The 60,948-nt window shown below is 35.4% G+C and overlaps 6 protein-coding genes and 1 long non-coding RNA gene across 10 annotated transcripts; 2 read left to right on the forward strand and 5 right to left on the reverse strand.

Annotated features, from left to right (window-relative positions):
- Positions 1-994: 994 nt before the first annotated feature.
- Positions 995-6,440, reverse strand: LOC117780938 (D-3-phosphoglycerate dehydrogenase). The gene is made up of 6 exons (XM_034617634.1): positions 6,228-6,440; positions 6,028-6,078; positions 2,670-2,824; positions 1,805-2,024; positions 1,615-1,747; positions 995-1,560 (listed from the first exon to the last, which is right to left on the reverse strand). The coding sequence occupies exons 1-6, from the start codon at positions 6,309-6,311 to the stop codon at positions 1,205-1,207; spliced, it is 999 nt and encodes a 332-aa protein (XP_034473525.1). The 5' UTR covers positions 6,312-6,440; the 3' UTR covers positions 995-1,204.
- On the forward strand, positions 3,739-5,019 carry LOC117779493 (histone acetyltransferase KAT5-like). The gene has a single exon (XM_034615710.1). The coding sequence runs from the start codon at positions 3,739-3,741 to the stop codon at positions 4,981-4,983; it is 1,245 nt and encodes a 414-aa protein (XP_034471601.1). The 3' UTR covers positions 4,984-5,019.
- A 2,403-nt stretch (positions 6,441-8,843) lies between the features above and the next one.
- LOC117779896 lies at positions 8,844-11,312 on the reverse strand. Its single transcript, XM_034616242.1, has one exon. It carries the CDS (start codon positions 11,274-11,276, stop codon positions 10,746-10,748), a length of 531 nt encoding a protein of 176 aa, XP_034472133.1. The 5' UTR covers positions 11,277-11,312; the 3' UTR covers positions 8,844-10,745.
- On the reverse strand, positions 11,306-21,028 carry LOC117779895 (voltage-dependent L-type calcium channel subunit beta-2). 4 transcript variants are annotated; one of them, XM_034616239.1, is made up of 8 exons: positions 20,282-21,028; positions 19,058-19,174; positions 18,775-18,996; positions 18,415-18,526; positions 15,806-16,293; positions 15,355-15,522; positions 15,164-15,290; positions 11,306-11,806 (listed from the first exon to the last, which is right to left on the reverse strand). In XM_034616239.1, exons 1-8 carry the CDS (start codon positions 20,399-20,401, stop codon positions 11,328-11,330), a joined length of 1,833 nt encoding a protein of 610 aa, XP_034472130.1. In that variant the 5' UTR covers positions 20,402-21,028; the 3' UTR covers positions 11,306-11,327. The 4 variants fall into 4 exon arrangements, with proteins under 4 accessions (XP_034472130.1, XP_034472129.1, XP_034472132.1 ...); XM_034616238.1 differs by having other exon boundaries at positions 15,806-16,305; XM_034616241.1 differs by lacking the exon at positions 11,306-11,806 and adding an exon at positions 13,170-13,195.
- A 4,775-nt stretch (positions 21,029-25,803) lies between these two features.
- Positions 25,804-26,301, reverse strand: LOC117779898 (vitelline membrane protein Vm32E). The gene has a single exon (XM_034616243.1). It carries the CDS (start codon positions 26,275-26,277, stop codon positions 26,017-26,019), a length of 261 nt encoding a protein of 86 aa, XP_034472134.1. The 5' UTR covers positions 26,278-26,301; the 3' UTR covers positions 25,804-26,016.
- Positions 26,302-30,388: 4,087 nt separating this feature from the next.
- Positions 30,389-59,020, reverse strand: LOC117781986. The gene is made up of 3 exons (XR_004617217.1): positions 58,974-59,020; positions 41,227-41,262; positions 30,389-30,467 (listed from the first exon to the last, which is right to left on the reverse strand). It is a non-coding gene; the product is annotated as an uncharacterized LOC117781986 (long non-coding RNA).
- On the forward strand, positions 34,127-35,392 carry LOC117781985. Its single transcript, XM_034618882.1, has 2 exons — positions 34,127-34,242; positions 34,365-35,392. The coding sequence occupies exon 2, from the start codon at positions 34,365-34,367 to the stop codon at positions 35,244-35,246; it is 882 nt and encodes a 293-aa protein (XP_034474773.1). The 5' UTR covers positions 34,127-34,242; the 3' UTR covers positions 35,247-35,392.
- Positions 59,021-60,948: the final 1,928 nt, after the last annotated feature.

A 60,948-nucleotide genomic window follows, 5' to 3' on the forward strand; every position in this document is an offset into this window, starting at 1 on the left:
TGGACGAGGATTAGTTCGGCGATTGCTCTTGAAAATTCAGTGACTTCCGTCACTAGTGTGGGCTAATTAGGTTGGACGATGGTCAGTTGCACTGCTTCAAGGACACGTTGTGCGGATTATCCTTGATTCCCACGCAATTTATGCAAATATTTTTATTTAATGGACACGGAAATCGCAACAGACCTGTGTCCATATCAAAAGTTTCAACATTATTTAACTACGAGAAATCGAACGTATTTTCCTGACAGTTTGCAGAACTTTAAACATATGCCAAACATGCCTGTGTAGCTCGAGGAACAGGAAATGGAGATGTGTACACTGTACAAATGTTGGCTGAGTGGTTTCATAAGCATTTTATTGGTATTTGAGTTAATTTAATAACACTCACGTATTCATTCATTTCGAATGTCTACCAATTTAATGAAATTATATTCATATTCCTACGACCTTTTTACGCAATGCGATAGTATTCTATTTTCAACCAAATCAATTGAGACTTTCTTCCCAAAACCTCACTGCTGCAATTTTAACATTCTTTTGTGTCTAAGAAGTGATAACAAAACCGTATAATTGAGACAGACCAGAAGTTACTCTCTAATTTATATTTAAGTAATATGATATGTTAAAAATATCTGCTAAAAATTAAATAACAGGAATATATCCAATTTAAGTAATTTATTTTAACATATTTTAAATTCCGAAAGTTTACATTAAGACAATACATTTTCTATTAATTAAGATTTACTCGTCGTTTAAAATATAATATATACAAAATTATAAGTTATTACCTGTTACATTAGCACTGAATTATAAAGCCTTTCCTTACCTATTTCTTGTTAACAGGGTATAAGAACCAATAATGGACTCATATGACAGATAATAATTGAATTCAAGTTAAATTTACCAACAACTTTTTAAGAAATAGAAATTGTTTATTAACAACTAATGTATTGATTGCTTTGCGGTTTTGATAGTTCAAATTGGAAAACTTCTGTTTGTTTTAATTTGTATGGTTTTTATTTTTCGCTACAATAAATGTGAGAAGTTTAATGAATCTTTCGATTTCATACCCACAGAAAGTAATTATTAATAAACAATTAATATATTGTGGGTATTTTTTATTAATATAAAAATGACGTTGTAAGAAATTAAAAGTGTTGTATGCCTTGGAGTGGGAAAGAGTTATAAGATGATTATTATGGGATTACTGGTAATGGGCAAGGGCTTCTTTGTTGATAACACCCAGGTATGTTGTATACTTGGGTGAGGTGCCATTCAGGGCAATGAATTGCTCGGCAACCTCAACAGCGACACGGACTTGAGCCTCAGAGGTGCTGGCGCCCAGGTGAGGCGTGGCCACGACTTTGGGATGATTGATAAGGGCCTTGGTAACCTCCGACTTGGGTGGTTCTTCGGGGAAGACATCGAAAGCAGCGCCAGCGCATTTGCCACTATTGAGAGCATCCAAAACAGCCCGTTCATCGATGATGCCGCCACGTGCCACGTTGACAACCTTGACACCTTGCTTGCACTTCTCCAACGTCTCCCCGCAAATTAGGTCTGTGAAAGAAATGAAATTAGATTTGATTATCCAATACGTCAATGGTAACTTACTTCTGGTAGCCGGTATCAGTGGAGTATGCACTGTAATATAGTCGGCCAGTGGCCAAATTTCTTCCAGGGTCATTTTCTCAATGCCTGCTGCTTTGGCCTCCGCCTCCGTGGTAATGGGATCATAGCCAATTACCTGACATATTGATGAGTATTAGCTGGAGCAAGGAATATCAATTAACTGATCGCTTACCCTCATGCCCCATGTCTTCATGCGTATGGCCACTTCACGTCCAATGCGACCCAAGCCAAGTACGGCCAAAGTTTTGCCATAGAGCTCACTGCCGCTATACAATTTCCTGTCCCAGCGACCCTCCTTCATGCTCTGTCCGGCAGGCACAACGGGACGCGCCAGAGCGCCAATTAGGATGCACGTCAGTTCACAAGCCGAAATAGAATTGCCGCCCGGAGTGCTGAAAAAGTAACAGAATTTGTTGTTAAATACACCCAACACATCGTGTCATTCCCCAAAAAGATTTTAAGAAGTTGGGGAAGGAGGAGGAGGTGGAGGCACTTGTTGTGACTAGACAGCATTATGCAAATGACTGAAATATCGCGTTCTCGTATTGTATCCCTCTCAATCCAGGCAGGCTCAATGGCAGGAGCAGACAGAATCCTCGTTACCCAAAATGTGTATGGCCGTCTAATTATGCGTGTCAAGGCACATAATTCGACTCCGTCACTCAACCCAGTCAGCCAATTGGTTGCTACGTTCATTTCTTTCCGACAATTTAAGTGTGCATATTTGCAATTTCTTATACCCTTAGCGAAAGGATATTGGTGCAGTCAACAGGTAGTCATTGTTTTGACAAAATTTAAAAAAGTGCACATATTAAGAATACTCTACTAAACATACCAATAGCTATGTTCTCTTTCTGTTAAGTAATTGTTTTGACATAATTGAACATTTTGAAAGATATCTTTCAAGTGTCAAAGGCAGGGTATTTTAAGTTCGTCAGTGCAGCGGGTAGTTAAGTGCTCTCTCTCCCTCTCTCGTTTGTGTTTGCTTACATCGTCTGACATGCATTGGCAGTGCTTTCAAGGGAGCATTTACTTACTTAAGGACAACGACATTATGCGATGTCGCTGCAGCCACATCGATGTTGTCCACTCCGGCTCCCGCTCGACCCACAACTTTAAGGCTCCCCGCTCCAGCTGCAAGAACTTCCGCTGTTATTTTTGTATCCGAACGCACAATCGCAGCATCAAAGTTCTGTAAGATTTGATTATGGCAAATATATATATATATATATATAAATAAGTTTAAAAGGGTACAATTGTATTCCTGAATTGAACTCGCATTATTGCGAATTCTTTTTTATTGGTATTTATATTTGTCATATAAAGGCGGAAGCCAAGTGCTCATAACTTTAAAAAATACAATAATAAAAATTCACCTTTGGTCTGTGTCTCAATTTATTATGAATTTCTTTTTTATATTATTGCCATTCAATAGTTATTATCACCAAAGTTCAACCAATAACGGAGCACTCAGTATTAACACTAAGCAAATAAATAATAGTGATGGTAGTGATCATTATTTTATTGTTGCATCGACGAATCGATAATACGTTGTGCCGATAACACAATGTTAGTTTTTTTTTTAATTTTGTAAATAAATCTTGATTTCTGGCATTGTGTGCTAAGAGCTAAGTATTTAAGTAGGTTCTCTACCTAACTTATAAAATTAGCTATAGTAAATTTATTTCTAGGACCCTAGTAGCTAGTGCTTGTTTAAGTATTATTATGTTTAGAATTGCATTTTTTTTTGTTTATTTCCTTATTTTGTAAGTGAGGGAGCTAATTAATTTTCTAAAATAAAATTTATCGTAAGTCGAAAATAAGCAGTGAACTATCGTGATCGAAAGCTAGTTCGAGATCGTGACCGTTAACAGCATACGATTTTATGTCACGTGTCATAAACACAAAATTTTTTGTTTTCGGTTGGATTAAGATTTGTTCAATTGAGCTAGTTCTAATCCTGACTATATTTAATGAACAAAGCGTAAGTTATGTTTTTTCAAATAGGCTAAATATTAATTGTTATTTACACTATTTAGATATATCATTGAAAAGCTATTAACTCAGTGCATATTTGGAGAGTGAATATCAAAAAGGAGATTAATAATGAATTGTGAATCGGCGGCATCTCTAACTGTGGGCTGCCGTCTTCAAGTGCGCATACGACAGTCGAACGACTGGCAAATGGCGGAGATCGTAAGCATTCGGAAGATGGGGGATAAGCGAAAGTTCTATGTGCACTACGAGGATTGCAACAAGCGATTGGATGAATGGGTCACCGAGGAGAATTTAAATCTGCGCGATGTGCAAAGACTTCCTTGTGTTGACCAGACCTCGGAAAGTCAGGAAAAAATAATGCTAACGACACCAAAGAAATGTGGAAGGCGCAAACATCGCAAGCACGTAAAGAAGGAAGAAAATAGTTCAAAAACAACTTCAAATGAATGTGATCCACAGGAGGGGATGATAACCAATTCACGACAAAAGAAAAATGAAACCCTTGTGAAGAATGTCGAAATGATTGAGTTGGGACGGTATCGTATAAAGCCCTGGTACTTCTCGCCGTATCCAAAAGAACTTTGTCAAATGGATTGTATTTATCTGTGCGAATTTTGTTTGAAGTATTGCAAGAGTCGCTTTTGCCTGGGACGTCATTTATCCAAGTGTACATTGAAGCATCCGCCTGGTAATGAGATCTATCGCAAGGATACTATATCCTTCTTTGAGATTGATGGACGCAAGGACAAGGTGTATGTTCAGAATTTATGTTTGCTTTCGAAACTTTTTCTCGATCACAAGTTAATTGACTTTGCCGTGGATCCATTTCTGTTCTATGTGATGACTGAGTTTGATTCACGTGGATTTCACATTGTTGGCTACTTTTCCAAGGAGAAAATAAGCGATCAGGACTACAATTTAGCCTGTGTATTGACCTTGCCGCCATATCAGCGCAAAGGCTACGGTAAATTGCTCATTGAGTTTAGCTACGAACTCTCCCGATGCGAGGGAAAAACTGGTTCTCCGGAGAAGCCGCTCTCTGATCTTGGACTGCTCTCCTATCGTTCCTATTGGACGCAGGCTATACTCGAGATTCTGATCAACCCGAATCCCGGACCTAATGGCGATAGACCTTCGACAGCTATAAATGATATCTCCGAGATTACGGCCATACATAGTGGCGATGTTATATATACACTAAAAAGCCTCAACCTGGTTAAGTACTTCAAGGGTAAGCACATAATCTGTCTAAATCATGACACTATCGAACAGCATCGATCTGCAATGAAGAAGCGTAAGATACGCATCGACTCCTCGTGCCTACGTTGGACCCCAAAAGATTGGGCAAAGTGATCAACAAATAATGGCGTACATTGATCCAACAATGAGAGCAGAGTGAGCTTTGCTATTATCAATATTTGAGTTGCTTTATCCATACTATTATCTTATCAAACTTGAGTATATTGATCTTTTGTTTTCATTCATTCAATCAGCATTCTGTAAAAGCTTTCGAGCACACACACACATACTACACCTACACTGTAACTTTGTAAGCTTAATGAAATGTAGATGCTCCGAAAGCTTTTTCACTAGTACACGTGCTTTTCTTAATTACAATAAAATAGTTTCCTAATAAATTGTTAAGTCGAAATATCAGTATTTTATGCGTACAATAAATTGTAGTGTAGACTCAAGACAGATAACGTTTTCAGATAATCAAGGCTAATAAATACACACATCTGTACACATTTATAAGAACACTATGAATATGTCATTTAAAATTTATTAAATTTATTAAAATTGAGTTTAATTTATCTTACAGTAGATGCACATAAATGTGAATTGAAAGTATTTGTATGATTTGAGCTCAATAATGAATGTGAAGAGTATTTATTATTTGTATAAATTTAGTTTATAATTAATAAAAAAAAACGTTGAATACGTATTTCATTTTATAAAATATTTTTAAAATTTAAAAAATTGACAAGAAAATATACAATCTTTAATATAATTTTCAGTTGGTATTAATGTGAAGTAAGAATATTATTTAAATGATTTCCAAATTTCAAATGAATTAAGAATATTATTTGTATGATTTCAGTTTAATAAATAGCAAAATAAATTGCATAAATCATAAATGTCTAAATGCTGTCAAATGCACTGCTTGACAACAGGTTGTTTGTTATTTATACTCGTAAGCTAGTATTACACAGATAAGTATTTGTTTTTACTTTCAAATGCAATTTGCAAAGCAAGATAAGACAATATTACACGCGTTGTCAGCTCACAAACAATTTGTACACACACAATTGCATTTATAAGAATGCAGCTCTTAAGTATATATGTATGTACATATATTTGTATGTGCTCATGTTATGTAATCGGATTGTTACTTACCTTTACTGCTTTACAGAGCTCATCAACCGGCAATTTAAGCTTGTAAGTAACCTGAATAAAAGAAAATTTAACCAAAAACCACAATAAGTCTGATTGTACAATGTACACACATAGGTAGTATGTATGTGTGCACTTTTATATGCCACTCAAATACTTATGTATATATACTCGTATATGTGTAGATTAATTTATCAACTTACATTGATGCCATGCTCTTGGAGAAGGTCGACACATGATTTATCAACTTCATCGCAGACGAGAACATTTTGAATTTTTAGTGGCATTTTGGCAAAGTTTTAAAAATCTCTTGAAATGCAATTACTGGAACTGGAAGGTTTAGTTAAAGGGCTTGTATACCAAATACACGCACAAACTCACACACACGCAGAGCGACTTCACTTGTCGGTCTGAGCTTGATAATATAACTGATTCGGAATGCGAGAGTCAACGGCCAACGAACCGGCTGGACGGCGACTTCAACTGTTTCTCTCTGAGAGTGAGCGAAATCGATCGAATTTGATAAATAACAGCAGAGATCAAAATTATGTGTGGAGTGAGAGCGCTGTCTGAGTAAACATACGTTCACATCTACACGAATTTGTACACATGAGTGAAGGCGTTCCTATGTATAATTCTGTACATGTGTGGGTGCTCTACGTACAGTATATATGTACATATGCGAATAAGTCTCACTGTTCGAAAACAAGCTTAACCCGTCGGTCGCCGCAAGGGTTAAATAAAGTCACTACAAAGGGTAAGCTAAGAATATTATTTTCTTTTTTTGAAAACTGAAAATGTGAACAGAAGTTTTTAATAAATATTTAATTTTTACCTTTAAAAGTTTCAAAATACTGTATTGAAACGACAACCATAAGTAAACTTTCGATTCATAGAAGATAAGATTGACTTCAAAGTAAACAGGAAGTTTGAATCAAGTAAGTATTTTTCCACAACCCCATGAAATAATGTACACGTTTTCATTTATTTTAATTGGTTTTAATCGCCATTTAGCGTTCATTTAACTACATACTCGTATTTGTTTTAATCATATTTTAAATCAATTTTTTAAACATATCAAACAATAAACAACAGAAACAACTCAAAAACCCTAGGGCAGAAACTGTAATTTGTAAATTTTGTCCCCTTTCTGAAACTGAAAACCAAAACTTTACAAAAAACATATTGAGATATCATTGGCTATTTACATACGATTAAGGTAAATTTATCGGATTTTACATTATAAATATGTACGTAAAAAATATTCTATATTAATTTAAATTGATATTTTGCACAAATAGTTGCTTTTATATTCTGAATTTGGTTTGGGTAATTTTTTCACCCATTTTGCTTTTACTTTTATTTATAGTTTGAATTAGAATTTGAATTCGAATACGGAATCTCAGGCGTGCATAAATATTTGTCATTTTTCTCGGTTTTTCGTTTATAAACTTTTGCATATATTGTTCATAAAAAAAATTATAGCTTGCATTTATCAAAGTGGCTTAAAAACAAAAAGGAGTCTTCTTTACATATTAAATTTGAAGTTTTGAGTTTCGTATTTGAAATGTATGAAATAGAAATATTCCCAAAATAATTTAGGGGATTTTCACTATATAATTGCTTGTGTGATTGTGTATAAGAATGTTTGTGTTAGTTAGTCAACAAAGTTAAATACATATTTGTGATTGTTGTTATTTATTCTTTATTATTTTGCTTAAGGTTTTATTTTGGATAAGATCGAAATAATTGCGTTATTCAAAATAAATCATTTTATTTTATTTTATAATACGAAGAGTTGATTTTCTTAACAACTTTTCTATTATATTATGTTTCTGTTATTATTATTTGTTTTTTTTTTTTATGCATTGTAGATAATATTTAACATTATGCATATTAATTAGTTTACTATTGGTAAAGTCCGTCCACTTGACAAACTGGATTTATTTAAATTTTGTTATTTATAGCAGGATACATTTACATTTATTTATATTCATATTTTCTTTTATTGTGAGTTACCAGTTCTGTGAGTATATTTGTATAATTTACATACATATGTACTATATTCATATTTGGTATATGTATATTTTATTGTTTTTTCTCGTAAATTTTGTGTTCATTTTTAGGTTTTTGTTTATCATTTAATTTCCTTTCTGTATGCTCTCAACTTTAAGCTAGTATTAAAAAGTAATTTTCAATATATATTTAATTATAGCTAATAAATAAATTTGTTGCCGCTTTATACAAGAAATGTCTGCATATCTTTCTCATTATCATTATTGTTGTTATTAATAATGTTATTATATACGTGTATATGGCTCTAGCAATCGAATCCCCAGTCATAGCATCGGGGTCGAAGCCCCCTTTTCAAGTGATACAAAATGTTTTAACGTGCAGGTCTATTAAATATGTATTCATGTATTTATGTATTTGTTATAAGCTGCACAAAATGCAAATGAGCGTAATCCTGATGTTCTACTTTTCGCTAGGCTCTTTTCTTCATATATCTCGCTATATATATATTTTTCTTATCTTTTTGGTATAGGATACTTATTTATTATGATTTGCTCGGTATTAGATGGGTCAATTATAAAACCAATATTAAAATCTAACTTGTTCTTCTTTATCGTTATAATTTAATGGTTTTTCTTTTGGTATTTTGTTTTTGTTTATACATATGCACATTTGCCTACGATTTTCGTATGGGTTGAACACTTAACAATTTTTTCTCAATCTTTGTATCCAGATTTAAATACATTTCTTTATAAAAATGTTAGTTTTCGGGAGGCTTAGTTCATTTACTTATCAATATTTTTTACCAAATAATATTCGCCGCGCTCTCAAATTTCACAATATTCCACTCTGTCTCAATTTCCAAAAAGCTCCTATTTCCTTTTCATATACCCTTGGACTGTATGTTTCATTTAGTTTTTTACAGAGTGTCGTTAGAAGTACCGATGTTTTTAATATACAAGATCTACTATCTTTTAAAGATTTCAAATTTAAAAATTTTAAAATATCACAATTTTTTATAGGTCTAATTTGCAATGCGCTAACAAAAACTAGAAAATTTTGCAAATCTGAAAATGATTTATTTTTTGAAAAGTAATCAAGTGTATATTATATTTAAAACATCAGTACCCAGACCGAACGCTCAAAATTCCAACACCATCTTAAGCTACTTATATAGGGAGTGCAGTGATCAATCAATCGTAAGGTCTATCTCTGTCTCTTTCTATTGCGAGGCCGATTCGAACAAAGCTCGTATATTACGTAGTTAGCCTGAATGAATTATGGTTAAGGTGTGGAAGTAACTACTTACTTAGCGCTAATCAATCAAAGCGCTGGAAGTGGAGGAAGTTAAGGAACAACAACTCCCATTATATTCGAAAGTCGCGATCGATTTGAATTCAGTGCGTTTTGTTCATTCTGTTTCATCTTTCTCGTTTGTTTTTTGAATTTCGAAAAAACCGTTGGATCAATTTTTTTTCAGGTGGTTGGAATTGTAAAAAGAGTGCTCGTTTGGAATGGACCAGATCAAAAACATACTTACAATAGTTTCTCCGTATTATTTGATGTTTTGATGATTGAATCGTACGCAGGCGCAAAACGTAATAAGCTTTTTTTTCTGCTTCTTTTTGCTTATCTTTTCTGTTCTTTATTTTTTTTTTGAGGTCAAGGAGAATAAAGTTATGTGTATTCTGTGTTATTAAACATCTTGAGGATGCCAAAATGGTTTTTGTTTTTTTTCTTTAAGGCACTGGTAGTATTAATTGCTATATTAAAGCAACTAACTAGGCAGAAATCAAATAATAATTAATAATTGGAAAATTAGTTAAAGCTTAGAGATTTGCTAAGGAACAAAGCGCTAAGAGAAGAACTATAGAAAATGGATCAAACTAGAAAGCAATCTTATAGAGGATAGTTAGTAAAGGGTATATTTAAAGTTCGTTTCTTTTAACGAGTTCAAGCAGTTTGTACTTATCTTGAGTATAGATGGTTTTATTAAAGAGATTTCAATCGATTCTGAGTGTAAGTGTGTGTGCCTGCATTTACTTAGATTATTATAAGTACTTTATTTATTTTTTTTTTTACTAAATTATTAAAGCTGCCACTTATGAATTAGTTTATCGTACGCATAAAAAATATATATATATATATGTATATACGGTATGATACCGTAACTACAATGATTACCACCCAAAAACCACATGACACACCCCGCACCTCGTTCCCCTTTCCCACTCTAGTTTTTTTAATCCTTGTGGTGAAATGCATTAACAAATTGTTGTTTGTTTAGGTGTAAATCTTAGGCTTAGTTTTGTTTTAAGTTTATATGTATACTCAATTTTATATTTAGCTTTTTTTTTTAAATAAAATCTCATTACACTTAGCTATAGTAAGTATTTAAGACACATTAGGCTGTACTTAGCATTGTGCTATCCTCTTTAACCATGTAAGTGTATTTTCCCGTTCAGCCCCAACCTTAAAGTGGAAATGTACAAACTTTACTTGAATTTTCATTTGTTTTTGTTTTGGTATTCGCTTCTTCTTTGGCACTGAAATAAGTATGCTAGATTTGAAATTTGAATATAATGATGGTATCTTCAATCTAATGTCAAGGAATCATATCTAAACATATTGTGCAATTTTCATTATACTTTCGCTTATTCTCAAAAAAAGTTCTGTGTGTTGTTGTTTTGTGCCTCGATGAAATCTCTTCAATAAAACCTATCCATGCTCAGTATGTCCTCCTCGTCCTCCTCAACAATGATCTTATTACGTATTGCATGCGTGATCGCATCGATCTTCGTGAAGGATGATGACGATGACCAATCGTAGTCCAGTGTTTTCGAATTGGAGCCGCTACTTATGGATCTGTCTTTGAATCTGTTAATGCTGCTCGGCGGATTGGCAAATGAGGTGCTTTGATAGGCATACCTGGGATACAATTGGAATGCGGAGGAGGTGGAGGTGGAGGTGCGACTACTGGAGTGTGGACGTGCCTGTGGATAGGACAGTGGCTGGTGTCGCAATGGGAAGTGTTCGCGTGGACGCTGTGGCGTCTGCGACAGGGAGAACGACGAGGATGACAGCCACTGATCCCTCGCATGTTGTTGTCTGGGCAGGAATGAGTGTGTACTACGAGTATGTGGATGTGTATCGTGAATGGGTTGTGAGTGCTGCTGTCTGGGTATCGTATTGGGCTTGTGTATTATGTCAAGATCAAAACTATTGTCACGTGCTTCCATCAAACCTGGCGCTTTCGAATCGATCTGATCCCACCCCTATATCCACGATTCCTACATGGCATTCAGCATTCTCCTACTACTCCCACCACCTCTATGCGGACTGTATTCATCGCGATCGCGTTCGACAACAGCTGCCGCTCTCGCCACATCCCGCGGATCATCAATGCGTGTCGAGGGTCCAGGTCCATAGCGGGTTCTCGAGCTGCCCATCAATCGATCATCACGCTCAAAATCGCCATCGTCGATCAGTCGACCGCCGCGGGATAGATGACCATGATGTGAGGCGCCACTTGGCCCACTTCGCATCGCCGGAAACTCAAAATTACGCTCGTCTAACATCTCATCACTGTTCAGATCGTAATGCATCAGATCTCGATCCCTCGCATGCAATCGCTCTCTTTCCTGACGCTCATAACGCTCCCTGTCGCGTTCAAAGCCAGCCGCATGACCGCCGCCCGCACCGCTGCCTCCGCTGCGATCCTGGTGACGTCCTGACGCCTGGCGACGGCTGTGATGGTAAGAGGCACCTCCTGAAAAATGGACACACACAAACGAATCTTAGACAAGTTATTCCATTTCAAACTGGCAAAATAACAAATCAACCAAAAACCGAAACAAAAATTAAACCAAAAGCAAAGCATTCGAAACGCATCAAAAGGCAATTGGCATGGCCCTAAGCCATTTATACTTATGCCCAAATACACTCAATACATTCAGTAAATATTCAGAATTTTTTCAAAATAAATCACGCATATATTCCGCTGATATTCAATATATATTCAGCATAAATTATTTTGGATATTTTCAGCGTACATATTCAGCATATATTCAGTTTAAATTCTGCATTTATTCTGGATGCATTTCGTGTATTTAGTTTAACTAAACAGTCGTTTTAGTAACACGGGAGTGCAGATATTTTGAGTGGTTTTCTAGCTATTTTTTTTTTATTTAACCATCTTACATTTAGGACTCCCATAACGATTAGTATTGGCTTAACAAGAATTTAAGGGATAAGGTAAGGATCAGTAACTAAAACTATGTATCCGGCAAGCCGAATTTGAAGAAGAAACCTCTGTTAGTAATTATTTATACTAAGATCTTTTGAAATTTACAAGAGAAAATTATAATATAAAGAATTTTTATAATTCAAACTAATTACGGTGAAAAAACTGAATATTGTAATAGACGTCGGGCCGCGTAAAAAAGGTATTTTTCATACCACTACTTCTGCTTCCAAAACTTCTATTGCAATTATACAGATTGAAATAAAATCATACAGGTTATATAAGCTGTAATAGGGTATATTTTTAATAGTAACTGATTTCTTCTGTTGCGATACTTATAGTATAAAAACAAATAAAATAAGTTTTCAATCTTTCTGAAATATATATGTATGTACAATTGATTGTTCTTCGTAATCTATTTTTAAAGATATTATTTTTTTTTAGAATGGAGTTAAATGGTCATAAACCTGGTTTTATTTTAAATATTTCTACTAAAGATTTTGAAATAGATAAATGTATCTAGTTGATAGATTGGAAAATGTTAATAGGGAAATTGGGAAATGAGGAGATGCAACCAATAAAATATGATAAATCGAGGGAGGTTACAACAAATCAAACAAATAAAGTTAAAAACTAAACTAAACACGTTGTTTGGGGGGGGAGTCCATACTCACTAAGCCAACATGTGTCTAAATAACGATTACAATTTGAATGAGTTGAGTTTTTGCTTAGTTTGTTTTTTGGTTTTTCTCTAGCTTGAAATAACGCGCGACAACATAGATAAATTATTAATTATTGAACACAAAATATATCGTTAGCTATTGGACTGTACTGGGCTGAGTTCTTCCGAGCAATGTAGGAATCAAGTAGAAGGACGAGGACGTGGACACTAGAGGCGGACGACGCCAGGTGTAACTAGAAACGAGTACAAAACATGGCAAGTGCACATTTTAGACAATAATACGATACGATTTCTGGTCGATTTCCTTAAAAGGAGTACGTAACATTACGAATATGGAGTTTAAGAATATGATAATACGATACATATTTTAAGAGAAGCGTCTTAAGGTCGATTAGTTTAGTATTGTTAATCAAAACTCAAGCAGAAAATATAATAACAAAAGTCAAAGAGGATATCTTAACTACTGTGGTTAATAGTTATTTAATGGTTCCCGACAAAACAGAAGAACAGATAGTTTTATTGGGTCTCTGTGCACCTCATTCAGAGTCGGGCCAGCTTAAAATTGACGAGTATTTAAGTTGTAAACTGGAACAGGCTTCTCATTATTGGATACGATCGATTGTAACGTTTGGTTATAATTTTTTTTTGTCTCTATATTTGTACTGTCTTTGTTGATATATCTCTATTGTGTTGATCTTGGTAATTGGATTTGATATTATAGCATTGTTGTGAAGGAACCGGGTATGTCTCGTGCTGTGAAGTGTTTGCGTAAAAAATAAACGAAAAATAAATGAAAAACAAAGCACAAAATTCAAAATACTTAAACTAATTGTAATAGCAAATGATTTCAAATGTTTCAAAGCGACTAATCAAAATGATATTATAATTCTTAGCTTTCTTAAAAGATCGTATAGGTACTTTGTTTAGCGGACTCACAGATTGGGCTTATTTCTCTATTAAGATCTAATCGTTTTATGATAATTTCTACGTGTTACTTTTAAGCGTGAATTGAAAAGAGTCAACGATTAAATTGTACAGTTCCAAAGCAAAATTAATGATAAGTCTGAATATATGACTATAGAGATTACAAATTAATGAATTATGAACAACATATACGATAATGTACTGTGAAAGAAAAGCTGAGCTAGGAAGGCTATTGTAAAAGTATGTTTTTATTTAAGTAATATATCGAAACTTCTATATTTAATAATAAAAATAATCATCAACAGTATTATGTTTAATCTTTAAGTTTTATAAATTGTGTACTCAAAATAAATTACTTGGAATGTGTATGGATACTAAGTATTTGGATTGACGGTACTTATAAATTGCTGTTTGAACTTATGCGAATACATTTAAATCAAATAATAAAGTTAAACAGTTGAATTTACCTTGGTCCCAATCGAACTCTCTATCCCAATCCCTTTCTCGCTCTCTTTCCCATTCGCGTGCTCTCTCGCGCTCCCATTCCAAATCTCTTTCTCTGTCTTTCGAGCTGCGATCACGGTTGAACTCTCTATCCCAGTAGTCGCGCTCATTTTCACGCTCTCTTTCCCTACTGTCACGCTCCCGATCCCGTTCCCGACTACCCTCACGCTCGACACTCGCCATACGGGGCTCGAGCTCGTCAAATTCCTCGCCATCGACTGTCAACGAGCCGATGAGACAACGAATCAACACGACGACACGCGAATGCGGAGAGAGAGCAAGAAGAAGCATTGATTGGTTTATACGGTACAGTCATGGGAATTTGAATTTGAGAAAGACAAATTTTAGAATTGTATTTTGAACGAGTAAATGTAAAGTATATGTAATTTAAATTTGTGAAAATTCGTATATTGCAATTAAGTAAATGTATGTGCATGTAATTTGTACATAATATGTATTTGTGTCGTTAACCGATAACAAAACAAATTTTTAACTGACTATTAATGCTTTTATGAACTGTTCGAGCGATTATACTATATATATTTTTAATAATATTTTTTTTTAACATATTCTTTTTTAAATTCTTTGAATTTCCAAACGTTAATGGATGAAACTGTGGATATTGCTGTGGGCAATTGGAATTTGATTTCTTAAGAATTTCACGTCGAACGGAGAGGGAGGGGATACGATACGATACGATAAAGATACGATAACGCGTATGAAAATGACTATGCTTATTAGATGAACCCCCGACTTGAGATTCCTGACTTTACCTGGTGGTGTTGGACCCAAGCGAGCTTGATCTACGGTAGGTGACGATGACACCTCTTGAGGCAGCGGCCTGGCAATGGCCTGTACTGCGCCTGTACGGAGATCTGGATGCGTGGCCTTCCAATACGTCTAATAGGGTAAGAAATATATATAATATATGTATATTGCATACGGGCTAAATTGTTATAGTTACGTCCAAGTATTCGGCAATATGTTCGCAGGCGTCTTCTAATTGGTTCTCGTCTAAAATAACATCGAACATTTCGGGTGGACATTGGGCTAATTTTTCAGCGGCAACCATTTGTACGGACAAGTTTTTAGCTTGTGATTTGCCTCGTGATTTGATTAAACGCTGTAAAACCTATACCAAAAATAAGAGTAATCCATTAGATGATGTTAGTTTATAGGTAATTATTCAAGTTAAAGCGTCAAGTCATTGTTTTACAAATTAAGAAAAGCTTTTTCTTGCTTTTTAATTATTTTTATCCAATATTGCTTGCTTATGGTTCTAAGAAAAAAAAGTGTTGCAAATTCTAATTTGGAATACATTAGGATCAATTATTTTACTAAACCAATTTAATTTATTTAAAACAATTACTTGACTAACTTTATAGATAGATAAAAATAGAATAAATCAAACTTACCTTACTACTACTAATCTTTAAGTAAACTATTGTTGGCGCTAATGAAGTTTTTGCTAATTGTGACGGATGATTGATTGTATCACAATCGAGTACGACCAGCTGGAGTGAACGGGCCAGCTCAAAGATTCGCTCGATCTCCTCCTGAACTTTGCCAAGACAATCGGAACGACTGCTGGATCTCTCCATAATGGCACGTTTCGATGGATTGTTCATAATGGAACGCTTCGCCAATGATATATCGGCCATGACGCGCGTTATGATGATGCGACCTTCGAAACGATGCTTGAGGAAATCGAAGAGCGCCTTTTGCATCATATCGGTTACCTCGTAACCTTTAAGGCTTGGACCCACTAAAACAACGGGACGCATCGATGGCACCACATCGTACGGGCTGGCGGTTTCCTGTTTCTTGAAGAACGGCTTTCGCTTCTCCTTATTGGGTTGAGTTGCCAATGGTGTTTTGCCATGTCGTCCTGGTCCCATGGAATCTGATTCGTCACCTGATTTGTTAGTATCATTGCAAATAGGCAAGAGAGAGAGAGAGAGATAATGGCATCGGATGAGCGAATTTATGATTTCTACCAACGACGATCGAGCGCTACGAGTTGCCAAGCCAATTTTACAACTAAAACTGTTTATTTCTTTGTAGTTCAAACAATTTATATGTACAAAATATACAATTACTTGAGATTGTTCTTAAAGCAACTGTACAGTGTGTGTGTGAGTGTGAGAGTTTGATTGCGGGTGTATATTGGTGTCTTTAGTGTGTGTATCTTTTAATTTGAAATTTTTGCAACCGTACCACACGATTTAAAAATGCTGTTGAAATGTCAACTCGAGGATGAGACTCTCTCTAAAGTATAATATCTTAAGTCTAAGGATTTGTGTGAGTGAGTGACTGACATTTTTGATTGAATTATCTAGAGATGAGCACTACAAGCAAAGTTCAATTAAAGCATCTAATAACGGTACATCTATAGAATACTATTACAAATTCCACTCTCGCAAAAATATCTCAACAATTTAGAAATTCGTGACTTTGATAATCGCTCTTAAAATATTAAAGAATTGTTTGCGAATGTGAATTTCAAATAGATTATGTTTTAAAATGTGTTTTGAATAGTTATTATAAGGATTTTTTAATCCTGTGCATATTGTTCGATTCAAATTGAAACTAATCGTATGACAATATCTTTATTCCTTAACAAACTAACAAGGATCTTTCTTAAACTTTTTTCTTCCCCTAGCTTAAAAGATTTAAAGTACAACTATACTTTTAAGACTAAAACTTTGATTTCTTTAGCACAACAATATAATAAGTATATAATTTCAATATAATATAAGTTTCATGACAATTGGTTGATTAATGCTAAAGTTGCTTAATATAAAATTTTCAATAAACTGAAAGGTTTTGCTCATCTCCAGATAGGAACTTTGAACAGCATTTAATTGGCCAAAGCTATAGCTTTACTGAATCGAGCAGAAGCGAATCGTTGAATTAAAATGGATATTCTGATTACCGGATGAGAGAAGACATGGACAAACCTTTGTTTTTCTTGCGTGGTGTTGTACTATAGGGGTCTTTGGAAGACGTTTATATCACACAGTTGGTACAGATATTATTGTTGTAGTTTTGGTTAGTGATAGTTGTTGTTGTTGTTGTTGTTGTATTAGTTGGTGTTAGGTAAAAGAGAGTTGAGTGCTGTTAATAGGATATTCTCTTGCTAAAACTTTCATTTGATTTAAATTAGGAAAGTTCGGGCAGATGAGTTAGAACGTGCTCTATACGAAAGCGAGTGTTAATTGTCTATGTCTGTTTGAGTGTTTGAGTGTCTGAGTGTCTGAGTGTGATGCATTCTGGATCAATTGATAGACAGGAGTTTTGATCATGCAAAAAGTAAGTGTACAAATATCTAATTATGTTGTCATTTATATTGGGTTCGTTTGGTGATTAATATTTCCTAATTGCAGTTTCATAGTGTGGAGGGCGAATGTAACATGATATATAATAATAAAAGAACTCAAGAGTTGTACAGAAATTACAGGAATTTTGTAGCCCGGTGTTTGCCAGATTGAAGTTTCTCAAAATGATAATTAAAAACGGTACGCGATTTAACTACGATCGATTTTTAAGTAAGTGTAAGTTTAAGTCGGACGGCCTTATCTGTTTGTAGATCAACTGATATGACTCGGATTGAAGATATATATATATTAATATAGAGACTCTTGTTTGGTGTCCACTGTAACTGTTGCCAATTGAGGTTGAATTACCTAAACTGGTACCGACTTTTCACAGACTCAGATGCACTCACGTGTGGTATATAGTAGCAGTTGTAGTAGCAGTAGTAGTAGTACTTTTGTTGAATAACAATATATATGTTTATATGATGGTCACTCCGTAACGGAGGCTCGTCAGTTAAGATCGTTATACGACATACATAATTACAAAAAGAAACTAAACATATTACTTTGAAAAACTCGTACAACAAAAGAAGAAATAATTATTTTTGTTTTCTTTTTTGCTTGGATTAGAAATTAGATAGATATACGATATACGAAATAAAACCTTGCCCAATAAAGAAATTAGGAGAATGAAATGTGTGTCATACCAGGTGTGGGGGGTGTGCTACCTCGTGATGGCTCCGCACCTGCTTGTCCCGCACCTAAATTCCCACTAGATGAGCCCTTTGTGCCGTACAGTCTTGAGGGTCTAGTTTGATTCTGCAAACGATAGTATGATTTACTTAAATATCATCTTAAATATGGTATATACATTAGAGTGGGTAAATTTGTATGGATTAAAATAAGTGCAGCAAGCAGTTATCAAGTGGAAGCTCGATATTGATTTTAGACCCATGGTTTCTTGCAAAATTTTTCTTAGAACTTATCGTATGTTACGAATTGGAAAACCACTTTGTTGCGATAAAAATTGACCCACTCTAATATACATATTATACTTTTAGACGCACCTGCATTCGTATGTTGTCTAGCTTAGCGGGGCTGGGTATGAAGCCCACATCACAGCCTTCCTTAACCAGTCTGCCGATCCACCAGTTATTGTCATACTTCTCCTTGATGTGCAGGAACTCCCGCATCTCAAATGAAACTGCAGCACCTTGAACGGGCGAATCGTCGTCGATGGCTCCATCGTATGCTACGTTGGTTCGCACAGCGAACGCTACTGGTTTGCTCTATCGAATAATTACTGTACTGAATACATTTTCAGTTTCTGTTGAATTTTGTATATCTTACCCTCGCTTTATCCAACTGGCTTAAGGCCTGACGTTCCTTTTCTCGCCGAAGCGATTCCTTTTCCTCGTCTAGCGACAGATCGGATGACGGTTGTGAGTAGTTCGAGTCGGCAGAACCCTACAAATAACAAACACATCACATACTAAAATTATTCAGGGCAACATGTTGCATTTCTATTCAAATATACATACAAAACTCATTTGGCTAAGTAACAACCCAATCCATTGTTCTTTTCTTTACATAAAAGCTACTTTAGATACACAAAGAGTTTTATATATATATATCTGGTTGCAAGTACATTGAATTTTAATTGGACGCTTGCCAGGGTCTCTGGGTCAGATGTTGCTATGAGTACAAGACTTATTGCCCCATTTTAAGAGACTTTATATAAAACACTGTTTCATTATTGAATGTGTCGAGTATTTCATTTATACCTTGTTCTAACGAAAAACAGATGATTTTAAAGAAATATAAATCATATGTAATCTTTGTTATTTGTTTATACTTTGATCCGGCTTGAAATATTTTTCAATAATATAAATATAAATATAGATTTGAGTATAATTTGCACTGGAACATCTATAAACAGATGTTAGTAATATAAAAGTACAAGTGTTGTTCAAAAATATAGGCATACTTATATATATAATGCATATATAAGTTAAAGTTCTTGCATAAAGAAATTAAACTGCAGTTCGTAGACTTAGACATGTCAAGACCTTTGTAAAATAATTAGGAATATATTTATACAAAATTGTCAAAAATCCGTAAATTATATTAGAGTTTGACTGCAGTTTCAAGGAACAAAAGACAAAAGAAAATTAGTTAGTTATGTACTTGGGCATATTAAAATCAAATTTCTTTAATGAGAAGTTTGTTAAAATGAATTCTTACTGTGTTTCTTAGATTTTGGCCCATCGTGACGTATAATTTATAAAGAAGAAATTATTTATAACAAAAAAAGTAAATTTATGGATAAATTCGTTAAAGAGATATGTTACTAAGTCTCTGAAAAATATGCTTTACACTATTATTTATACATTAACTTAAATATTTTTATTAACTTTGCTATTTGATTAAGTTCATAGAATCTTAATTGTAGACAGATTCTGTTATTAAAAGAATGTTAACGTCACTCTAGCATTTGATAGAAATATTAAGCAACTCTTAGATGACTGATTGAATGAATGTGAATATGAAGTAAGTGCATTTGCATATTATCACCTGTGTGAATAACTTATTGTATCCGCTTTGGTATGATGTATATCCAAGGCCAAATCGAGACTCTCGATGTTGGCCGCCCTGAGTTGAGGGAGCATCTGAGGATGATGCACGCTGCACCATGGGCCTGTCAGCCCGATAATCTTCTTCGAATGAAGATATTTTGATGGTCTTTCGCACACAATGTGATAACAACAAATGTAGCTGCAAATGCCGCAGCTGATGAATGGACGGGAATGAGAATGATGACGATTGTGACCACGACCACGACCACGACCGCGACCACGATGACGATGACGATGACGATGACGATGACGCGCCAACACGCAACGTCAAAGGAATGCGGCAATGCTTGAAGGATGCGATAGTCACGATTTGCCGCGCCTTGTGGCACGTTGTCCCTGCCACGGAGGTTGGACGCCAAGCGGCAATATGCAATCCACCAGAAATTGAAACCACCGTGCAAGTGACCAAATTAGAGAGTGAGAGAGAGAGCGATAGACGAATGGCGAAAAAGAGGGAAGTCTGGAAACCAGAGGCACACTGATTGTAAACGATGAATGGTAAATGGTAAATATAACTGGAAAGGCACACACGCTGACTTCCACCGTCACTGACTTTTTTAGGGGGACAAATGCCCCCCCTTTGAATCTCTGAAAGATTCTCTTTATTATATTTTATCCGCAACGCGATTCTACGTCGTATTGCCGTGATTCGATACCGTATTGGCGCCTCCGGATGCCTTTGTTGTGAGTTATAAATAGGTATTTTGTATGTCAGTCAGTTGACCCGCGATGAGCATTTCAATTTTTCAGTATATCGCATGCACGCAAATTACTGGAAAACTCCCGAAAAAATGAGAGGGGGGTAAAATTCGAATTTATTTTTCCCTTTTGCTTTTTCTTTTCTTTGCTTTTGCTTTTCCTTTCTTTTTTTTTGTTTTAGCTTGCGTGGCTGTTTTTATTTGCTTTATCACGTTGTTTCGCTGCAGAGGGTGTTTGGAGGGGGGTATTCACTATATGTTTTATCGCACTTTGGGTTTAAATATGCTAAAGTTCACTGCGTTTTAGATTGTAACCGATTTAAACACCGTTTCCCCCGTCTTGGCCACGACCATCACAGTCATATTCACATTTACAATCACACTCGCATTTGCATTCACAGTTCGCCTTCGCATTCGCATTCAACATTCACTCGAACTCAAATCCGCACGCTTACTAAATCGTTTCTGTATTTGGAATACGAAAATTTCTTGTTTCGTTTCGTTACAACAACAACAAAAGAATGTAGAAAAATTAAAACTGTGTAGAGTTTCCCTCAATTTCCAGTGCGTAAATGTTGTTGCTCTGCTGCCACCCACTTGGCGAATTTTCCACTATGTGAATACGATTACAAATACTGAATGAGTAGGAATACGGAGGCAACGAGTATCTGGACGAGTACGATTCGAATACAACTGTGAGTGTCAGCGCAATTGTCCAAAAAAAGAAGAAAGATGAAATGTAAACAAAATATTTGCCACCTTGGAAGTTCATGTGCATTGCCATCGCTTTTGCCACACTGTTCTCTGGCAATTAATAGGGTTATCAAAACTGCTTTCGCAAATAAATCAGTATTTGTATTTCAAGAACTACATTTTACTTTACTCTCGACACGAGCATCGTGTTGTTGGGCTTGGAAAATCGATAACTGTCTAAATAAAGCTAAAGGTCGTCCACCTGTTGGCAGACCTCACTTTCCCTATTTACATGTATGTATTTACTTTTACAAGAATTGACAGTTCTATGCATTTAGTTTGAAGGTTAATCCTGAACATTGTTACAATTATTTTGGAATCAAATTAATCTGATTATATAATAATATATACGTGTTGTTTAATTAAAGGTATTCTACTCTGATAAATAAATACACTCTACTCGAATATTTTATTTGATTGATACTAATAGATATATTTAAACATTTCTTACGATGATGCCTAAGAAATTGGGGACAATCATAAGAAATTTTTATTTAAATTAGTTCAGTAAATTGACTTAGTAAAACGACCTTTACTTTGTTTTATTTTATGATTATTTTTTAGGAACTTGGAAATTAAGTAGACTATTTTCCGTTAAGCAATCAATTTAAAGACACGAATTAAATAAAAGTCTAATTTTATTTATTATTAATAGTTTTGAATTATTTAGTAAATGGACTTGACTATGAACATTTTTTTTATTTTAAAGACAATTTCTGATTAATTTGTCTTATTTAGAACCTGACCTATCTAATTCTATATAATGTAAATACTATATTGATGTTTCTTTTTCATTGTAATATCTGTTTTATTTTGAAAATGTTTCATTAAATAAACTCTACATTAAATTTAGAAACTATTAAAATTTATATTATAAAAATAATTATTATATTTTTTTAATGTATGCAATTTTTGTCCGGCGGATTAAGAATGCAAGGATAGTGTGCATTATAACGTAAACATTCCGTTGTCTATAGCCAGGAACGGACTAAGAGAAAGAGAGAGAGAGAGATAGGAAAACATTTTCCAGATGGAGCACATAGAAACCAAGAGAGCCTAATAGAGGAAGAGCGGGAGAATTGAAGTGGAAAATTCTCCACTTTTCACTGCGCAGGCGTCAGTTTTTCATGTTGTACGGATTTTGCGCTCTTTGACTAATGCTTCTTCTTCTGCTTTTCCATCTGCTTTTCGTAGTCTTTCTTTTCTGCTTTTCTTTGGGGCATTGTTTGGGGTGTGTGTGTTTGTGTGTGTAAAGCAATGCCAAAGACAATCGCGAGTGCGTTTGCCTCCCACCCTCCACCCACTTGCCACCTCTGTAAGCAATTGGGTCGCATTCCCCGGCCAAAAGTATCTGTAGCGAATTATTGTTTACCTTTTACGCTTTACGTTAATTCCGAATGTCGGCCAAAAGGCAACCACAGCGAGTAATGAACTTGTCACAACCACAACAACACCACCCACCGCTACATGCAATTGCAATCGACAGCGTTTTATGATTGACCCTTGCCTGTTTGCCCTTTGACCCTTTATCCCCATCGGCTCGTCGACAATTGCTTTTCCCTGCATTTATATTGTCAGCGTTTATTTTTTATGCAGTCGTTCAACTCGTTTTCGTTGCCAGCAGCTGATCCACTTGCCGGACTGTGTTGTCAACTGGTGGATTAACTGTGACCCACTTTATTGCCTTTGTTAACATGTGCATATCGGTATTTCGGATTACGTCTTTTATTGGATCAGCGAGTATTAAGAGATAGTTAATGGCATGAATACTTTTACTAAGAACTAGTTCATTAACATAGCTAGTTGAAATTATCGTTGGTACAGAGCTATTTATATATTATCATGGTAAAGATAAATAATTTTGAGATTTTGTTGACAATTGTTTCAGAAAATTAAATTTAAAAATCGGAGTTCCAAAATAGGCTGCCATATATTTATTTTAATCTTGAACAAAATTATTTAATATGAAATTGACTTTTATTTCTTTTTATTTTAAATTAAAAAATGAATATTGAATGTAATTAAAGTCAGTAAATCGTATAAGATCTTAGTAATAATTTTTCTATATCTATATACTAATATATTACTAAATATAACTAAGAACTAAAATATTTAGTATAAGATATATTTTTCTTTGGATCACATATACAGATTTTAAGTTTAGATAGATTCTAAGCCTTACATATATTATTTTTAACAAATGATTATTATCATTGAACGACTCGGAATTTAAAATATATTGCATACTAAAAATTAGTTTACTTATGACTTGATGGCTTATTTTAATGCAATGAAACTAGTGCCAATTAAATTCAATGGAAATTCAATTAGTATGAAATTATAATGCTTTCAGTAACTATCAGTATCTGTTGGAATTGCTTTTTTTTATTTTTTGCAAAATGGAAAAACCAGAATGGGCCTGACCAATCTGCATACATCACGACTATTTCGTGGATCAGCATTATATTCACGATATGAATGAATATGATTTGGTGTTGAATTGGGCAAAGAGATGCGAAGAGGAAGAGCATGTAAGGAATGCAAAGAGAGAAACAAAAGTGACGATGCGTTGTTCAACATGCGCCCAAGATCATTGAGAGCAAGTGTATAAAAATAAACGAACCGGGCCGAACAATAGGTTAGAGGGGATTTCGGGATGATCTATGTCTATGTCGTTTGAACGGATCTGGGGCCGTTAATGGATCTGGCTTACTTACCCGACGGTTTTTATTATTATTCCTAAAGGGTTTATACGATTTCGCCTTATGTTTGGCGCCGAGATGCAGTTTCTTCATCTTGATAGCCGGATTTACTCAATATCACAGTGTATTTGTGGAGGGGGATTTGCGGGAGAAGTGTAGGTGTTAATTGATGTGGCAGCTGGTTAATCACCGCACAGAGCACCACTTGATGACGGCGCTTTTGGCCCAAACAAATTATGCAATCATTTTTGGCCACAGAAACAAAAAAAAATTAATAAAATAAAACATAAACAAACACTTTGGCAAAATGACCCACAGACTTGATGGTCAATATTAAGTTAACACATACACGCACACGCATACACACTCGTGTAATGTAGTCAACTTTAAGGTCATACGACGCGACGGTCTTGACGCGACAGAATTAAATTGGGTCAAAACTGGACACTATGGCTTTTACTAAACATGACAATAACATATCATGTATACTTTTATATATTTGGATTGATATCTTAGGTATCTATATATGTATGTGGATTTGGGTTCACTTTTGAATTTAAATTATTTTATTTCTGTTGTCCGACAACGACAATGGCAACGAGCTGCTGCGACGATCGACCACAAACGCAAAGACAACAATTTCGACTGGGACTGAGTGGACGACGATGTTGACTTCGATGTAGATGTGGATATAAATGTGGATGTGGATGTTCTTATCGAGATGCCGCCCGACTTTGAGGCACACGGCGACAATATTTTTGGCAGCCGAAGCATAAATGTAGCTCGCTCGATGGCGAGAGGAGGAAACGTTGGGAAAAGCAGCAGATGATCGGCAAGCCATTAAATAGCAAACAGCTCTTTATTACAGCTCTTAGAGAAGTGGCTGTAGTTTGTAAAGAAATGTTGAAAGAGATAGGTGGGAGGTATCTATAATAAAGAACTTGGCCCGGCTCTGAACTAAACAATTGATAGTCTGAATCTTAAAACAAGTACTAAAGATAATTTCTCTACGCCTCTGTCAAATTTTTAAAGAACCAATTTAAAATAAGAAAATAGATTAAGGGTTCGACGTAAAGAATTTTGGCAGTCAGTTAATTAACTAGAATATTTGATGTTAATCGATAAATTTGGGGAAAGAAATGTCTATTAAATAAATAAAAATATAAATCACTTAATAAATCTTAGACGTTACAATTTCAGCACCATTTTATAAAAATTCGGCTGGTTAGACTTTGGAAAAGAAGACCTAAAGAATGGAAAATTGTTTCAACTTATCTAAATTTCGAACAATTCGGGAAAAAGAAATCTGAAATTTAGCTGATAATGTATTTGCCTATATATGTATTTATATAACATTCCTATTTCATATTGTGTCATCACCTACCTAAGTTAGTCAAGTCATAGTACAAGAGATACAATTAATATTGTGTATAATAAATATAAATGATTTATGTATAAGAAAAGTGATATAATCCATATGCGTGGGGTCGTCATCGATGATAGTAGATTGATTTATCTATCTATTGGTAATAATATTCTCGTAGATGTTCGGGAATGTAAGCGTAGTGAGGATTCGGTTCGCTGTAGGCTCCGGAGGATCCATAGCTGGCAGCTGGAGCTGCTGCAGGTGGAGCACTACACGGCACTGGCACCAGATTCGGTTGGCAGCTGAACAAATAGTTCTGAGGACAAGGCGGCGAGGGGACACCGGGTTCGCTGGAACAGGAGCCTGCGGCGAGGGCGGCAAATCCCACGATAAGAATTGTAATAATCAACTTCATGGTCAATGGTTATTTGAAGGTCTGCTTCTCTGCTCAGTTGACGAAAATATGACAAACCACAACTGTTCCATAAGACCTTTTATATGTCAGAAGTTAACGAACTGCTCACCAGCAATTCTTCAAGATTTGATTGCTGAAGCAGCAATAATAAGTATACCACTTATAATTCAAGGTGTACAGATATACATACATATATGCGTTAGTATAGATGTGGGTGTATCGGTTTGTTATCGGCGAGGTGTAAGCAATTTTAATAAAGAACATTTTTATTTTTCTCTTTCACTTTTCGTTTTTTAATAGTCTCTTGGAATTCCATGAGCTAGTTGCAAAAAAATGCTAAATAATCAACAAATGCGTGTTCTCAACATCACACTTACCTTTTTTTTACAACTTTAAAAAAATTTAAATCAAACAAGAATCAGCCAAAGATCCATGTAATAGCACATAGAGAAGCAATATGGTAAGATCAATGATAATAATGAAAACCTTTCTTCGAAAGATTTCAAAAGTCCAAAGTATTTTCCAATTGTTCTGAAAATGATCCAATTATATTGTAGTTCCTTTCAATAAATCAAAAACATACCACTAACTTCTCCCCAACTATTGCCAAACAATTCGAATTATTTGAATTTCACGCGTTGCAGATTGTGATCAAAAAAATTACTGCTGCATAATTTTGTCATTTTCATAAAATATTTTTAAATGAAAACATTGCATACTTTCCAGCGGCGTTTTGTTAAAAAAGATTGCCCACTTTCGGCTGCCCCTTTAAATTCGAAATTGGAATTTTGAATTTATAAAATTCTTCTAGTCGATTCTCAAACCGTGGTGTTAACTTTGCTATTCAGAGGAATTTCCGTAAAAAAAATTTCTGGTCTGCTAGGGTAGGGTATTATAATATAAATGTATATATCAGGTGCTCTCTCGACATCTCTGAAAACGTAGGAAATTCTCTGCAATTTTTTGCAATTTTTACGCGGGTAAATTTGAAAATTCAAGAACTAAGTAAATTAATCGTTGAAAATTCACTTTTTAAAATTTAAATCATTTTTTAATCAAATAATAATAAGATATTTTAATACTAATAATAATCTGGCTATCTGCCTAAGTTCAGTGCTGGGCAACGATTATTCAGTTAGGCATTTATTTAGCAATGTCAGTTTATAATGGGTGTGCCCTAAATGCCAAAAAATAACAATAAAATAATCTCTTGGTATTTGGGAGAGTGTATCAAAATGCCATTATTACCAATGACGCAAACAATTGAATATTAAGTATAATTTTTGAAAAATATACGTCTCACATTTCTTGCTGTCAAGTTAATTTTGACCATATTGTTTATATTCTAATGTCTCCTTAAGCCGGAGAAATATTGACTTAAATGGAAATTAAAAAAAAAAAACAGGAAATAAATGCATCTTTAGCCAAACCTTACTGTAAATATCTCTATCTAACTGTTTTAATCGCTCAACTCCATATGTAAATCATGCCTGAAGAATGCAAATACATTCGCATTTGTCAGTCATAATTGACAATCGATTTGAATAATTTGAAAGAACAACTCCAACTATAATTGGTCTGTTTGGGGCAGTTTCCAATTTCAAATCAAATAAGCAGAAATAGCAATTGATCGTAAATTTTATTTTGTGGCCAGCGGAAGAACATTGAAAGGTGGAGGGAATATATTTATTTTGTATAGGGATTGTGCTCTACATAAACATAAACTGCCCGCAGCGTTGCAGAGTGGGGAAAGGGGGGCGCATCTTTTGGAGAAGACTGCGGCTAACTTCTAAATTTGGGTAAACTCAGTATCGATGGATTCGATGCCGAGCTGAACCGAACCGGCAATTATCCACATGCAGATCGACATGCAGACACAGTAAGAACCCATGAACCGGTGGCAAGCAACGTTCCAATTTTGAGACTTTAATTTTGATTATAATCATAGGGTTTAGTGTGCGTGCTGGCCTTGGCAGTAGGGCACGGGCATGGGCACGGGCATGGGCACGGGTCTGCGTACAGGTCCAGGTAATAGTCTCCGTTTTGATTGGCTCTCAACCTCTAACGGTAAACAAATATTTCACTTGTATGCGTGAGCTTTAAAAGTTGACTGGGAAAACTTAAAGATAATAGGAAAAGTCAATGTACAGAATGCTACAAAAAAACCTACTTATATTATTGATTTGGTCGATATATCAATGCTGACACATTAGAAATAATAATTAAAGCAGTTCAAAATCTTTTTATAAAAAAATTTGATGGGTCTTAAGAATTTAAAGTCGGTAATTATGCAGATTTCTTTACTTTCTTATTCAATAGAAAATCAGAGATTTATTTTGTTTGTTCAGTTAGGTGAGTTCATGCAAATAAAATAAGCAAATGTGAATTTAAAATTATGAGTTAAATTAAATTATATTGGATAAAATGTATAATTTAAAATATAAAAAAGAAGTTAAGAGATAAGATTCAATACAACTCTAATGCAATAGTCTCCATTTGGCTCCAACTTTAAGGTAGCACCTGCCAGGTGCTTAGAGGCAAACACAATGTTGCAGCAGCTGCATTTGTGATACACACACACACACACAAGTAGAAGGAACAAGCAGCGAACATGTCGCGGTACTTAGTCGCGGTTAACCCCTTAGCCGCTAGGGGCATGCCTCCCCCTCGCCACTCCTAACATATTTTTTTATTGCTTCTAATTTGATCGGTGTCGGCATAGCGGCATTGCAACGCAATGTGTGTGTGTTGCCACTCGCTCCGTAATTTAAAACATTGTGCCACATTGCCGCATTGCCACAAGCAGCCGGCCAATTAAATATGAAACATTTTTTTGTTGCTCCTGTGTTTTTGTTTTGACTGCGCTCGCGGTTGGTCCGAGAGGACTGAGAGGATGGCTGATGAAATGCCACGGTCTGTTTTAAATTAAATTTAATTAGTTTATTGTCTGAGGCAACACCTTTCCGGCTGTGGCTAACAAGCACAGTCAAACAACAGGACTACAACTTGTTGTTATCGTGTGCCAAATAGCAGCTGCAAACATGCCCAAACATCCCCTACCCTCCCCTCCAAAAACGCCTACGATGCACAGGAAACAGGATCGAAAATGGGGATAACACAGCGACGAGCATCCTTTTGTCCTGGGCGCTATTAAAGCCGTTATAAGTGGCCCATTAGTTTAACTTTGGTGTCAATTGCCATTTAGGCGCAATTTCCTTCCGTTAGATGCATCGATTTTCCGCAGCTTTACTACAGCCATTAGCTGGCTGGGCGGGCGACACAAGGACATGATGCAATTTATCTCTCTGACTCGCTTGGAATGTAAGGAGGGCTCAATTTGGTTCAATTTAAGAATTATTCATATAAAAACAAGAGGGATAGGCTATAGTCGAGAACTCGACCACCGTTATTTACTTCAATATATATAAAAGTACTTTAAAAAATTACTACCTAATAAAAACTACTGCAAGTTTCCCCAATTAAAGAATCTAAAAGCGTTATTTGGGGAAAACTTTGTCAAATTAGAATATATATATATGATTTTTAATATTATTTAATATATTGAGAGTAAGGATATGAGAATTATATTTTTAAGAAAATTATGATACTAATAAAAGTGTTTAGTATTTTAAATTTTAAAAAAATTACCCATACTAAGTAAACTTTTAAGACAGCAATGACAACAAAGACATATTTCGTCGATAATCATGTTTTTAAAAAGTATGTGAGGCGAAACATTTTTTATTCGTCGGGTCATTGAATCAAAGTTTTTAAATGTTTAACCTGTTTGATATACTAAAATTATGAAGAATTCAACACAATATGTTCCTAATTGTTAGACATATTTCGAAAATGGTGGCTTAGCTAAATAAATTTAGTGCGAAATATATTTTTAGATGACAGCCGTCTTTAAAAAGTCTTGATGATAGTGATATGAGCTACAGTACAGTATGATAAAGGGCGTACCTGTTGGTTCCGCAATTCTCTTGGGGTACAAATTAGCTGCTCTGCTCAGTTGTACTTGTATTGTCTACTATATATACATAGATACATATATATAGTCGGGGGGCCTTCTATGTGCTCATATTGGTATTATGGATAGGATTATTTCTTGCAATGCTTTCTCTATTTTCAGTTTAAAATTAAGCATTAACTGTGCTCAGTGTGTGGACGATGGGGGCTGCACTCATCTGAAAAGGTAATAAAAGATCGATGGGTATTATTCAACAAGGTACAGTCAATATTCGCCTATGACGACTACTAAATGAGCTGAATGAAAGCCAAAGCGATTGAGCTTCAAACTTAAAATTAAAAGCGGAAAGGCGAAAAATATATGAGTATGTGAACAGACACTACATAACATACGATTTAAAGATACAAATACTACATATGTACGGATGTGTGAGTGTGTGCGTGTGCAATGAGAATTTCAAAGTCAAGGTCAATTTAAACATTTGGTTTCCTTTTTTGTTTTTGTCTTTTTTTTTTTGCAACTTTTCGATTCCTTTTTATCGTTTGCTTCTTGGGCTGCCTCTTCAGCGTTCCCGCGGGCAATGCACGTGCTTTTGTATCTGTATCTGTATCTGTTACGAGTATCTTACAGCTACGCATGCGCAGCTTGTAGTGGATGTTGTTGCCGTTGCTGTTGTGCTTGGTTGATGTTGGTGGTGATGTTGGTGGATGCCAGACGACGGCGTCCTGCCTGCCTGTCGTCATCGCTGTCTGCTGTTCACTTGATCAAACACAAGTGCTGCCTTCGAGGCTGTCCACTTTATTGCTGACTTTTTGAGTACTCTTTCGTGTGGGGAAAACCCCTTTTTATAATGTCAGGTGTTACGCCTACAAAATTAATTTTTAGTATAGTATATGATTCCTAAACGTAACCTTATTTATTCTTGCGGCCTAATTTTCATTTAATATTTATAATTATAGTTTTATCTTGAAATTATGAATTTATTTTCAAATTAATTTTCTTGTATAGGTCTTTATGTCATAAATCATCACGTTATTCATTTTTCTAAGAACACTAACTGCTCTTTATATCTATTCTCAGCTTTTTGAGACTTTGATTCTAATAGAAGCATAAATTTTTGTTTGATAAAGGGTATTTTATTTTCGGTAATCAGAATGGTTTTGGGACTTTCTTAATTTTTTCGTGGTTATTTTGAAGGCATGTACTGCTGTTACGGTACGAAATGAATGCCATGTGTTGGTGTCTGCGCCGACGAGGAATTCCAATATTTTTTTTATTTTGCGTTGTAGTTGTTGTTCAATGTTGAAACCAGCTTACCAAAAACGTACGAGACTTGCTTTAATTTTTTTTGTGCTTTGCCAGTTGCAGACAGGGCCCAGACAGTTAATGCCACAAGCTGCAAACTGCAACTAGACGAAGTTTCCATAATAATTGCAGTTATTTTTACTTTTATTGTAATTATCAAGTACTTTTTTCGAAGCACAGAACACTCATCAGTTCAATAACCTGTATAAGCCTGAGTAACTCTTAAATAATGTTACTCAGAATGCCAAATTCCTTACAGAACAACAGCATGACGTGGCGAATAAGTGCAAATGTCCAGGAAACTGACTCTTATAAAAGAGAAGCAGCGACAGATTGGGTTTGGCTAAAGTTCAAAAATGCCCATGGATAATTTGCAACGCCAACTTATCATACAAAAATCAATATAGACCAAGTATTTCTTAGTTATAAATAAATGCTGTAGAAAAATATGTGACCAACTAAAAATATTCATGGAAATTTTGCGCATATTTTAAATATTCTCAGATATTTAAAAGCTACTTAAAATATAATTTAAGTTAGCAACTTTTTATGGTTTATGCTTTTTAACTCCTTATAACTTCTCTTTTGAGTCATTTTCCTATCGCGGTCAGTTTCTTTTGAAAATTTCCTTTCACAATCGAATAATCAGCGCCTGTGTCTTTAGAGTTCTCCGTACATAATTATTTTTGTGCGGAACGGATCGAATACAAGTATGTATGTTGAACGGATTCAGTTCTTTACGGGGGTAAAACATTTCCGCTGTGATCACCGCTTCTGAATTTTAATAACAGTCCGCTTCATATTTCATAATTGCAGCATGTTGCACACATTTTTAGCCCAAACGCAATGGAATTTAATTAAGTTACCGCCGTAGAAGCTGCCAAGCACAAGAGTGATCAATTTTATAAATTTTCTTTAGTTTTTGGCTGTTGTCAGGTACTTGATGCGAATTTTGATTGGGTTTAAAGATGGTAAAATATATCTTCGAATGTTATTGATTACTAATATTTTTTTAACTGAAGCCCCTTTTTAATTTGAGTAAGCTTAAAAAAAATGGCGAATTTAAGCATAAGTGCATGCTTATAGAGCTGAGCATTTTGATAAAGAGAATAATATAATAAATAGAGTTTGTACAAATTTAAATATATATTACTAATTTTAAGCTTTAGTTTTAGAGCAACTTACGAAATAATTTATTAAATATGATTTATTATGTAAAATATCAAACAAATTGCAATTAGTAATGGTATTCCAGCTCTAACATTACTGAAAGTATTTCGAGATGGATACCCAATAATATATCTTATTGTACAGCTCATTGTAGGTAGAAAAAAAGCCCGCAAGGCAACATCAAGAAAGGGGCAATTGCGGGGCATCTGTAGCAACCTGGCAGAAATAAGGTAAAGCTGGCCACAGGCATCGTCAGTCGTCAGAACGACAGACTGAGTCAGACCCAAGCAGTTGGAGAGCCAGTCGCAAGGTAAGTTCAGTGTCGGGACTCAAAGCGGCCCAAAGTGAACTCAACGAACTCAACTCCAAGTGCAGCGCAAATGGATGGATGGACATGGACGCTCGCACTTATTAATGCTTAATAAATGGCATTTCATTTCTTATTATTCTCGGACTGGGCGCGACGTGAATGTGTCGGAGGATTTTATTGCAACTGTGCCTGTTCTCATTGTTGTTGTTGTTAATGCGAGTCGATATATTGGCCATGACTAAGGATGCTCACATTTATACAGAATGAGAGAGAGAGAGGGAGATAGGCTGGCAGTCAGATATTCAGTCAGTCCAGTCAATGTGTGCTAAAGTAATTATTTCATTTGAGCCAACAATGAGGCTGCAAGTCTGGTCAGCGCTTTGAGCGACTGTTGGTGCTGAGATGGACGTGGATATTAAAGAAGCAGGCAGACCTGGACCGTCCTTGGTCTTGGCCGCCTCATGATAACCGTTTTCAGTGCATTTAACGACTCAACTTTGGCGTTGCCTGCACATTTTTAAAGTACTCGGGAATGTAAATGAAGCGGGTGTCTGTCGCGGACACACTTCCACGGCTGTTCAATGTTAATGTTCGAGGTCTTTTGGGTCAACGCACTTCACTTTAGCAATATGTTGCAGCTTTGTATGTATGTATATATACATTTAAGTTTTCTTATACAAATACATAAAAATGTTGCTTTAGCTTATTGCTGCTTTTATTATTTCTGAGTTGCGTTTGCATTTTACTTTGAGTGGATCTTTTGAATTTCAGCTTTCGCGCCATGTTGACTGCGCGATGAGCTATCGAGCGGGTAAGTTATCGATAACCGGTCATGCGCACTCGCGCAGTCTCTCTGGCAGATGAACTACAGTTAATTCGTTCGATTTGAGTTGTGGTTTTGTTCGTTCATATCAATTAAGTTATTAATAAGCATTAATTTTTGTTTGCTTTTGTGTATTAAATATGAAATGAAAAAATCCAAATTACGACATTTAATTGAATTGTACGTTAAATGCCATTGCTATTAAGTAGTAAATGGAAAACTAAACAAGCAACGTGAACTTGTTCAGCTCATTTGAACAAAACCCCAGTTGTCTCTCTGAGAAAGAGAGAGAGCGAAATCAGTGTGACCGAAGAATGCATTGGTATTGCTGTGTAAAATCGAAGACGCGTCGTGCAAAATCTAAACAAAAAAATAAAGAAAATAGTAAAAAGTAAAATGAAATAGAAATTAGATTAAGCGCGTTGTAAATTTAAAACTAATTGAATTTGTACATGTTCTGTAGCAATTAGAAGTGAGTAATTAAAGTTCTTCATTGCTAATTGCAGATGCCAGCGACTGGTGCTAATACAACAGCTGCCGCAGCCGCTGCTGCTGCTGGAAACGACAACGTCGGCGCCGGCGTTGGGGAATCGACGGTGTTTCGAGCGTGCAGCACCAGCGGCTGCCGGGTGAACAAATATGTGGAGGTGACCAAGCGCAAGTGCTCTCAATTTGTATCGGAGCCTCACATCATGGAAAAGCCACTGATGGTGCACGGCAAGACAGCGATATTCCAGGTGGCCGGCGAGTTGGCCAGATTGGGTGACATTCCATCGCTGGCATCTAAAACCGACTCCGTCTCCAGTGGCCAGCCCATCTATCGCATCAAACCGGGCACCCACGCACACGTCATCAATTACGTGTTCGTTGACGAGGGCTCCGACTCTATGGAAAAGGCCAAATGCGAGGATCAAGAGGCAATGCGCGTGTTGTTGGACGCACAGCGTGACAGTGCCGCAGCAAAGCTACAAAAATTAATAAGTACACATCGAGGCGCTGCACAGACCACAGTGGCTGCCTCAGCTGCTCCGCCGCCAGCTCCAGCTCCAGCGGCAACACTAGACCCAACACTTGCGACTTCTGCTCCATTTGCAACAACTAATCCTAATCGCACGTGTATTGCAACAAACAGTGTACACGTTACCACACCTCAAATTCATCCAGATTTGTCCATAGCCAGCGTTGCAGGTGCCTTGCCTCTGTCCGCTTCACTCTCCCCCGCACCCAAAACCACATTCGCCGCACCTGCCTCTCCTGCTCCAACAGTCGTCCAACCGAAAAGGGCTAAAACAACGGAAACAGAAGACAACACCGTTCCTTATCTACAGGCCGAGATTCTAAAGCTGCGCCGCCAAGTGGCACAACTGAACGGTAATGCACCTCGCTAAATGACTTAAATACTCCTTATATTTAGTTATAGAAACTTACTCATTATACCAAATCTATTTAAATGTTTAATTCAAAATATGTCATTCATTTAATTTTAACAAGTTACTGTTAATAAACTGAATTGTCTAACTTTACCAAATACTAACTTGAAGTGCGTTTCTATTAAAGAGGAGCTAAATACATATATGTATTTTTAGGCTTCACAATCTGCCTATTTTATGGGTCTCAAGTTTTTAATGAAACCGAAATGGATAAGCCGACGGTTGGGAAACACAGATTTGCCATACACGGGTTGAATCTTAAGGGGTCGTAAATGTAGAATTTTATGTGTCATACACGGCGGTGTCGCTGTCGTTGTTGTTGTCGTCGTCGTCGTCATCGGTGCCGGGTCAGCATTGTCCACATCCAGGCGAAAACTTTGCAATCGAACGTAAATTAATTTTTATGGTTTCGGTATGCTGGGCCGACTCCAACAACAACAACTACAACGGCGACAAAAACAACAACAAAGGTGAACAGTGTCGCCGAAGGAATCGAGAGTAGCATTATTAACTTTTGGAGTCTTTTTATTTCTTGTCCACCAAAATGAATTCCCTTTCTTTTATATCAAGTATATTATTAGGCTATTCAACATATGTACCTGTACGATGAAGCTGCTCTAAAGGGAACTCGTATTGAATTATTATACATACATGTACTTTTTATCCAAAAAATAATTAGTAAATTAAAAAAAACATTTGAATGCAGACTGAATTAAGAGGCCATGATCAAAAAAATGACACTCCTCTTGAAAATCGATTAAATTTGACAAAGCTATGAAACTTTGAAGTTGGTCAAACCCTTTTCCTAGCAACTTTACCAGTTAAATTTTTGTGCAATTTCGCATGATTTTTTTTATAAAAAATTGAAACAACTCTGAATCAAATTGCAAAGTGTTGTTTTTTAATATTACGATGTTAGAAGTCGATTAAATGCGAAAACTTATGATTTAAAATTTGCAATGATTAAAACAGAGACCCATGGGGAAATTTTTTTTCCGAAATTAATTTAATTTGAATGCAGACTGAATTTAGGTTAAACCACAATCAAAATGACATTACGCTTGAACATCGGTCTAGTTTTGACAAAGTTTGAAGTAGGTTCATCTTTTGATCTAGCGACTTCACAAAATGTTTGTTCAATTTGGCATTAAATTAAATCAACCTATACGTTATTTTATACTTAATGTTTTTATTTTTTGCTAATCTCTCTTTTAAGGCTAAGAGAATCTTTTAAAAAGACTTATAATATTATGATTTCTAATCTAAAAATCCCAAATAGTATCTGGAACAAGGATAACGAAAGTTTATTAAATATTTCAAATCAAAAACGTTTAATTTCTTGCAATATATATTTAATATACATATATGTTTAGGTTATCTCTAATTATTTCGTTTCTATATGTAATTAGTTGAGATAGAAATCCACAATGGTGTGTTAAGTATAAGCTTACTTCTCTCCCACTCTTTTTCTCCCCTTCTCCATCACTTTTCTTAATTTGATATGTTTGATAGAGTTGCGAATTGCCAATAGCATCTGAACTGGCTGAAACAACTCCATATTCAATTAAGGAACTTGGTAAGCACTCAGTGCCAAGATCAGGACACGGATTGCAGATTGAGGGAAGCCACCACTCACTACTCACAGCTCAGTCAGAGTCGGAGTCGGAGTCGGAGTCTGAGCACTGATCCTCTCTGGTTGGCATAAAAAGTAACGAATGTGCGCAATAATAAAAATCATTAAAATAAAAATGTTTATGAGAGTGCATAAACACGACTTTATAGGAAGAAGGTGACGCGGACAGAGAGATGGGGAAGTCGAGGCCAGGGCACTTGATGGCCCAATGTCCGCTGGACTCGTTGGAAGCGAAGGACGCGATGTTGAGAGTCAGACGCGTCCAGTTTTGAGGGAGGTGCGGCCGTGTCAATGGGGGCAAAAGTATCTGCGCATTTGTATCGCTTGCCGCTTTGCGCAGGCACTCAGCGGAGTCAAAAACACACAGATACACACACGCACACACACAGGGATTGGGATTGGGATGCTAACTCATTTTGGCGGCGGCTGTTGCTGCTGTTGATGTTGCTGCTGCGCCAGTTGCGACTGTGACGAGGCAAACTCCAGGCAAACTCGAGGCAAACTCGAGGCGCAGGCGCTCGGCTCAAAAATAATTTGCAATTTCTGAGAAATACTCACTTTTGCGCTGCTTGCGCTGACTTTATGCGCTGCCGTCGTCGTCGTCGTCGCCGTCGCCGTCGCCGTCGAAGCTTCTCAAGAACCTTTCCAACTTTGCGTTGTGGCCGTAATGAAAATTAAAATACGAAACACTCTGGCAAAAGGTCGGCCAAGGAGCCAATGAGCAGGCGCTGGCTCCCCCCCTCCACTTCTCTTCCCCCATGGATTCCGCTTCCCTTCGTCCCTTGGCTGACTGGATGGTCGGTTGGTCGCTTGGCCGGATTGCTTGTCGTTATCTTGTCATGTCAAAATGGTCTTACGAAAATGTATCTTTTGTATTCCAAGTGCAAATGAGCAGCACAATAACAACAACCACACAACATACATACATATATATAAACTATATACCCCTGACAGTACCCCTTCCCCCCTACCCTCCTACAGTGCCCCGGACCAGCGCAGTTTTGTTTCCTTTTATTTGTTTGCTCACTCGCAATTTTTATGCCTTTATTGTGTTTACTCTTTGCCTTCGTTTCTGCAAATGCTTTTAAGACTTTAAGACTTTTTAGTTTGTAGTTGAGCGTACAAATTTGTAACCCATCCCCCCGCTGCTCTTGCACCTCCTCGACCTCCTCCTCCCGCACAGGAGCAGCGCAGGGAACAGGATTGACCACTCCACACCATCATCATCAGCAGCAGCAGCAGCAGTGCGAATGTATCTGTATCTTTTCTCCTCCAGTTCCCCGCTCTGTTCTGATGCTGTGACTGTGTCTGTGACTTGGAGACGACGATGATGATGACACAACATGAAAAGGTAAAACACGCTGAAAAATATTAAATACGCTACGTCGCTGCCTTTTGACAGCGGACGTAAATTTGCTTTTGCCCCCATTCCTTGCCCCTCTCCCTCTCCCTCTCTCTTCCTTGCTGCCACCCCCATTCCCCTCAATGTTTTTTTTTTGCCGTTTAATTGCACATAAGATCAGTTGGTCGATCGGTGCCTCGGTCGGTCGGTCGGTTGGTTGGTCGGTCGGTCGATCGGTCGGTGTGTGGAAGCGAGGCACCAACTGTGATTGTGAGCATTTCTTGGCAATTAAAATAGAGTGTAAGTTAAGGATGCATAAAACGCTGATCTTTATATGTATAGCACTCCAGCGCATTTCTGTCACTGGATATGGCCTTAAAGCCCTAAAGCCCCTCCGCGATAGGCCCTCCATCCCTCCATCGCCCTGCCCATCTGTTCCTCTGCTAACATGTGTATTGCTGGCTTTAATGTATTCCTGGAAGCTTGGATTGATCACATTGCATTGCTTGAATATGCATTTAAAGCTGCAGGGCAATATCAGAACTCTTTTCAAAGTGCACACTATAGTTCTCAGATCATTTGAGTAAGTATTGTATTCGTATTTAATACCCTGTAGATATTAATTAGAATTTATAAAAAGATTGTTTAATTTTTCTTATAAGGAGCACAAATTCAAAAAGTATGTATGGCAAAATATTAGCAAAATTCGCGAAAAATGTATCAAAACTAAGGATTATTTCTTTTAACTATGAGTTCTCATCTTATAGCATAAATATCTTTTAAAATATTTTTTTTAACTTTTTTTTCAAAATATAAATTGATAACATATCTATATATTTACTAAAATATTTGTTATATATGTAGCATTAATCTCTCAACACTAATTTTTTTCTGCAGTCATTAAATTTTATTTAATTTTATTTTGAAATCTACTAATTTATTGAGTAGGAGTAGCGTAAATATAATTTTTTAGATTATTTACATTATTCCTACTCAATAAATAGTTGAAAAACAATACTATAAGTGACTTTAAAAAAGTAAAGCGATTTAAAATGAATGACTTCACCTACTTTTTTCAAAATATAAATTGATGTCTATATATTTACTATTTTTAATACATTTAGCATTAATCTCTCAACATAAATTTGTTTTTGCAGTCATAAATAGTAAAATACTGCAAAGTACTTGCACTTCTGATTGGATTGTATTGTTGTAAGTTATATCCCAAATCAAGAATATATGTTATCTTAGAAATTTCAAATGACAGATTTACTACACTTTTGGAAAAAGATGATTATTTTGGCATTATTATTGTATTCATTTTTTAAATCTTATTACATCAGATAGCATAAAACGTTTTTATTTTTCTTAATTTTCAACTGTCTTATAGAAATGAACACAACATTACTAATTTATTTTAATATACCCCTATTAAATATAAGGTTAGAAACATTAAGAAATTGTAGCGCAATTCTGAAACATTTGGAAAGAGTCAAATATTTGGAAGCGAACAAATGAATTTAATTAAATTCTTAATGTGTCGCACAGAGAAATGACAAAGTCAAATTAAATCTTGCATATCGCCGCCTTGTTCAACGAGAGTTCACACATATACATATAAGGAGTACAACAGGGTCTGTGAATGGCAATTGGAACTGGGACAAATGGCAGCAGTAAAAACATATGCGAAATTTGTTTAGAAGACGCAGATCAAAGTCTGAATTTGGGAAACGTTGTCGTTTCCTGCGGCGCAACAACAACAACAGCAGCAACAAACATAAACAACAACAATAAGCAGCGAACGAAGCGGAGTGCAGGAGAAGAAGAAGTAGAAGAAGAAGAGGAGTGTCGTCCTACCGCATTCTAAGCTCTATTGGCACAAAGACCGACTTTTGCTTTTACTTGAATCTTCAGTCTTGTGTCTTCACTCTTCGTCTTCGTCTTCTGCGTTTTCTTCTTCATTTGGTCTTCGGGTTTCGCAGGCGAAATTTCATTTTAGTTCGCGTATCTGTTAGATACGGATACTGATGCAGTTTTTGGTGGTAGCGAAACTCGTTTTTGTTTGGAATTGTACTCGTATCTGTGGATAGGACAAACACACACATCAACACTTGACTTTGATTCCCTTGTGCCTTCCCCATTTATGTTTGTGTTGTTCCCAAGCCTCTGCGCTGTGTGTGGTTGTGTGTGCGTGTGTGTGCATGTGTGTGTGTAGCGCCCTCGCGGCATAGTTTGCATTTTCAAGGTCGACCAGCACTTCCACGGTGCCTCGTCTCTTCCCATTCCCTTCTCCACGGAGTCTTCTGCTGCGTGAGACGTCTTCTGCAGAATTCGACGAGTGTGCGGCCATTTCTCAGGGTCTAACGACTTTTGCATTGCGATTACACCCGATATTGTAATCTGCTGCCAGGTAATCTACTGGCGAAGCAACCCATTACATTTAACGCCGGTGACAGTGCAGTCAATTCAACAAATAAACTATAATTTTTACGAGTGCAGAAAGGGCTTAAAGTTAACACTGAAATCGCTAAGATATTTATGCTGTCTCGACTAAAGTGCGAGTATCTCTATCTCAGACGGTCTCTGTGTGGATGTGAGTGTGTGTGTGTGTGTATCTCATATGCTGACTCTTGGTGCAACATTTCGCGCTGCAGGCACGCCTCAACCTCCGCCATTTCCTGTTCATTGTTGTTGTTGTTTTTGTTATTGTTATGCTTGTTGACTTGTTGACTGAGTCACCTGCAGACCCAAATCCTGGACAGCAGCTACTCCTGCTTTAATTCGTAGTATTGCCAGTGGCAACCAGCGCTGAGTCAACCTAATTGCAGCTTAACATTTTCCATGATTCACTAAGCAATAACTAAGTACTAATACATGCACTTAAAGCCAAGTGCCGAGTAAGCCAAGCGAGTAAGCCATGCAGAAATTATTAGAGCTAATTGAACAGATAACCTTTAACTTACCTTTGAGGTGATCAGCGTCAGAGTAGGCGAGGAACCCTGCAAAATAGCATTTATTAAGATATTAATGATTTTATATTTAATTATTAGTTTATATTTCAAATATAATTATAATTATAAATTTAAATAAATTTGTTGTATATTTATTTTCTTTTTTTTACTTAAATCAATGATAAAGTATACTCATTTCAACTTTTTTAGTTTTAACATTTTAAGATTGCTGTGCACCAATATTCTTAAATTAAGTATGAATCTACCTTAAACTAAAAATTCTAGCTGATCATTCCTATGATAGCTATATGATATTATAGTCCGATTTTAGCAAACTTAATAAGAATGAATAGGGCCATGCCAAAAATCTGTAAATTTGGTTAAGTTTTTTATACAAAATTATTTTTAAATAAGTTTATACTTAAAACAGTTAGTTTTAAGATAGAATTAAATTAAAGTTGACAATGTTTTGTACTAGAAACAAGTACATTTTTGGATTTGTTCATTATTTTTGTATACTGGAAAAATGAAACGAAAATTAAACTTATCCGTCCTATTAAAATAAAACAAAACACGTAAACTTTCGATTTTTTATAGACTTAACTTAATAGAAAAATTTACTTAAAGTATCGGAGTATTGCGGAAAAATTTAAATAAATAACAATTTAAGTAACTACCTCAAAAAACGATCTTACAAGAATGTTTGCAATTTCTATATAATTTTTTTAATAGAACAATTGAGGAGATATCTGATCATGTTTGGCATTATATAAAGGAATCGATGTCGAGGCACACACTCACGTTCAGGGAAAACAATTGAGTTTTTTTTTCTTTCTAGTTTTTCACTTGTCGAAACGTGCGCTGAACAAAACGAAGTGCGAATCTAATCCCATTTCGATTCCCGGAATACGAGTAGAACGAGGAGGAAGGACGCATGTGGACTATCTTGAGTGGGAAATCACGTACACGGAATTTATCTGCTGCAATAATTGGGCCATGGCTTTTGAAAGAGCAGCTGCAGAAAAAAAATTTTCATAAATTGGACAAAAAAATAATAGGAATTGAAATCCTTTCGAATTCTGGGAATATTACATACGATAATAAGTATTCAATGATTGCTGTCGTCGTCATAGGCAAAATGTTCAGTCCAATGAACTCGGCTTAACTCGGCGACAAAAAAATTTCTATTTAAATTTGTGTGTGTTTGTATATTTATTAACTGAAGCGAAAGAAATACATAATAAAAGTAAAACAACTACCAAAAATTCTTAGCGGCTATTTCGACAAAGGCAATCAAATGATACTTAATTTTATACAGAGAACATGTCTCTAAAAGCCATCATCCAGCATTTTGGTAACTTCTCTTTGGCCGATTAACATAACATGAACTGGAATAACAAAATGGGAATGACCGAAACATTGGGCAATGGGCATTGGGTATGCCTATAAGCCGACAGGGCGGTGCGGAGGGGGGCGTGGCGTTCTTGACACGTCAACTGAACTGAAGATGAGGCCAAGTAACTATGGCCAAGAGCCAATTCAACTTTGAAACTCGTACATTAATTAATAATTTTTTTTTTTGAAACTAGCGAATAGATGGGGTTGATTCTTAATTCTTGTGTAGACCTGGCTAAGACATTGACACCGGGTTGCGACGCGTCCGGATACGGGCCAACTAAATAATAATGTTAAGTAAACTATCGCTCTATCTCTATTTCCCTCTCTCTCTCTTGTTTTTTTAACCCTCTATTGTTTTGGCCACTTTAGATACTTGGCCAAAAATGGCAAAAGAAAAGAATGAAACTTTCTTACATCTCTAACGGTTCTTTCCTTTTTTCTTATGTAGCCAAAACTAACACTTCTAAAATACTTAAGAATATAAAACTAGTCGGCCGGTGCTACAGTCGAGCATACTCGACTGTCGGAGACCCCGTACTTACTATGGCAAAAACTAATAATGGAAAAAATAAAAAAATATTTAGTTAACTTAAATGTATATTCTATCATATTGGCTACAATGTCTCATAAAACATAAAAGATTTTCATACTAAGACTTGATTTTCGCCGATCGGTTCTATGACAACTACATGATATAGTATATATAAAACCAAGTTTTATTTGTATTCTATCAGTCTGGTTACGATATCTCATAAAAAAAACAAGTTTTTCATACTAAGACTTAATTTTCACCCGATCGGTCCTATGACAGCTATATGATATAGTGGACCGATTAGAACCAACTTCGGTAAGGATGTATAAGACGAACTTAAATGAATATTCTATATACTTATAGTATATATGCCTTAGAGTCTTATGTTTAACACTATTTAATAACACTAGTCACACTAATTATCTTAAAATGGAACACTTGGTAGCACAACAAAATTAAATTTCAAAATCACTTGTACACAGCGCGCACAAAAGAGTTGAAAAAGAGTCAGTTTAAAGTCAAATAGACATACATATGCATTAATCATTAGGAAGAGCAGGACATCCATATGTGCAATTCAAAGATCTGTTAAGTGCACACATACATACATATGTTGGCACGCGCCAAAACAAAAGAAGTTTCTAGCTAAGCATTCATATATATAAACATGCGTTTATGCATATTTGGCTATGTTAAGCATAAGTGAAACCTTAACAGAGAATAAATTAAAACTGCATGTTAAACATGCTAAATGTTAAATCAAATAGTAAAATAATTGAAAACCAAAAAAAGACAAATTTACTAAAAACATAAACTTACACAGTAATTTTATAATAAACATGAAATTAACATAGAATTTTAACTTAACGTTTATATAAATACCAATGTAAAATTATTTAAATGAAATTTTTAAACATGTATTCAATATTAAATGTCAGTATAACATTCATAAATAACAATTTCAATAAATTGTAAAAATTAAAAAAAAAAAGATTAAATTCAGCTGGAAAAAAAGTTGTTCCCGCCGGGAATCGAACCCGCGACAAAATTGCAAAAATTTTCAAAAGACAAAGGCTCAAAGTGTTGAGCCACTCTCGCACTTATGACTTTATCCTCCTGAATGGCCATATTGCTTGTTTTGGTGTTCAATTAAAAAGTAAAAGAAATAATTTATATTTTAACATTTAATGTTAATATTACATTTTAAATAAGCACTGAGTTTGTTTTAATAAAAAATGAAATTGAATTCGAACATAAATAAATTAAAAATCTTTCGCCCACGGCAGGACTCGAACCCACGAGCACTGTCCGACTCCGCGACTCAGTACACTGCGCCACCGAAGCTCACGTCTGAATGGACGCCAATTTGTTATATAATATGTTAATATAAATTTTTTGTTTTATCAAGATATTCAAGTTTTAATTACTGCCAACGCGCCATCAACGAATTTAACAGCAAAATTTATTATTTGAATATCTTCGCTATTTACTGTGCGATCAGAATGAAATTTTCAGCAAAAATTTAGGACAATTATATCTTCATCTGTGCAAAATCTGGAATTTCTGGCATTCAAAATGCTCTTATAATTTGGATATGAAATTTTCAATGTCGATTTGCAGGCGGTTAAGGGGCGTGGCTGATTTTGAAACAAACTTGATCTGCCTGCAGTATAGAGGAACCTACATACCAAGTTTGGTGTCTCTAGCTCTTATAGTCTCCGAGATCTAGGTGTTCATACAGACAGACAGACAGACGGACAGACAGACAGACAGACAGACGGACATTGCTATATCGACTCGACTATTGATGCTGATCCAGAATATATATACTTTATAGGGTCTGCCACGCCTCCTTCTACCTGTTACGCACATATTCGGTAAAACAAACCCAATAGACCCCTGTACTTTTTTTAAGTACGGGGTCTAAAAAGAATGAAAAAGATAAACAAAATATAAAAGAACGTTGTACATTAACTAACATACGTAGATTTATGTGTAGAATTTTGCATATCGATTTGTAGATTTGCTGGAAATGTCTTTGCCCTTCGACAAATTCAAAGTCAAATGACCCCATTCAATTTCGAGGGAGGCTTATGCAAACAATCAATAGTTAACTACAGCGACTCTGAAAGAGACAGCATTAGACGCATTGAGAGAGAAAGATATGAGGCGTAGAAACCGGAGAAAACAGTCACTAATGCTTTGTGCAATGACAAAGAGTTGAATTAGATACACGGAGGCGGAAGCTCCGCAATACACTGAGAAATGCTAATACAAAGCTCATATTATTAGACTCAGACCTGCAACTGTAAATTATACTTTTAAATTCTATAACTGTTTTAATTCTTAAGGACCATTACATTTTATAATCATAAATATACATAGTTGACTATGAGTTCGAATCCTAGTTGTCTCGTTGGAGGATAATACAAACTTTCATCTATAGTTTGGAAGAGATTCAATCCTGCAGAGTCGTATTAACAGATTCTGAACTACAAAAATAAAATACTTTGCTGAATATTGCTGATATTCTAAGATAACTAAGACGGACAGATTAAAAACGCGTCTGAAATTCGGTTTGCAAAATATCAAAAATCTGATTGAATCTTATACATATTTCGTATTTAAAAAAAAATAATATATATATATTTAATAAATTATTTGTATGTATAAAAATTTCTTTTAGTGTAAAAATATCATAAAATGTGCGCAAGTTACTTCTCTTTTTTATCCATTTGTAGACTTGTTTTACTCGTATCTGCATGTGTGTGATTGTACTTTTATATGCTGGCTTGTACATACACAGGTGTGTGTGTGTATCTCCTACACACAATAAGCAGACCAACTATAAAACTTGTATCAAATCGAACAAAACAAAAAATAAAATTTTTATTGCATTCCAGCACTAAAATCTTTCGTTCGATCGTGTGATGCTCAGAGCTGGTCACTAGCAACAACAAAAACAACAAGCAGAAATTGTCTCCTTCAATTCACAGTGTGTGACTCCCTCTCTCTCTCTCTCTCTCTCTCTTTCTCTCTGTGTCGCTGTGTGTCGCCATGTGGGACTGCGTATTTGATATTGATTGTCTCCCCGAAAAAAAAAAACCGAATTGAAACTCTTTGCCATTGCCTAATATTCCATTAACGGGCTTATTAAGGCAGCACGTAGCACGGCAAAGATCGGCGGCAACAGAAACTGAGACCCACACACACACAAATATATACATATATATACACACGCACAAGCAAATTTATGTATGTGTGTAGTTTAATAAAAGGTACTGATGCATAAATGGGTGTTTGTATCTAAATTGATCGAATTTGGGGACACACACAGAAGACACACGAGAGCAGATGAGCGGGGACGCTGCGCAGGTAGAAATTCCCCCGTGGGTTGTATTTGAAATAACAGAAAGACAACCAGCAACAACAACTACAAGTCGAAACTCCGACTTCGACTCGAACTGCGACTTCAACTTCGAGTTGGACTTGGGATAGCTCTTTGGGCTCTCTTAAAGCAGGTACAATTTTATAATTTCGTTTCGTGTTTAATTAAAGGTGAAGTTTTAAAGAAATAATAAAGAATTATCGAAGACCTGGCCAGAGAGACGGGTCTACAGATGATGCCCAATACGTACACACACGCATACACGCACACTTGGACATTGATCGTAAAGCGATGAGACGGGCAGCTCTTGCCTCTCCCTCTTCCTCTTGCCTTGAAGGGAACTATTGGGAGTCCGCTGATGATCATTATGCCATAAATAAAGATTCGTTCCGTGCATCGGTCAGCTATGGGAAAAATTATATAAAGCACTTTTATTGTAGTACAACATCTTTTTGAAGCTCTAAAAATTTCGATTGTACCCGTCTCTGTGTGTGTGTCTAGTCGGTCTGCCTTTAGGTCTTTGTCTTGGGACTATAATTATGCTCAGTTATGATCAAAGTCCAGTTATCGTTGCTCGACAAAACATCTCAAAGCTTTGGCATTACAGACAAACATTTAATTACCATTTTTGTTAAGACAAGATCTCAGCTTATGATCGTACTTCTCCCTGATTCTTTGATTGCTTTTGACATTGTCTGCTTATTTGATGGTCACAAAATATGCATACCCTTTTTTTTTTAGTATTATCAATCATAAATGCGGCAGAAAATTAGATATTTCATTGCTGAAATGTACTTGGAATACATTTTTTATCCTTTTTCAAAATCTTATGAATATAATATTTTTATTTACTTTTAAACTAAAAAAAGATTCAGTAATTAATAAATTGAAAAATATGATCTCAGGTGATATCTAAATGGCATACAAAAATGGAAAAGTCGAACATTTTTTAAGCAAAAATAATTTGATTAAAAATAATCTATAGACTGATGCCATTTTATTTTACCTGCAACTGATTTTCGCCATCAATTCACAATATAGGCATTGTGTAATTCTAGATCAAATGGTTTTTGAGCAGGTGATGGAAACACTGGATATTAATATAAGAGATATTTGTTTTACTTTAATTTTTTTTTTACCAAATAAATGTAATTTACTTTAAAAATAAACGGATTCATAATAAAATAGATTTTATTACCAGAACAATCTTTTACATAAAATCGATTGCAATAATAATCACAGCTTTCAAAATATCTAATAAATTAATTTTCAAACTCATATTAAATAAATATAAATTAGAATTTCTTGCTGCAAAATCAAACAAATTTAAGAATTTGTCAATTTTTCATGGGGCAAAACGAGCGAAACGAAAATGTTTGACAGCCTAGATGACAACTGATGTCAAAATCTGACAAGTCAAACTAATCATTTCAATTGGTGGTGTCGGAGATCGGGGCCAGATCGGAGGCAGATCGGGCAGATCGGCAGTGAAAACGCGTGCCAAACATTTGAGTTAAAGGCAGTTCTCCCTGGGACCCCGGAACCGTGACGATGACGATGACTATGACGATCTGAATTGTGGACTGAGTCGATGACGCAGCATTCGTTTAGCAACAAATATTTTGACAAATTTGTAGTTGTTGTTGCTGTTGTAAAAGGGGGTTAAAGCTACACATATTAACTAAACGATACTAAAAACATTAATTGATAAAAATTAGTTGAGCGAATTATTTCATGTTGTGTTTCTGTACAGAATTTGAGTGCTTAACTTTCATGTCTTATACCAACTGCAATTTGTAATTTTGATACCAAGTGAGTGTCCGTTAATTGATGTACTGGCACGGGCTGACGGTCTTATCGTACATCGAGAGTGTGGAGTGGAGTGGTGTACTTAGGGTTTTATCGCCGGGCCTTTCACCCAATGACCCAACAACGAGCCGCAAACAGTTTTACGACATTGACAGCAAGCAATACACAACAAACAACAAGAACATGATGAACACTTTGGGTTTGCGTTTGGGTAGTAAAATCTAGCGTAATAAAAATCTCGTAATTGTTTTTCTTCTCTTTATTATTATTATTATTTTGTTTAACTTTATTTTTTTTTTGGCAAAACAAAAAATTGTGTCTCTTGGTTCGAGGCTAATTGATTCACACTTTCTTTTTGGCTGTAAAACAAGATGTATTTGCCATCAAGATGCCACAGCATTTGGTCGGGTCATACTGTTTTAGGGTTAAAGCACTGATTAAATCTTTACTGCCTCAACAAAGAGGCAGTAAAGTGACATTGGTTTTTACTCGTATTACCAACACTTCAACAAGTCGATTAATTGGCCCAATTGGGCATTCGATAGTAACAAATACACAAAGCGGGACTGAAACGAAGACTTGTTTGAGACAATAGGGCCCAATTACAATAGGATGCACTTGAAGAAAAAATGGTAGTATTCTAGGCTGAATAAAATAGAAATTAAGTAAGGAAAACAAACTTTCATAACGTTTGAGTAAGATCTGCACTTTGATTACCTAAAAATTCTTGGATAAAAGATAAATTAAATTAAATTAAATTTGCATTTAGCTGGCATTTGCCTGAAAGAAAGAAGGAGAAAAAAGGATAACAACTATTCAAAGTTCATCTATATTTATACTGTAATTTTTATTTTAATATCGAAGATAACGTAGAGGAAAGACCTCTAAATTCTCTTTTAAAACAATTTCTAATGTTTATTAATTATTTAGAAATAAGGTTTCTATGTTGAGTTTAAATAAAAGATTAGACTCAATAATTTATACAGATATTAACTACAAGGTGAATTTTTTTTTTGCAAAATTTTCTAAAAATATTTAAAAGTAATTGGGACAATATTTAAAAACTACACGTAAGCTCCGATTTATAAGTTTCTCAACGAATTTATTAAAATGTTAAGTTTATTATGTAAACTGTTTTTCTCTCATTTCTTTTTCTCAAAGTGTGTACAAATTAAAACTACAAAATGGGCTGCAACGGGCAGTTTTGTAAGATCTGAAAACCCAATTACAACAGATTGATATCAAGGTAGCAAGCGAGGGAACCTGTTCAAGTGATTCTATTTTTTTTTCTTAGACAAGATGATGAGGCACAACTGTAATGACGTCTAGTTTTGAGTTTGATTGGCTGCCCGTGCGTCGTTTGGGGAGGGCACCAGCTATGGCCTAGACCCAGACAATGGGACAGAGACAGAGACGGAGGCAGAGACAGAGAGGTCGAGAGTAGATAATGATGTTGTGATGTCAAAACATCAACATTTCAACGTGACGGAGTGACGGATGGCGCGTGAGGATCCCACTGAATGAATGAGTCAAAACTCAGGAGCGATATTGTATTGTTTGAGTACTGGGCTTAGATTTGGTTTTGGTCTTGGGTTTGGGTATGGGTTCCCATTCACTCATTCATTTCCAACGCTTACAGTAGCCAGATATCATTATTCAAAGCGCATCGCTGAGATCGCTCTATTAGCCGTCTAACCACTTGACATTTAAACACTTAACACGCGCCACCTGCTGCATCATTGAAGGATAAGCTGCATTTAATAATCATCAGCGAGTCGCTTCTGTTGACGAGTCTCTTCAAACCCATCGGGGAATTCCGGCCTCCATCCTTTTGTGTGTACATTGGGCAAATAACGCTGTAATGTTATAACGTCGGAGTCGGAGCTCTCAACTAAATTCCCCACGAGCTGAATGCGCTTTGTGTGCACTTGACACTTGACACGTTCCTGACGCTTAGACTATATCAGATTGTAATAGATCCCATGGAAATTGAGTTACCCCAGGTGCAGACCAAGTGGGATTAGTGTGAAATGTGTGAAAAGTCGAATACTTGTCCTGTTTTGTTTTCCTAAAAAACGTTAGCTAAGGGACCTAACACCTTTTTGCAAAAAGGTTAGATCTAAAACAGGTAACTAGACTTTAGCTAGACGATGTAAGGAATACTCAGAAAACTAAGCTTATTCCATAAGATAATGTTGGGGTTTAAAGAAGAAGCGTAAATAAGGCAAAAGCTAACCGGATAAAAGTACAAAAAGTATTTAAATAAATTTTCATTTATTCCTGATATTTATTGTGCTACACTGATAAAAAAAATTTTCTTAAATCTAGATTTTGGTCTCAGAACTAAGATTTTTGGTCTAAATAATGCGTCGAGAACATAAAATTCTTAAATTAAGAGAACACATTTTGATTTAAAGAACATTTCAAATAAGACCAAGTTCTTATTTTAAAAAATAAATATATGCGCATTACATCTTAATTTTCAAAAAAACAGGTTATTTTCAAGTTTAATGAGAAAAATTAAAAATAATAATTGTTAATCATATTTTCATTCTGAAATGTATTATTTTATTTATTTTTTAATTAATAAACATTTCTAGTTTTTTTTTTTTTTAATTTTTTTTTATAAAACAAGGCTAAAATTGCTAGTGCTTATCAAAAGGAACATTTGGAGATTGAAGTCGATGATTAATACTGATTCTGATGGATCACTTGTAGAATGAGTTACTTTTAGGACAGATAAAGTGGAGTTGCTGGACTATGTGGAAAATTAAAGGAAAGAAAAGTTACGATAAGATGATTAACTCTCGTGCTCGAAGCCAACCGATAAATCCAACAGTTTTACTGATGGTTTGATTTCCCTAAGGAACTCAAATTTAGAGATCGAAGGAGGTCTTATTTAGATGAAGACGAGAAATTGAAAAAAAGAAAATTTAAAATTGGCTGTAGAGCTTCAGAAATCTCTTATTCTTCGGGAATAAAAGTATTGAGCGTAAAGTGATGGTAGATAGTATCAATGGTAGTACATTTTGTAATATTTAAATATTCAAAGTAGAAGGTTGAAGAATGTTTAATAGCCACCCTTTTCTAGCAGCCAAACTTCCCTTTTACATTAACGAGGTAATGCCATTGGGGCGTAATCGTCACTTAGACAACCATTACTCATGTGTCATCATCGAGGTCGACGGATCCGTCAGACCAATTTACCGAACCAAACCAAACGAAAGGAAACCAAACAAAACTAAACTGAAATGATGAAGAGCAAGTTGAAGAGGCGGCCAAGCGTTGGTTAATTTGTAATCGTTGTTTGGAATCGCTCATACAGGCAAATAATAAACAAATTACAGTATAAAGTAAAATATATTATTTAAAATGAAATTCGGTAGTTCGTTGGTAAATGCGCCTCTTTTCCACTGAATTTAATTAGCGACCTCGGAAGAGCTAAACGGAGGTGGATGCGGTCGCTTGGACGCTTCGTTGGGTTTTTCTTTCTTCTTCTTTTCTTCTACTTCTTCCTCAACTTCTTTTCATTTTCTCTGAGACTTTCAACCGGCTGTCCGACATTTCGTCACTCATCGCTGAGCAAATGCGTATTACCCGTCTAGTCTATATTTGCTCCTCTCTTCTTCTTGCTGGATCTCTAACATTTTATCGGGCCGCTCGGATCTGTCCGAGTTGAATTATTTAAATTAATAAAATATGCTAAAATGTGTTACAAGTGTGCGAGAATTGTATGCATAGGAGTGTGTCTAATGTAATAGATCATATAATTAAAAGAAATATGGTGGAGACTTTATACTACACTACCAACACCACTACAACTACTAAAACTACCAACAACAAATGACAACAATTGCGACAAACAATAGCAAATAATTTTCCAAATATGTTTCTGTCCATTTGTTGTTTTTGTCTTTCCTTTCCGTTTGAGAGCCACCACAGTGGCAGGGGAAGGAGGCAGGGGAGGGGCAGACACGAGATGATTTAGGGTCAAGTAAGGTCTAAGTTTTTTGGAAAGTGCCGTCAACTTTCGGGTTGAGTGCAGTGCCAGCAAATTTGCATAATTTGTTTATACTTTTGATGAATGTGACCCGAATGTGAGCCGAAATTACGAAACTACAAAAAAAAAACAATAGAAAATCGCAAAAGTTTCCCCTTTAGTTCAATTTTATATATGTACATATAACTTTGAGAGGGATAGTGTTACGCGAGTTTTGCATAACACCTTTTACCAAATATTTCAATTTAAATTGTTTATTATTAATGGGAAAAAGACTTACAGAAATGCTAAATTAAAATATTACAGTTTAAAACTTAAAAAGAAAAACGAACTTATAATTCTGAACTGATTAAATATTTAAAGCTGGCGATAAAACATACAAATCTTGTAGGGTGCTCAGAATTTCTATCTTTACCTTAATAATTTTATTATTTCAAATTTTAATTCATACTCTATCTCCATTCAATTATAGCTACAGCTATATCAAGATTTTAATATATTTTACTGTCAAAATCACTACATCCGTGTCTATATTTACATTCGGAAATTTTTATAAATTACATTTCTTATTTTCTCTCTGTAATTGCTTAGTTTGACGATTTCAATTTATAATATTTACATATTTAATGAATTAAATTAAACTTCAACGACTTCATAATTGAACATACATTTACGAAAGAATAATTTAAAAAGAAGAAATAGATAAACCCGAAAGAATTTGAATGTCTTCTAATTATGCAGCCGGTTAGTTTTAGGGCTTAGGTAACATAATTAAAATAATTAGTTTGGAATAGATATTCAGTTTTTTTTTTAGAGATATATAAGGCGTATGCATAGGTTTATTAAAAAAGGTCATTCATATTTTTCTCAGGCAGAAAAATGGTTTGTTTGAAAATGAAAATAAATATTTTAACTATGCGAACTCAATACAATGTAAGCTTGGCATATTTGCAATGTATGCGAGTGTGTGTGTGTGTGTTTGTGTTGATATAAAAGTCAGAGTGTAGGCTCTAGATCCTTAGGTCCCTACATTTGCTGGCCGCAATCGTTGCTGTGTCAAGTGTGCACAAACAAAGGAACTGGGAAAGTGCCACTAATTACAATTCCCACACACATATAAAAATTTGTATATATATGTATGACATTAACATTTGCATCTGCTAGAGTGCTGAAAGGAGCAAGGGGCAAGGGACGGGGGCAAGGAGAGGCCTTGACTGCACCTCTGAGCAACGTCCTTGCGGCAGCTGCTGGTCAAATGTAGATGGCCAGGATGTTTGCATAAGAGAATGCAGTTGGTTGTTGTTGGATTAGATTTTGCCCACTTATCAATATATCGAATTTCTGACCATCCTCACCCCCCTCCGAGCCCCTCAGCCGTCTGCTCGTGCAATGCATTTGACCTTCTTGTTGCGGCCCAAAATCGATTTTATTCAATTGAGGTACAAGTCGGGAATGGGTGACGGAGACGGAGACGGAGACGGACTAGACCTGTGGCTTTGTCACCCGGCCGTGACCACAGTGTGTGTGTGTGTGTGTGTGTGTGTGTGTGTGCGCTCGATGATTTCATTTGCGGCCAGTGGCATGGCTTAGGATTCAACTACCTAGCCAACAACAGTCCTGGCCAGGCCTAAATATGACTGCGTGTCTGTCAACACGTGTGTGTTGTGCGTGCATGTGTATCTGTGTTTTTTTTTTGTGAGTGTGTGTGTGTTATTATTTGAAGAAACGAAAAGCAACACCAAAATTGGAAAATTGAACACAGACATCGAGAGCAACTGAAAATTCACACGCAAACGTCGCACAGTGACAGGTACAGGCAGCGGCAGAGGCAGAGGCAGCGGCAGAGGCAGCGAGGGTTAGGGGTAGCAAGCGTGAGAGGGGCGGGGGCGAGGGCGGGGGGGGGCACCGCTTGATTTTCACCTGCGCTGGTGGCCGACGTCATCACTGAATTTGGCTGTCTGTCTTCATGTCGCGCAGGTGGAAATGAAAAGCGTCACCACAGTTTTATATTCTTGTATTCAGGGCGCTGACTTTTTCCACTTTTCACCCGCCGTCCAGTGTCCAGAGGCAACTAACGAAGCGTCCAATTTAAGGCCATTTACATGGCCTGCCCAATTAATTTACAGTTGCATCCCATCTAAGCCAATTACGTGCGGCCAACTGCGAAGTGTTAACAGCGAATTATTCGGAATCCAAGGGGCTTAGACTAAGAGACTTTTTGCGAAACTATTTTAATATCTGTGCACAGTGGTGCTAAAGCAATGCGAAATGTTGACCTATAATATATGAATTATTTTATTATAATTAACAATCAATAAATAACACTTTAAAAATAAAATTATTATTTAATAATATTAACTAAAATTTTAATTATGTTTAAACTTGTAGCTTAGCTTTTACACTTTACTCGTATGGGTTAAGTATAATTAGGTACGATTTGATTGATTTTTCTAATTCACAATGTAAGAACTTATTTGATATAATGTTAGTTGACAATTGAACTTCGAGAGCGTGAAGTCAAAATTAAATTTCTACAGAGAAACCCTTATTTAGTATGGATAGGTTCATTTGGAATCGATCTTTAGATACAATTTTAAAAATGCCTTCAAATGTGTCTACAACAGTTAATTTTATATACTTCCGGAAAGAAGAGCTGTCTATCAAATCTAGCTAATAGGAAGAATGGCTTTTTAAAATAAATGAATAATATCCATAAATGTTGTTACTCTCGTAATTTATTTCAGAGCTATTAATTTTAAAAAAAATCGGGTAGCTTCTTAGTTTAAAAAATTATTATTTGAATGAATTATTAAATTAAATATCTATATTATTTTTATATAAAAAACGAAATTTTTGCAATTTTTTTGATACAAGTTATAAAACTTTTTTTTTTTTACTTGAAGTTACTTAAAGTTTTATTACTATAGCCCACTTTTTTGATTCAGAGTGATTTATTTCAAATTAATTTAATTAATTTAATTTTTATCAAATAGATATTTTCAAATTTGTCATTAATTTTTATATATTTTACGTAATAATATCTATAACCGGGCTCCTTAAAATTTTGTAAAATTCTAAAAAGTAGAATTTAATAAAATGTATTATTTATTTAAATGAAAATGAACTTAACAATATAAGAATTATAATTAATATTATAAACTTTCAATTTTTTCCATAAGCTATTTAAGCAATTGAAAAAAAGTAGCAAGTTTCATATTTGAATCATTTATTGCTCTGCGTGTGGCAGCTGGCACTGGGGATTAAAGTGGAAGGGAAGGGAAGGGTATGGAGCCTTAGGGGCTTACAAATGGCGCCAGCTGGTAATTCAGGTGAATTGAATGCGACGCAAGCGGAAATATGTTTGCGTTTTGACTTAATTGTGGATGCGACTAGGCGAAAACTTACGGCGTAAGATTGATGAACTTCGCTTAGTGGATAATTTGCGTGGCAAGTCCAAGAATTAAGTCGGAAATGCAGTTGTGTTGTCGTTTGTGCCACATCACGGCTGATCATGTGGCATGCCTCCCCCGCCAGAGTCAGATCAATGAAAGTCAGCCGACCGGCAATTAATCTCTTTGGCGAAATGCCGACCAGTTTCAGCTACAGCTCCAGCTTCAACTTCAACTTCAACTCCAAGTCGAACTGGAACTCCATCTGCATCCACGTCACACTTCAATCAGACAATAAAAATATTGAAATGAGCCACAGAACGAAGCTGAGTCGTCCGGCAAAATGAATTGCGAATTTCGCAGAATCAGTTTAAGTGAAGTTCATTTTGCGCTCAGTTCTCAGGTAATCTGGCAAATGAATAATTGATCAAGCTCTATAATTAACGGGCTCACTCAATTGCCCAGCCAACTCTTTCGAAACTGAAATAAAACCAAAATGTACCTAAATAAAATACGATAACCCAAAGAGCTGACTCAAAAGCTCAGTTATTTTTTGGGGCCCTATATGTTCTCAGGGTCACTGAATTCATGTGCAATTTTCATGTATATTTTTATTTCATTTCAGTATTTTTTATTTTTTTTTTATTTAGGGAAGTCATGATGGTATGAATATATCATACTAATTTCTACGAATTTATTTCAAATATTTTTAATTTTTGTTTTTTCTTTCGTTGTCCAAATTGCAATTTGTTATGCCTTTTTAACAATTCCAGCGAACTTATTTGAGGAATTACTAGACCATAAGCTAGAGTTTGCTTCAACTATTTCAAAACTGAATCTGCTTTTTGCAAGTGTGAGATCAGTAAACCAATATTAAAAGCTCCGACTAAATATAAAATTTATATTTATTGTCTGGTTGGAGGAGTTTTAATTATAAAGTAAACTTCGAGTCCTAAGTCTGATCTATGAAATAAAAATGTAAATGAAAAGAATTTACGTTTAAGTTCGTGAGATTTGAAACCAGAAAAATGTCTTACATTTTGTTGGCATTCAACAATATTATCTGCGGGCTAAATCAAAAACGAGATCCAACTAAGGGCCAAGTAATATAATTTTAAGTTAGGCAAAGGCATTAACAAACTGCCGTTTCCCTTGTTAATGATCGTGACCAGTGTGAGATACAGTTTTTACCATTTACTTGTTCATGCATACATAATACATGTGTAGATAAAGATATGTGTAAATAAGTATATGCGCAAGTATGCTATATAATTGATAATTTATTCAAATAACTTGAAATGTAATTTTTGGGCCATTATTGATTCGATTACTCAACGTGCGGCCGGCGGCATGGTATGAAATCACTTACATATACAAATGCAGAGAGACAGGTATAAATTCAGAGATACAGATACATGTGAACCACAATTTGGAAGACTTCATCTTTACTTTGACATTAGGCTCTGACTATTTTAAAATTGTTTCAGAAGTCAAGGCAAATAATAACTGCGACTAAACTTAATTCATCTTGCACCAAATTCAGTTATCGAATCGTTCGAATATTATCATTCAAAGAGTCAACGGGGCAATATGAAACTGGTTTAGTTGTGATCCAAAATATTTATATACTCATACAAATATCCACACCTCGTTTACCTCCGATGATCGCGTACTACGTTCATACAGAGTTAAGATCATTGTTTCAGTTTTTTTTTTTTTATATATTTCTTATTTGTTTGCACTGGTTTTTTGCGTAAGTTTTGCGGAAGTGTTATGTGCTTGTCACGCCCCCCAGGCCGCCGACCCGCCCGCAATTACGGCTAACCGTTTTGGTCGGAACCAGTTCTTGGCAACGATCGGCCATTAGCAACGGCATCATTAACGTCATTAGTTAGTGCCACTTTTTGGATCATCCCAAATGCTTTTGACACTTAACGATGTCATCGTTCTCGCTCATTTCAACACAACAGCTCGACAGTTTAACAAATTGACAGATGCATAACTGTATTACTCGTTTCTCAGTTACAAGTGTATAATATATGTATATATATCTAGCATTTCAAAATTCGTATATAAATTTTCTTAAATGCTCACAGAATGTTGTAATTGATCAGGATGTTATTGTATTTTTAACATTGTTTCCAGTGAGAGAACAAATACAAATGATTAGATTTTTCCAAATCTTCTAAATGTCATAACTTTGGCAAATTTTATGTTAATTTTATCAATTTTTGACCTCTTATTTAAGTCTGCATTAAAATTAAAAAAAAATTTCCAATTTACATCTTTAGTATAAAGATTTCCATCAAATTGAATCAAATATAAAATAGCGTTTTAAAATATATATAAATTTTAAATACTGAAATTTCTGAGATAATTCCCAAACAAATGTCATGTAATTATTAGCTTATCAAGTTTGGAAAGATTTTTTAATTTACTTATATAAAAGATAAAACCCTCAGCATCATTCGAATATTTTTAGAACTGGTAAAAGCTGACCAAGCTATTTGTTTTAGAGAAACAATCGGACTATTTATGTCATAAACTAATGGAAAAATATTCTCGTAGTTCTAAGTTCAGTTCAATAATGGCAATTACAATCAAAGCAGAAATGCTAATCAATAGAGCCTACTAGCCAAGCTAGTTGTTGAGTGTGTGTATGTGTGTATAAATGTTATGGCTTAAAAATAGATCATGATATCATTTGGTGGTGTAGCCAGTCACAAGCACAGCAGCCATTGAGCCACATAACACCACACCACACCACATAGAGATAGAGATTGAGATTTGTCGTCAGCACATAAACCGCACCACAAAGTAAGTAGTTTCTGTTTAGTGTTGAGTTCAGTGTTTCTGTGCTCAACTGAGTTTAGTTGCTAATTTAGTGACAATACAAATAAAAGCAATAAAATTTGAATATTGTTGTCCGGCTTGGAGAGCTAGAGAGTTGATGAGCTATTAAAAATGATTATTGGCCCATCTTCATTAAGATTCCACATGCATAAATTTTGGCGGCCCAAGCAACGATTTATCGAAATCCGGCGAATATACGTGTATATATTTTTTTTTGTAGTTTATAAATGCGTACTTCAAACGAATTTATTGCCATTGCTAGAAAACTATACCAAAGTTTAGCAACAACTATGAAAACAAATGAAAATATTTTGATAAACTAACCATATTTACATACCAGACAAATCGAGAGAAATATTAAGAGAGTATCTTATAGATAGTTCTTCTTACCTGTTGCTGTGCTGTTACCAGTTCGCTTTGCTGTAAATCGTTGTCGAGGGCGTGACTATTCGCCAAACTGACGTAATTCACATCCAAATGGGACAGGGAATTTTCCTGTGATTTTCGCGCATTCATCACACGATCTTTTTCCAACGTATTTCTTTTCTTTTACATTTAAACTCTCACAATTATAATATTTTTTTGCACTCCAAAAGATTGCACGAGTTGCCACACTTTGCTTTAATTAAACAACTTTTTTCCAACTTTTTTTTTCGCACAAATTTTTTTCCACAGAAACTGTAAAATTGTAATGCAAATGTTGAAGATGATAAGTTAGGATTGTTGTTTTGTCAATCTAATTAGCTACAGAGCATACAAGTTACTGAAGAGCCTTTAATTGTCTAGTGTAACTTTTGGACAATAACCTTAAAATCTGCCTTTTAACATGGTAAAAAATATATGTAAATAAGACTTTTTCATGACAGACTTTCCCATTAACTAAATCTTTAAGTATTTTTATAAATAGCTCAATTATCAATTATAATTATAATAATAATAATAATTAGACTATCCCATTAATTAAAATCTTAATGGATTTTTATAAATAGCTTAATACAAAATTCCAATACTTCGCAGCAGGAAGCGTAATAATTATAATTTAATTTAAATTAAATTATTATATTAAAAAATAATAATAATTAAAATAAATAAGTTGCTCAAATATTTTTGAGTTTCTTAATAAAAATTAAAAATAATAACTGAATCTAAAATTTAAGTTTTTATGTAGCTCTTTTGTTTAAAAATTTCGAATTCCATATACATATATTTAAGAGTTGAAAAAAGGGTGATCTTGTTTTCAATAAGGAATATTACATATAATGTATTTTTTGTTTTTCCTAATAATATAAAATAATAAAAGAGACTTCTTCTGCAGCTCGCAGCCGTAGTAAAAGGGAACTGAAGTATTTGTACTTCAAGTTGTCGCATTGCCACAAAGTGCAGCTGTAGCTGCAGAGGCGAGACTAGAGACTAACCTCATTTCCGTAGCACCTCTTGACTCTTCGTTGTGGCGCGCCTGATGAAATTATAAAGTTTTTAACCAAAAGCCGCCATTTCGGGACAAGCACAAAGCGAATGGGGTGGCACTTGAGGCAACTTGAGGAACAAATCCTGCCACCTGCCACTTGCCACTTGCCACAGGGCCAGGCTTGTTGCAACAATGGTGGAAAGGAGCAGCATGGATGCCACCTACTGTAAACGGGGTTAATAAAGTTGCGCATAGCACGGCAGCTGGGTGTATACAATTTGTGTGGCGAGCAAAGAGTTGCGCATGTTGCACGGAACTTCACACACACACACACACACACACACACACATGCATGCAGTCTGTGTTAACACGTAAATACATGCCTTGCAGCCTGCAACCAGGTGTCGTTAACTGCAATGCTTTGCCATTGTTGTTGCTGTTCTTGTTTCTAGTATGTGTGGCATGCAACACACATTTGCTTTTGGCCTGGTTATCTACGCTGCCAGCATGCTGTCAATTGACCCGTTACAAATGCATGATTACTAATTCAATTCCTTCTCGTTGAATGTCCCATTTGGCAACAACGTCAGTTTCTGGCCAAAATTATGGGACCAAATGCAGAGCAAACCAGTCAAGGCTAAATGCGTGCATAAACTTGAACCATTTGGCGGGCGACACATTTGGGAAAATTGTGGAAATCTAATTAAAAATTTCCCATATTAAATGATAAATATTTTTAAAATACTAGCGAAAAAAACGGCATACATATTAAGGCTATCAAAAATCTTTTAACCGTCTACGTTAACTTGCAAAAAAACATATTCTCATATATACATATCATACAAAATTCCTTGAAACGGATGATGTTGGGGATATTCTATTTTTTCCGTTTTCAAATTTTTTAAATTTATTTATTTATTCACTTCATTATCTTCTCAAACTACAATATTGCTACTT

This window comes from Drosophila innubila, assembly GCF_004354385.1.
Source record: "Drosophila innubila isolate TH190305 chromosome 2L unlocalized genomic scaffold, UK_Dinn_1.0 4_B_2L, whole genome shotgun sequence".
Classification (NCBI taxonomy): Eukaryota; Metazoa; Arthropoda; class Insecta; order Diptera; family Drosophilidae; genus Drosophila; species Drosophila innubila.

What these genes read in the sequence shown, in the direction of transcription:
- LOC117779493 (XM_034615710.1), top strand. Translation starts at nt 3,739, where the DNA reads ATGAATTGTGAATCGGCGGCATCTCTAACTGTGGGCTGCCGTCTTCAA.
- LOC117780938 (XM_034617634.1), bottom strand. Translation starts at nt 6,311, where the DNA reads ATGCCACTAAAAATTCAAAATGTTCTCGTCTGCGATGAAGTTGATAAA. An exon ending in CATAATGTCGTTGTCCTTAA is followed by an intron (nt 2,025 to 2,669) that starts GTAAGTAAATGC and finishes TTACTTTTTCAG; the next exon opens with CACTCCGGGCGGCAATTCTA. An exon ending in ACTGATACCGGCTACCAGAA is followed by an intron (nt 1,561 to 1,614) that starts GTAAGTTACCAT and finishes TTTCTTTCACAG; the next exon opens with ACCTAATTTGCGGGGAGACG.
- LOC117779896 (XM_034616242.1), bottom strand. Translation starts at nt 11,276, where the DNA reads ATGGAAGCACGTGACAATAGTTTTGATCTTGACATAATACACAAGCCC.
- LOC117779895 (XM_034616238.1), bottom strand. Translation starts at nt 20,401, where the DNA reads ATGGTGCAGCGTGCATCATCCTCAGATGCTCCCTCAACTCAGGGCGGC. An exon ending in GCCAGTTGGATAAAGCGAGG is followed by an intron (nt 18,997 to 19,057) that starts GTAAGATATACA and finishes ATTATTCGATAG; the next exon opens with AGCAAACCAGTAGCGTTCGC. An exon ending in ATATTGCCGAATACTTGGAC is followed by an intron (nt 15,291 to 15,354) that starts GTAACTATAACA and finishes TTACCCTATTAG; the next exon opens with ACGTATTGGAAGGCCACGCA.
- LOC117779898 (XM_034616243.1), bottom strand. Translation starts at nt 26,277, where the DNA reads ATGAAGTTGATTATTACAATTCTTATCGTGGGATTTGCCGCCCTCGCC.
- LOC117781985 (XM_034618882.1), top strand. Translation starts at nt 34,365, where the DNA reads ATGCCAGCGACTGGTGCTAATACAACAGCTGCCGCAGCCGCTGCTGCT.